The sequence below is a fragment of the Tachysurus fulvidraco genome, chromosome 11 (genome assembly GCF_022655615.1).
Source record: "Tachysurus fulvidraco isolate hzauxx_2018 chromosome 11, HZAU_PFXX_2.0, whole genome shotgun sequence".
Taxonomy (NCBI): Eukaryota; Metazoa; Chordata; class Actinopteri; order Siluriformes; family Bagridae; genus Tachysurus; species Tachysurus fulvidraco.
The window spans coordinates 16384489-16456577 of NC_062528.1; the positions used below are offsets into that span (position 1 = coordinate 16384489).

Consider the following 72089-nt stretch of genomic DNA (forward strand, 5'->3'; position numbering starts at 1 on the left):
TATATTAAACAAACAGAATCATTTAAGAAAACATTGCTGACCAGCACCAGGCTAAACCAAATGCTTGTCTTGCTACTCAGGCTGTGGTGTTTATTTATGAGATTTAAGAGCATTGGGACACATTTATGAATCAGTGTGATTTCAGAAAGAGAAAGAGAGAGAGAGAGAGAGAGAGAGAGAGAGAGAGAGAGAGAGAGAGAGAGAGAGAGAGAGAGAGAGGTTCAACACAGCAGTGTAATACTAACTGGATATATGATTCAGTGAGTGTTCTGCTAACTCTGTTAGCATGGCTTTATCATAGATCAGAGTTATTTTGTTAGTATCTATTATTGCTCTTGAATTCTTTTTTTTGATTAGAATTCAATCGACACTTCTCCATTGCCCGGAATTATTGACTCTTCATAAAAAGCGTGTATTAAACCTGATGTAGTCTTGTTCAAGCTAAAGTCTATAAGCAGTTCTTAGTTTTTCTCTCTGCCTTTCTCTCTCACTGTAAAACATCAGTCTGATTATACAGGCATATCTACTGTATCTATCTAAGGCAGATTTTATGGCTTCTTCTTTTTCCAATGAATGTGTTTGAGTTCTTTTGCAAATACTAAAAGACAATGAGCCCTAAACTGTTTATCTATTATCACAAATGGAAGCCATTAGAGAAAGAGATGAGGTTATTTGTCTATGCCTTTGCCTCATTATTATTCACTGAAAATCTTTTCGAATTTGTTCTTGCTCTTCATGGGGAGATAAAAGGATAGAATTAACCATGGTGCATGGAGCAGGCTTCCGATTTTACAGATTTGTTTGTTATAAATACGTGAAGTAACTTTAGTATTTGTTCTTCTACTTGTACACGAGGACAGCTTTGCTTTTCAAGCTTGTTCATCAAATTTGTCAGATACCACAGTGCTGGACAATGTGAGAAGTGACCTGGTGCCATCATGTGATCCCAAAGCATTATGATTTTGCTTACTGCATCTTCACACATTTAAACACAGACTGTAATGCTGTGCCCATAAGCCATACGCTCTACTTCTGCAAATTCTGTGAGTCCATTTATCCAACAAAACCTCATAACATCTCACAAATGCTGACAGAATCCAGAAAGGCCTGAAAGCAGGGTCATATATATTATGGTTTTAAATATTTTTTTATTTTTTTACACAGTCGATTCTGCGGCTTAACTGCAGCTCTGTGTTGATGCAATGAGCATGGACACGGTGAGCTAGCAGCTTGTCATTAACTTGCCTCTGACTGACAAATTAATTGTGGCAGATGAATTTGTACCCATGTGCACAAGCATCTCTGAGTGAGACTGTGAGACTGTGATTTTGTTTTGTTCATTATTTTGCTGTTGAACAGTTTATAATAATGGAAATGTTCTATTTTAGTTTCAGGATGAAAGTACAGATACATATACAATGTTGTACCGTTAAATTTTAAGGTAGTTTAGGCCTGGCCTAGCTTGCTATAAGGATTACTTTGCAGTTGTGATGGTTTTGGGTTCTTTTATAGCACATATATAAATAGTTAAAAGGTAACCACCAGGACATGAGCTCTTGTTGATCTAGTTTAGTTAAAATGTACACAATAGAAAAGTTTAGATGCAAATGTTCTTGATGTGTATTGAATACGAGGCTGTGGAGATGTATGATGTATCACTGATGTCAGAGGCACTGATTTCAGTCCAGGAGGCCTGTGGCACATTCAGCGTTCCAGTTAATCAGTAAGCTTGTGTAAACCACTGAAGGTAAATTGAAGGGAACTCACATCTGTGGGTGTGATGGTCAGGTGTCCACAAACATCTGGTCTTCTCTACTTATCAACTCTTTCTAGTGATCCTTGTCACCTGGTTCTTTGTTATAACAATTTCCTGCTTCTTATTAATTGATATTCATTTGGTTTTGCCTGTGAACTGTTCCCTCTTTTTATTATTATTATTATTATTATTATTATTATTATTATTATTATTATTATTATTATTATTATTATTATTATTATTATTATTATTATACATACCGCTACCTCTATCTGACACTGTTCAACATTTCTTGTCTATTACGTTTTAATTTCGATTGGTGCCCCATATGAAACAAAAGAAGCAAGAAAAACATCTTAACGAATGAGGTTAAGTAATAATTATGTAATTTTTCACCAAACATATTCTCTATATCTGAAACTGCTGCCCAAACTCTCGGCTAAGTGTTTGCATGCAAGCCGGGTGACATAGAGGTTCAACCGGTAGCATTTTTTGCTTTACTAATTCCATAGTTTAATCCTGAGCTTCTGTGTCTGATGTGTTAGGTCATTTGTGTAGTCTCTTTACATGCTTCCCCTGTTTTCTTTGGTTTCCTCCTTCATTGCAAAACATGATCTGAATATAAAATGTTTAGGAGTGTGTGTGTGTGTGTGTGTGTGTGTGTGTGTGTGTGTGTGTGTGTGTGTGTGTGTGTGTGTGTGTGTGTGTGTGTGCATGCAGTTACTAAAGATGAGTAATGAATGCTGTGCATACCAGGTCTCAGATCGTAATGGGACTGTAATTAATGCTATATTATTTGTTTGGGAAAGTGGTTAAGCCTTAGATAATATATGTTGTGGGCTATTGATTATATGGGCTATATGTTGTGCCTAATTATATATTACCTACAATAAAATGTCAATTATTTCTCAACTGACTTACTGTACACCAATAAATTAACTATAAAAAATATATAAATGTTGATGCAAGGTGTAACACAAAAATATATAAATTAAAGAATGTAAGAAAAAAAATCACAGAAAAAGAAAAAAAAAAGAATAAAACCAAAATCAATCCAAATCAAAGAAAGAAACAACAAATTTGTATTCAACATGTAATCATTTTGTTTACAAGTTGATGCTTTTAAAAGATGCAATGTGCCAGAAGATGGCACTGCACCTCACCATGGCTGATGTAAAATCATTGCAGGGAGTGCAGACGAGCATTTCACCCATAAAGAACTCTGCCAACGTACTAAAGGACAATGAACCCTGAATTGATTTCCTGTTTTAAAAAATGAGAGCCATTAAGGATGGAGGGTGATGTTATTTGTCTCATGCTTTTGGCTCATCTTCATTTAGAGGAGAAGTTACTGAAAATGTCTTTCTGAATATGTTTTTGTTCCTCATGGTGAGAAAAAAGAACCATGCTACATGTAGTGGGATGATCTGTGAGGATTGTTGTTTGGAATTGTATCTCGAGATTTAGTGTTAATTACAAATGTCTTTGATTTAGCAGACATACAGTCTATCTTGCTGTCATATGCAGTGAGGTTATTTCAACAAAACACCTACACATACTGTACATAAAAACACACATGTCCACTGATGCACAAACATGTACATGACATAACTGAGAAATAGTCATGCAGTCATCCACACACACACACACACACACACACACACACACACACACACACACACACACACACACACAGACACACACACACACACACACAGACACACACACACACACACACACACACACACACACACACACACACACACACACACACACACACACACACACACACACACACACACACACACACACACACACACACGCTGGAGTGAATGTGTTTACTACATTAATCTGGAAGCATTAAATAATACCCAGATTAATATATGTGTGTTTAAAGCTTGATCTGCAGTAGACAAATCTGCAGTGCGCTCCGAGCCGTGCTGAGAATCGACTGAATGGTGCGATGCTTCAGTTGCTGCGGTGGCATGGTTGCCATGGTGAATTTCCATGTGCCCTCCTCAGTGTGTCAAGCAGCTAACCATGTACATGCTCGATGAAAAAGAAAGAAAAAAAAAATAGCCACAAATGCTAGGGGGAAAAGGCTGATGGTAGAGGGCCATTCTTTTGTGCTTTTTATAAAAGCTTTCTCTTTCCACTCTCTAGCTGTTCCTATAAGCATTACAGAAAGCTTTGAGAGATTGGAGATAAATCATTGCTGAAATACAGGCATGAAATTTATTTCGAAACAGATTTGGCCAGCTTCAGCTCTATGCTGAAGAAAGAATAACTCGGAGGAGTATGCATTAGTGTATGAATATCATATCAAAAATAAAAATTTTTTTTTGTGTGTACTTTTCTTGAAGATCTCATCTACTGTTTTCAGTGAAAGCATACAAGTGTTGAGAACTGTTCAACTAACAGTCTTACTGATTATACCTGAATATTGGTCTGGGATTTTTTGATGAGAACTAAACCCCCAAATCCCCCATTTCCCAATAGTGGTTGAGGGTTAGTTTGAAGCTCTTTTATTTATTTATTTATTTATTTATTTATTTATTTATTTATTTATTTATTCATTCATTCATTTGTTTGTTTGTTTGTTTGTTTGTTTGTTTGTTCTCATTTATCTAAACTCAGGCGTGTACTTTCGTCTGACAAATAGAAAAATTTAATCAGTCTGTTTTTGCTGCCCAGCTATCATATTCTGAGAAATGCCTATATTAAAACATATTGATTAAAAAAACCATCTGGAGCGCTTACATGGATCAGTGTGTTACTCTCATTTCCACAGTTGGAGTTTTTGAAGATTAATAGGCTCAGAAAATGTCTCCAGATTAATTGGAAAGGCAAAGAAATTAGTTCAATATTCAAATCAGTTGATGATGTCATTATTTTAGTATTTAATTGAATTAAAATAGTTTTCTAACTACCTTATGAGGAGAATAGATCTTACTTTTCTTTAGCTGCTTGCATTAGTTAGCTAATGTTATCTGACTCTAACAATAACACTAGTTACTTTCATTAGTTAGCTCATTTTATCTGGCTCCAACTAACGGTTTCCAATAGTTTGCTAACATTAGCTCAAGTCAAGTCAAGTCAAGTCGTCAAGTCAAGTCAAGTCAAGTCAAGTCAAGTCGAGCAGCTTTAATTGTCAACCAAATATACCTGACACTGTACATAGTGAAATGAACCAACGTTTTTCCAAAACCATGGTGCTACATAAAACAACACAGAGATATGACTAGGTTAGCCTAGCCACATCTGGCATTTACATTAACTTTAGATGTAGGCTATAGCTATCTTATACCTGGGATCATAATAAATTTTAGTTGTTTTTTTCCACTAGTAAGCTAACTTTTTTGGTTCTGGTTCCATTAGCTACAATGACTTAGCATCAATATAAGCTGTTTTCATTCTTGTAGCTTTTGCCATTTGTTAACATTACCTAGATTGTGGTTAGCATTAATGTACCAAGGTTAGTGTCATCTGTTCCTGTGGCTCTATGAGTTCTGCAACTTTTTTCATAAACTTTTTGTACATCCATTCTTTACATTCTCTGCAAATGTCACATTCGAGGTACGACAGCACATTTCCGATCACTGAAATTCACTGAGTCACTGGTTATTAATTTACACACACACACACACACACACACACACACACACACACACACACACACACACACACACACACACACACACACACACACACACACACACACACACACACACGCCTCTGGTCCTGTTAGGCTTTTCCTCATGGCTGTCACCCATGGGTGACTTAGCGCTGATTCAGAAGTGCAGTATTACATTCTCAGCAGTTACAATCCCACACATCTCAGTAGTCATTACTTTTGCCTTTCTGTTACACAACAACTGGTTGAGTATAGACAAACAGATAAATATCATACTACTAAAAACCCGTACATATAAACTATTAAGCAGTCTAGATTACACACATGATCCTATTCTACAGATTACAGAGGCACTAGGTAATTTTGTCAATTTCTGTACATTTAGATCAAATTTGTACCTGTTTTAGTACAATGATGCCTGCAAAAATTTACATCAGGGTTTCCAGGTCTATGGTATTCATACAATACTTGGCTACTGTTTGCTAACAGTTTAATTCCACAGCATTCATTTTGTCGGGTTGTGCGAGATTGTACTGTTTTTCCAGTGTACCGATATGCTTGGTATTTGTTACTGAATGAGTATGTAGTGTGACATAATATGAAACCATTTTATTACTTTATTTAATCCGTTATTTGTCTGCTTAACTTTCCAGTATGAACACTGCAATGTTTTCTGACATTTATAGAACAACTATTCATTTTTTTAAATAGCTTAATGTACAGCAGCATTGATGCACCATTTCTTTGGCACTACTTATTTCTCAGGTGTATCTATCAGTATAACTTACAGTACATACTGTATATTTTGTAACCATGCCTAAATAATCAGCTCAGCTACTTCTCTTTATTGAGTGTATTCTATTTTATTTTTATTCTCTTAATTTGTGCCATTGTGCTGGTTTTGTTAATTCATTCGGAAGCTGTGACTTTTTTAATGGCATTCATCCGACATATACTAGCTTCAAATTGTGGCATTTGGCCCAGAGCTTTTGTTACATTGTAAGCAGATACGATACATTTTCTTTTAATTCAGTAGTCATATGAACAAGCATAACATTTTAAGAAGCATTATAAAAAGTTCCATGTCATGCTGTGGCTATTCCCTGTTGACCAGCCTGTCACTTCTACTGTGGTAGTGTTTTCAAAAACATATCACACTCTTCACAACACCTCGGTCACTTCACACAATCTCTTAAAGCATCACCCCAATCTCTGTCCCCCAGGAAAGCCATGTGTGAGTGAATGTCCTCAGTCTAAGGAAGCTTTTATTGTGAGAAATTTCCACAGATCTGCTTCCACATTGGCATGGGACTCATATGCCATAGAAAGATGGCATCAATATTTCTCCTGCATAGAAACATGCCATAGTATAAAAACAAGGGGTTTATGCCATGCTGTAAGGCTGCTCTTAGTGCATTATCACTTTCAAGAACAGCATTTTATCACATATGATTTGTTCATTATATGCAGAACAAGATGAATAAAGAATAGAATGATAATGAAAGCAAATGTCTGGGTAGCTGTTTCATTTTAAAAGCATAATGACTGGGTAGCATCTACACTACATGGCCTAAGCATTTTGGGCACCTAACATCACACACTGTATATGTTCCAGATTTAGTCCCCTTTACTGTTATAACAATGTCCAGTCTTTAAGGGAAGCTTCCTACCAGATATTTTTATGTGGCTGTAGGGATCTGTGTTCATTCAGCCACAAGAACATTAGTGGCAAGGAAGCCATGGGGTGCAGTTGGTGTTCCAATTCATCCCAAAATGTTCAGTAAAATTGAGGTCAGGATTCTGTGCAGGACAATAGAGTACTTCCACAACAACCTTCACAAACAAGGATTTCATGCATTAAACTGTGTACAGGTTTGGGGATAGGTTTGGTCTTCTTGGTTCTAATAAAGGTAAATCTTAAAACTATAGCATACAAAGACTTTGGGACACAAATAATTTGAAGAAGAGTCACATATGAGTGTGATGGACAGGAGTATTTTAGTCATTAAACAGTTATATTGTACATTTCAAATACTGTAACCAAAATGTTAATTCCTCTACCTTACCTCAGTGTTTAGCCAAAGCATGTTTGTTGTCTAAGTTTAACTTACCAGTTTTTTTATAAGTCTACCTAAAAACTACCTTTGGACTTATCGACAAGATTGATAAAGTTAAGTTCAAGTTTATTAGGGCATAAAAGTAAAGGCAAAATAAATGAAATAAACAAAACACATAACACTTTGCACTCATACTGCAGGGTGAGGATGTATCTAGACAGAGATGAGGTCACTTGAACACCAGAAGGCATTCATTTTCTGTCTGAGCCAGAAAAACAACAATTAGACAAAATGAGTTGAACGAAGCTGAGTGATGATGACGGTCACTGCAGAACTGTCCTGTCTGTCCCTGAATGACAGAAGCAGATGCAGAGACTTCCTCCTGCCAGTCACTATGGCATGTGGCACCATAACTGGTGCCACATGCTGTAATAAAATCATACAGAACATTACAGAGACACTGCAAATATTATGGGAGCAGCATGTTGTGAACGCATGAAAATGTCTAATCTACATAGCATCCTATTTCTTTGTGAATTTCAGCCAAGCTATGACTGTTCTTTTTTACAGCCATATACTACCACTACACTACATATACAACCACTATTAGCTAGCAAAAGTGAAGCTACATGACATCTAATGAAAAAACACTGCATTTTGAATTGTACTAATCTTATGCACTTAACATGTAGAGATTAAGACGTCCTAGCACTAAGGGGTGAACTGTGGTGATGTCGATGGTATGATGTGATATCTTTTTTGGATGCCTGTGAGTCATGTGATAAATATTTTCCTTTTATGGTAAAAATTGTTTCCATGATAATTTTAAATTAAACATTTATTATAGTAAATGTTTAAAGTTTGCGTTTAAAGTTTGATTTCCTGTTAGCCGAAACATATTTGTTTTTAAAATATTCTGTTTTTTTAAGACCCATGCTCAATATCATATGATTCAATTTTTCTCATTTTAAATACATTTTCTTTTCATAAACAATTTTGAAGAATGATTTTCAGATTTGTTAAGCTTTATCATGATACTAACGTTAAAAATCTTAAGGTCTATCAATGTGATGGTTTCGGGACTAACCTCCACAAAATCCCCTTTCTGGCTTTTCCAGTCTTTGTGCAACATTATTTTAGGAATAATTGAAAAGGGCCAGGACAGGGTGTTACTCTAAAGAAAGATGAGCTAGCAACATAGAAACTAGGCGACCGCTTAATATAGATGTCAGGTTGTGTTTAGTGTGGGTTCCGTCCAAAGCTATTTTAATGATTTTTCTTTCATTTTCTATGGTTCTGTATTCTCGAATAAGTGCTCAGGCATTAGGAGGACATGGAAACACTCAGTTCCCGAGTGGGGAAAATGAACAGGATCTTCTTTATGCTGTTAAAACTCCTGACACACTATCATTTTCTCACATTCATTAGAGGGCCACTAGCACTTTGCTCTCATCTAATGCCGCATGCTCATCAAACACGGAACATGGTAATTGGTGTAAGCTTGAATCAACAGCAGGAGGCTGCTAAAAGCGAATGCTTTTTTCCTTAAAGATGACGGACTGTCCATATCGTGAAGGACGCTCTTTGGAAATCGACATGTTCCCCTTTATTTGAGATGTTCAGAATTCAGAGGTGGTTCTTTTTAAGGGTGCACAATGTGTGTGTGCTTATTGTGTAGTTTCTTCTTGAGAGAAAAAAAAAAACAAAAAAACAGGAAGAATAGAGAAAAACATGGGTTGGAACCGGTCTCCTTCTAGCCAGAGACAGAGTTGCCATGGCAACCTCTGGCAAACTTACAGTACTTTGCCTCACAGATTTTGTGCCTTGCAGCAGATAAATAGGACGCTGTTTCCGAAGCTTCAGAATGATTATACACCATGTTATTGTTCATATTCTGCTTTATTTTCAAGGGGATTGTATCATTGCAAACATCAAATACAGTAAGACGGTCATGACCACCTTTTGGTGTTATTTAATTTTTTCTGAGCATGCTGCCATGCTTTTTTTCCCAGTACCAAACACTTCATTGTGCATAACAGTTAGGTAATATGTTAATACTCCACAAGCAACAGGCCAAATGCTTATCTTTTACTTATCAGGTACTGTGCTGTACTTTTTCATCTTGGATGACTTCCCAGCTGCATTTAAACTAAAGCTTTGCGAAAATAATTATGTATTCAATTTTTCCCTTATGGCAAGTGAATACAGATCAACAAGGTGTTTGATGTTACAGGTTCTTTAATTTTATATTGAAAGATTATATTACAATAGCTAAAGGAGCTAATGAAAAAACTAAAACCACAGTATTTTGCTTTTTCCAAGCCATAAACCTGGCATGATTTCCTATGTTACATGTGAGCTTTTGCTTCGGCTTGCTGTATTTCATTATGCCAAAATATTAGGGGTAAGTCTGGTAGCTATGTGCTATGGCTTGTTGACTTAGAGCTAGAAATATTTTTTGACATAAACTATTTTTGTGACACTACAGTCATTAGATACACATTAGATACACCATGGAAGATATTAAAATTGACTAGATTTAGTTTACTTTATTTTACTGATAATCTTGGTTGTTGCAATATTCTGAACAAATATCAAATATTTAATTTGATAATAAAAATAATAATAATAAAATAAAAAATATATATAATATCTATATATATAATAGATTTGAACTGGTTAAAAGTTTTTGGAACTTTTTTAGTTTTAAATATGTGCTTTGACAGAATAGTGAATAGAAGAATCTCAGGAAATCATTGTTGCTAATTACAGCAGCCAATGAAATGCTAGCCATTGACTGAGGCAAATTAGCTAGCATGTAACCATTCAGGCTTTTGTACAGACAAAGTAAAGTCAGATTATATGCCATATAACTAAATGCAGCTTACTTAGCTTTGACTACTAACTGAACATTCATGTGAACTGGAATATAATAAATCAAATAACAATAATTATTTGTGTATGTTAACTTCAGTAAACATGATGCTCAAAGGTCACATAGCATGAAATGCTAAATTTACTCTCCAAGTACTTTTAAAAAAAAGTTTATGTATAATCTTGATTGTAGGCACTAGCATGAATGTGTTGCTGGGATTTAGAGGCTTAGGGAGCCCATCTGTGCTATGGCAATGGTTTTGTTGAAAAGAGAGGAGTCCTACTAACAAAGCTCTGAACCAGAACAGGAACTGACGTCTACCTCAGTCCTCCCTGAAGGAATGTTAATATCTTTGGCAGCCATTAGACACCTCCGTTATTCTGTGACCACAAAAGTATGGTCACAAATTTCACAACCGAAAGAAACTGGAAAGAAAATTTGGACACAGACTGTTGGAGAAATTGAAGTAACTTAGTGGACACTGAACAGTTGAACCCCTAGACTGAAAAACAATTTATAATTTCAGTGGTGCCTGCAAGTCAAATTCCTGGTAACAGTATACATTGAAGGGGGGCATGGTGGCTTAGTGGGTAGCACGTTCGCCTCACACCTCCAGGGTCGGGGTTCGATTCCCGCCTCCACCTTGTGTGTGTGGAGTTTGCATGTTCTCCCCGTGCCTCGGGGGTTTCCTTCGGGTACTCCGGTTTCCTCCTCCCAGTCCAAAGACATGCATGGTAGGTTAATTGGCATCTCTGGAAAATTGTCCGTTAAATGGAGATGTGGTAGTTTTTAGAGTCTGCACCCCTGACCATAAAATATGGTGTTTCAATCCCAGATCTCTGCTGAGTCTTTTGTCCATAAAGAATCAAACCTTGTCTGTCTTCACCTTGAGCTGTCCAGCTTTGCTGAACCTGAGCCCACTGTAGCCTCAAAATATTGTTCTTGGTTAATGGGAGTGAAAGCTAATATGAACTTTTGCTTTTGTAGCTCATCTTCCTCAAATGTTGTTATTTGGTGCATTCTGAAATTCTTTTCTATCTTCCACAATTGTAAAGAGTACTTATTTAATTTACCCAAACCTTCCTGTCAGATTGAACCAGTCTGGCTACTACTAGTGGATGTTTGCACCATTCAGGGTAAATTCAAGAGATATCTTGCATGGAAATCCCAGAAGATAATCATTTTCTGAAATACATAAACCGACATCGAACAAACATGACACCTTCAGTGTCAATTGGATCCAATTTATTCCTCATTCTTATGTTTGATGTAAGAAATAATTGAAGCTTTTGCATCTACCTGATTTTTTGCATTACTACTTGAGTCAGATGATTGGATAATTGCATTAATGCACAAGTCTTCTGGTGCTACTATTAAAGTTGATTTTGTGTGTAATAACTTCAGAGAACCTTTGTTTTCTAACCATCTCAAGCCCTAGCCTAACTGGAAATTAGGTTTACATTTAATTGTGTAAAAAAGTGTAGCTAAGGCAGAACACTAAGACTGGTTTCGAAAAAAAAAGGTCTTCCGTTTTTAAATAGTTAGCAATTTGGTCCAGGCTTAGGATTTTATCTTAAAGCATAAGTATAATTTTTTTTTTAACATTTATTCAAATGTAAGCATGTAGAAATGACAGAGAATTTAATGTTATTTTGCTTGTCTTTCCTCCTTTTTCTTAAACAGTACCAGTTTCTCAGTACCGTCTTGTCTCCTTTCCCTTGCGATATTCTCAATCTGCACACAATCCCTTTGGTCTTAAGGGAAGCTGATTGAGCTGCAGCAAAAGAAAGTCCTCTCCTCTGAATTAGGTCGTCTCTCCGACCTACTTAAGACCCGTTGGCAGAATTCAGCAGCTTTAACTAGACCCAATTTCCCTGCACTTTCATGCTGTGCATTTAATCTGCGCGACCATTACAAAGCTCCATCGTTACACATTCAGAGCACAGAAGCAGGCAAACAAAGACCCAAGTGGGTAAACAGGCATATTAAAGGCTTCATTTGTACCGCTGGCTAAATGTGTGTCATTTGTTCTAGGTTTGATGGAGCAGGTCAGTAAGTGAAGGTAAACCTCAAAGCTGTATGGCTTCTCTGACTGTGAGGCATTCTCGTTTCACACTATCACAGATGGACTGGTGGAAGAGCTGTGGAAGTATCTGGAGGAGTAAGACCAACTGTTCAGCAAATGTTCAGCCTAGGATTAAATGGTTTCCTTAGAGTGAAGGCAATTACAAGGCAAATAAAATGCCAAGATGACATAATTCTAACACATTTTAACTCATCCTCAATATTTTGATTGGGAAGGATGAATAGTTTTAGAATGTTAAACATTAAACAAATAAGCTGTTATATTGGTTGACAACCACCATTCAACCACTCTCAACATGTCTTCTCAACATGTGCTTTGGTGTTGCTCATCTCCTGGATTTGGTTTTGGGATGTCAGATTTTGTTTAGATTTAATTAGAAGCATTCTGCAAATCTAGGTACAACAAACCATATTTTCCAGACTCCATATAATTTACTCCTCAATACAAGTTGCACATCATAATCTTGAGGGAAAAAAAACTGTATATAGATTTTGTTGTATGAGTCATGTTATACTGCAGTGCTGATAAATTATTGAACCTGAATGCTTATAAGCAGCTCTGATAGTAGTTTAGTTATAATTCAAATCACAGATTATATTTATGTCCTAGTTTCATTTCTTTAGTAACAGCACATTCGATGGGAGGAGTCTCTAGTGCCAGTGTATTGTAAAAAAGTCAATGACAAGGCAGAGGACTTATTATTATTCTTATTATTCTTATTATTATTATTATTATTATTATTATTATTATTATTATTATTATTATTATTATTATTATTATTATTATTATTGTTATTATTATTGCTATTATTATTTAAATTAGAGCCCAAAAATGCTAGCTGTTAATAGTGACTGTTAAAAGTATTAATACCCACTAACGTTTTCCACAAAAATTTATTTTATTGGGATTTTATGTTATAGACCAACACACAGTGGCACATAATTGTGAAGTGGAATGAAAATGATAAATGATGTCCAACATGTTTTATACTGCAAATGGGACTTCTTACGGCTTACTTGCAACAATGGCTTTCTTCTTGCCACTCTTCCATAAAGGCCAGATTTGTGTATTGCATGACAAATAATTGTGCTGTGTACAGATTCTCCCACCTGAGCTGTGGATCTCTGCAAGGTCTGCAGAGTTATCATAGGCCTCATTCTCTGATTAATGCTCTCATTGCCTGTTAGACTGTTCATTTATGTTCTGATGAAAATTTTAATACAAATCTGATTGGATCATTTGCAGTCCAAAGCCATCATTATGGTCTTTATGTGTTTTCCACCCTGACATTAGTTTTCTTTAATAGCAAAACCCCAAGGTTTTTACCCCTTGCTTATATTCAAGGCATTTTTATTTTATTTTAATACTGACCATAAAATTGTACTTCAGAGATCCCTATTTTCTCTCCGATATTGTTAGTCTTTATTTCAATATTGCTTTCAATATTTCATAATGTTTCATTCTAAATCTTTAAAGTTTTTGCTTGTCTGAACGTGTTGTAACACCGTTGGAGTTCTGATATTGTTGGTACCAACTAACATATTCCAAATTCGTTCTACAATAATAATTGTAACCATTGGTCCATCACAATAGGCAGAAACTGTAACATAAAGGTCATTTTGCTATGTAAGTCATAGCACCTGATAAAACAACAGTCTAACAGTCTGGAAAATATGATCAATAAACTATCTTGCAAACTGTATAAAATGAAATCAATTCAACTTAACCTTGATACCAAACATTTATTTTAATATGTATAAGATATATCGTCCCCAAATCAAAACACACTGCAAAGTTCAATTATATGTCAGAAAAAAAAAACATTTCTCACACGTTTAACATTGTTATGTAAAAGAAAGGAAAAAAAAATTAATAAAAGAAACGCTTCTTTATGGCACTCAAAAAAATGTCCACCCTGTGATCTTTCTTTAAACAGATACTCATATGAAAGGTTAACACTTTGCAAATGTAACATCTCTCTTCTAATTTACATCACCACATGAGCTCCCTCGAAGTTACAAATATCTATTTACAGAGGTACAAAGATCTAGTGGTTACTCAGCTGATTGAATAAAATGCATGGCAGAGCATAAATGTACTGACCACCACCATTAAAAGGCATCATGTACAAAACCAGAACAAAAAACTGAAGTTACAGTATACTGTATCAAATGACCATGCAGTTAAAAGATCCGGTTAAAGCCTTAGAATAGGGTACATTTAGACTGTACAGTCATGTATAAAATTCTAAAATGTATTAGCTCACTTCTGATTTTTATAATGTACACTCCACTGAAAAATTTGTATACTGTACACATATCCGTTATGTCTAATTCTGAATGAAAAAGCAAACAGCAACCAAAAAAATAAAATAAAATCCTAAATTATATAAATTATCCTGTACATTAAATAAATCCATCTCTGCTGACCATGTTGCAGACACCAGGGATGTTAATACATTGTTGTATTTTCCCTTCTTTTGTTCATTTTATAAATGTGTATATGGCAATGTTCAGGATTAGAAATATAGAAATGTAGAAATGCACAGTTTTAGAAGATTCTTCACAGATCAGAAACTCTTTCATTGTGCGCTCTCACTGTGTCAGTCTCAACGTGACGCGCTTCTTAGTGATGCCTTCACTGACCAATACTCGAACCAATTATGTGCACTTTAACTACGCCCTATTGTCTGGATAGTAAATCTCCTCAAAATCATGCTGCTAAATTCCATCTGGTTAAAAAAAGTTACTTTAATCAGGATGTATCTTGAATTTGACTTCCTCTATATACCGTAACAATGTAAAGGAAACTGTAAGGAATAAAACATAACAGGGTGACATGACATGACCTAAAGTGGATTAATTTTCTATAACAGCACATCCTGAAGTCTTTAATCCTCTTAAAGTACCACAATTTGCCAATTGTTACAATATTGATCAGTATTAATACACTATTTATTAATAGAATGCATGCCTTCTAACCATTTGAAGTTTTAAACATTTGTTGTTGTTCCTTTCATCACTTATATTATAACAGCTACAGTATGAAGAGTCATTCTCTCACCAGCCTCTTTATTTGTTAACATTGTAAAATCTGTTCATTATTAGAATTATATTTTGTGAGGAAGTACGCCATGTCTGTGTCACGATTCCTTTATATTAGATTTTACTATAGAAACAATAAAATATAAGAACGAGTGCATTAAAGAAATATCGCACGAGCAAGAATACTGGTTGTAGGTGTGAGGCACGGTCATGCTAAAATTCAGCACAATCTCACAATTGCGATATTGCTTTTACACAACAATTCTCTAAACAAGATTAATATTAATTCATACACAATATGACCAGTGTAAATATTTACTAAAATAGCCACAGCTAGATAGAGTGCAATGGGTTGCCATGACAGCCCATAATAAGCATTTGTTTTAATAAATTTAAACTAAATTTGGACTTTTTCCATAGTGAAAATAGACAGTGAGACAAATAGCAAGACAAAGAAATACGAAAAGCAAAATGTACCACAGATGTTATTCTAAATATCAGCAGATTTAGATATAATTTCTGTATAATCTGTTCATCAGATTAGTGGAGCAGACCAACTCTAGTATACTGCAGAGCTATGATAAGAATTACAAATGCAGCTACTTGTCAGAGTTGTGCTGTTATAGAAAATTAGCCACAGCTTCAGATTCAAGAATTCAACTGTGCTGTGGTATAAATTCAAATATAATATTTACTTACAAACAACACATGTTATAGGTAAAGTCTTAAGCTTTTAGTGATGCAGCATTGTATGTTAAACTGAAGCATTTGCTACAGTTTTGCCTTATCCCATTTCTTAGACACAGAAAGAATCTGAAAGAGTTTTTGTTTGTCTGATCAGAGTTGATATCATGCTGATTTCAACTAGCAAAGATATGCTTTGTTCTTTTTTCTCATTTTTCTCAAAATGCACTCGTTTGCATTTTTATGTGCTGAAGACTCTAGACGATAGATAATATTATGATATGAACAATCATATGATTGAAAACTACCCTATCTACTGGAGATGTACTGTAAAAGACTAACAAATGGCCATGTTAAAGAAAATTTCAGAGAATATGGTAATTTCTCTGATAAACACCGTGTTTTAAATCAAAATCAGACCTGAAAAAAACAAAAACAAACCCAAAAGCAATTTAATTCATTTAAAGGAGAATGTCTAAATGTGTCTAGGATGTCTGCTCATTATGCACCATATTGAGGAAACACTGCACAATTATTGGTAAGTTACAATAATCAACATAAAAAAATCAATAACTTACTCTAAATTTCTCAGAGGCACTCTATGAAGAAAGATTATTAGCAAAATGTTCCTGCAGTGTAGAGAAACAAAAAAAAATCAGGTGTCAAAATCAACCAAAGAGTTTGAAATCACCAGTGGTTCTTCCAGAGTCTTTGTGAAGGTTGTTTGGAGTATTATAAACACCCGTAGAGAGGAAGAGGAGGAGCAGCTTGGCAGGTGAGAAGCAGGGAAGAGGAAAAAGAATTCACAGGAACATCACTGTAAATATTTAGCCCATTAACCCGAAGCAAGAAAACAAAATTTTACATGTGTGCTCAACCTACAACTTAGAAACAAACCATAATGAGGAACATACTGCTGAAAAAAATCAAAAATTTAAATATGAATTGAATATAGTTAATGTGACTGAAAATTTAAAATTAAAGTAAATATTTAAGTATAATGTCATAGTGAGACATAGTCAGAACCTCATCTTTAGCACTTCAACAATTAATTGTCTTAAGGCAAAACCTTCCTCAGTGCAGTCGAAATGCATTTATCTAGTCACTAAGTGAAAACAGAATGGCTAATACAGTGTGTTTGACAGAATGAACCAACCCTCCATCATGCCATGTCTTAAAATTTGGTGAAAACACTATTGCCATGACTCAGTCACATATCCCGACTGGCCTAAAAGCAACGTGTAGGATAATTATTAGCCATTAGCAGAGATGAAGTAATAATTTGTTTCATTACAAATGATTACACAAGGAACAATATACCAGCACACTGGATAAGGTATGAAACTACATTTCAAAAACCACCCCATGTTGCCCTAAGAGACAACACAATTATCTGTCACGCATAATCAAAGCTGAAAAACAAAACAAAACAAAAAACACTGGCTAGGTAATGAACATAAGCGACAAAAAGTTTCCTCATGTATAATAGTATCGATTATTATAAAATGAAAAGTGGATTTCATTAAACCACAAAACCACCCTTGCGAAAGGGTTAGAAAAAATGAACTTTTGTGCTTTCTTCAATGTCACAGTACATCAAAAAAATTAAAAATACATAACGCCACCTTACAAAGTTGGAGGGAGCCAGTGCAGGTGAAAAGGAAATACTGTATATCCAGTGTGACTCCCATCTGTCCTTCCAGAGAACTGTGAGTCAGGTAAGAGAGCAAGGCCACTCTGGAACATAAAGAGGGAATGAGCTTGAAGGTTCACTCTTTGAAGGTCACAGTGGGAGGAGGTGTAGGGGATGATTTGAAAAAGTGTGGCAGGTTCCTGGCATTGTCTGGACTTGGGCCTCGGTCAGGCAGAAGGATGACGTTTTTACGGCGCAGGGTGGAGTCATGGCTGGAGGCAAGAGAAAGCGTTTCAGAGGCAGCCTCAGCTTCACTGCTCGATTCTACAGGTGTCACACGGATGGTGGTGATTGCCTGATGGTGTTGGTGTGGGTGGTGAAAATGGTGGTGGTGAAAGTGTGGATGATGAGGGTTGTTCATGTCAGGTACAGAGCCATCCTTAAGGGAATCACAGCTCTCTGAGTTGCGGTTGAGATCGTTAAGCTCAAAGCATTGGCGTATGCTGACACGTTCTGGTGGTGCTTTCCACCTCCAGGACCCACCGGCATCTAAATTGGGTTTGTTTTCCGGGTGGGCATCAACATGCACAATGCCTATGCCAGGGTCCTGCTCTGTCAGTGCCTTGTACCTGATGGAGCCTGTGCGGCTGACAGCACTGCCCTCACTCTTGGGGCTTCCGTGAATAATGCCCTGCTGTTTAGACATGGCAATCACTTGCATTATCCGTGGCTGACTGTTAGTCCTGCAGGGGGCGCTCTTCTCAGCCATCTTCATCCATTTTGACCTTGCATTCCCAACCATTCCTCCACCACCGTCACATATTTCCTCGCCGTCTTCCTGCATAGATGAGCACGCATTTTCTTGTGTCTCCTCTGGAATGTGTACTAATTGTGATGAGCCTGGTCGTGACTGGATGGATACCCTGGCCCCACCACCTCCACCACCACCACCACCACCATTGTGGTTAGCCAACGGAACAACACTAGCTGCCATCTTCATATACTGTCCAGGTGGCCCCTCCAGACCCATGGCAGTGGGTTCAGAGCTGCAGCGTACTTCCATGCCCCCCTCATGACCCTCACCTGCCTGCAATGAAAGCTTGCGGTTCTCGTTCTTGGTTTTCCATTGTGAAAGCAGTTGCTTGGATCGTGTGGAATCCATTGAAGCATGGATAGCGGCGTGACGACGTGGCACCGGATCTTCTGCACCAATAGAGTGTGAACGAGGCAGAGTGTTGCTAAAGGTTACCATACTATCCTGGTACAGTTGGCTAGCTGCTGTGATACATTCCAGCTCAGTGCTGGCCCTCTTTAGGCTGAAGGAAGAGTCACGGTGAGGTCCTCTAAATAGGATGCTTTCCGAGCGAGCTGAAGTTGGACGTTCCCTTACGCTCAGACTCTTTGGCTGGAGCAGGCGTGGAGGCTCTGTGTTAAGGTTAGGAAGAGGACGCAGGGGCTCACGGAGGGCAGGAGGAGGCATGATCGGCTGAGGCTGGGGGGGAATCTGCATGGGTGGGGGCTGAGGACGTGAATGGGGACGCGGCCGCTGGCGAAGGGACGTGTCCTCACTGGGTTTAAAGTTACCCACTGCATACAGACCCTGAAGGAGAACCAATAAAGCAATATTAGCACTGTATTTGCAGTTCCAGTTCTAGGATCTTTACACATTCTATACTCTTCTATTCTATTTCTGCCTTCTGCATAAAAGTAAAAACTGTCTTTCATGAAAATATAACACAGACACCTATCTATAAATGTAGGACTATTCTTTATAAATTTCATAATTGAATGTCTTCTCTGCCCATATAAAGTCATTAAAGGGCTTGATGGGTCTAATCACAGTGATACTTGTAAGAGGTGTGTTAGGACTTCATGGATTAAGTGCTTTTTAGTGAGTCACATCACAAACAATCCTTGCTGCAAAAGCAACAGAGGACAGAGAGCAGCACGGTATGGTCTTTTCATGAAGCATAAATGCATGCTATAAGATCAGCTTTACTCAAATCAGCATGTTGGCGATCACAGAACAGCTAAAGGACCGAAAAATGAGTGGAGGAGTGTGTGGGAGGATAGCAAAGAAGCAGCCACATGGGATTTACTTAGAGTCTATTTATAAGCCCATTAAACACAGCATTGTTTCTTCGCACTGCACCAAGGCTCCCGAGATAGTGAGAACATATGAAGCACCTCAGACCATTATAACACTAATCAAGGAACTGCACGATAGAAGCTTTCATAGACATGTCCCTAGATTGTCCTTTAGTGTTACCGGAAATGCTATTATAAATAACCATATACAGAAGAGCAGAAAAGGACATGTGATCCAGAGACACTCACCAGGTAGACAGCTATACTTCCTCCGATAAGGAAGCCACTGTAGACATCCATGGCATGGTTTTTGAACTGGATGATGCGAGTCAGACCACAGATGACTGCACACATAATGAAGGAAAAGACTAACAGGGGCTTGAGTAGCTTGGAGGAGTCAGTTAAGGTGGCGTTGAAGTACATCTGTGAAGGGGAAGCACATGGGAGATTTTTTGCATGTCAAGGAATGCAAAAAAGGTTCTATAGTCCTCCTAATAATGACATATAGGTCATATGCTTCATATTTTAACATTGTCATCACACAGTATATAGAAACAAATAAAATCAGCAGAAGACTGAATTGGATGGAGAAGAATTAGAAGTGGGAGAAAAGATTCTGTCATAGGGTTTAAAATGCCAACACCAATAAATAGCACATTCTTGTCTTATAATCCATTTGAAAATGTCTAAAAATCTTAATCTTAATCTTAAAAAAAAAGGCTTAATGTTGCCAATTCCTATGTGAACTATGTAAGTGCAGAGTAAGTTTTAATTTGAACTGAGCTAACTGCTATCAGCTAGTTATTAAGCGCTCTAAGAAACTGCTTTGATAACATCTTTAAATGGGAGTTTCATGTTTTGTTAAGCTTGCAAATCAAAGAGAAATTATTATTATTATTTTTTTTTTTGTTATGTATCCACTTTTATTCCTCCTGTTGGCTTGGGGCAGAGGTTTTTTTTTTCCTCTTGTATCTTTATTTATGAGAAAAGTATTAATATGTGTTTATGCAGACCATACATAGTTTAAATAAATGTTTTTATAGTCATCAGTCCTGGGTCAACAAATTGCTGAAAGTTCAACACTAACTATAATTTAAATTGCAATGTCTGCTAGCACTGTCACAAGTACCATTCTTTAGTACAGAGGCTTTCGGGAGAGTAGACACACACACACATACACACACACCAAAAAAAATTTTTTTTGAGCTAATTAACTGAAAGGACAAATGAGCCTAGAGGCCTTAGGTAGCAAAGTCAGCTTTTTAATTTATTTAAATCAAAACAAACATGCCATAGCTGTCTAAAGGTATTCTCCTTATAGATCCAATCCTGACAGCCATATGTTATCGTAGGGAGAAGTACAGGTATAGTCTTCCCATCTCCTTATTAACGATGATCACTGATGTGTTCTCAAAAACTTTCTCATCCCCTTATAAGGTGTATAACATGAATGGAAGTTCCAAAAGAACTGTCACTGTTTTGGTATCTCTGGTACTCAGAGTAACCAAAATCCCAGTTATTCATCTATTATGAAGAGCAGCAGTGTCAGACGTGCCAGAACCAGCCTTACAAAGGTTCGACTCTAACCCAATTTATGTTAGTTTAGTATGATCTGTACAGGATGGTTTAAGAATCTGATTGAGATTGTGAAGCTAGTCCCAGATATTCTACAAAAGGACAGAATAAACAACAAACTCAGACCATGAACCATAGTGTACTCAATTTCAGGCACTGATAAGGACTATGGCTCAGCACACATTGGGACACTGATGACTCAACCTATAAAACAATCACATTGTATATTTTATATACATTTGTTAGCATTATCAAAAAAGTTTCAAACAGGATTGTCAGGAAGCTCTTGACTCTTGAAGTTTTATAAATCATTAAAAAAAGTTGTTGTTGTTATACGTTTTAAACTACTTACATTTTAGAGAAAGTTCAGAGTTTCCCAAAAAGATTACTGGATGTCATTTCCAGTAAGGGAACATAGTGAACATCGTAGTAAACACAGGATCTGCAGTGCATTGTGGGATTTTTTTTAGAGAGTGGGTAGATTTTGCGATTGAGAGAGACTGCACTTCAAATGGTCGACTCCCTGGTGCCCTGACTACCTTTACTAGTGAGCTGATTGACATGCAGCCACTGTATTTATAATATATAATTAACTAAAAAAAGTATAAAGTGAATAAGGTATGCTTTAACCATGCCATCCATCTTTAATCATCTTCACAAAAAAACTAATTTAGATGGATAATTTATACAATAATGACATATATTTACATATTTGTAGGTGAAATATGTTCAATCCATTTGCATTTTGTGAAATAACACATACAAGAGGACATTTATATGTTGTTATATTTTTTGGTCCTGCCCAATAGAACATAGACTAAATGCAATGTGGTCCATTACATAAACTGAGTATTGCACCCCTGATGTGAAGGGAATTGTTGAACTAAATTGGGAGAAAATTTGGTATACAAACAAGACAGTCAGTAGTTTTCCGTAGTTACAGAGCACTGGAGACTCATTACTTTCTTCTCGCAATTATTTAGACATTAATTTAAAGTGATTACTCATATTCATTTTCACTATGATACTTTTTAATTCTCCAGATGATGAAATGCTTGTGAGAGAGAAACATTACCAAATCCAAGTGTAGTTTGTGGATATAATGCTAGATTTTTTTTAGAATATTGAAGCTCCTTGCAACATACAGTATTTATACATGAGATCAGTGTCAGGCCAATACACATGGGCAGCAAAATTATGAAATAAAAGACTAAAATTAAATGAGTCAAAACCAAAAACGATGTTTTCATAAAATGCATGGCATACAAACCATTTTACAATTTCACACCAGTGTACATTTTCACACGATTCGGCTACACAGTCAAGTGGAATACTTACTGAGACGTACACTGCAGCGAAGGCAGCTAAGGTGGCGTGTTGCGATGGGAAAGACTTCCTGCAATGAAAAAAACAGAGCCTTATATTAACAGATCTACAAGAAGGGATGTACCAGCATCCAGCCAATGCATCTTTTGTCTACATACCTTTTATTCATCATTAATTTCATTGGCTAGAGTGAGGACAGTCTGCCTACAAGATGTCTGTACAAAACAAGCATAATTACGCCCAGCAATTGAGTGGAAAGGCTGTCGAGGACTGAATAGCAGAGCAGTGCAAATGGATGTGAGTGGGTGTTTTGGAGCTGGCGCTTCACAAGTGAAACAGGACTGAACTCTGTGTGGGTTTTTGAAGAAACCATGCTGCATGCTGACATTCACTATCTTCTCTCTATATTCCTACAAACAGACTACAGATTGAAGAATCTTTTACTAAATCCAGATCACGCTATGGTGTTATAAGGCAAGGATGCTTAATATATCATATAGCCGTATGCAAAAGTTTAGGAACCCCTGACAATTTCTATGATTTTCATTTATAAATATTTGGGTGTTTGGATCAGCTATTTCATTTTGATCTATCAAATAACTGAAGGACACGGTGATATTTCAGAAGTGAAATGAGGTTTATTGGATTAACAGAAAGTGTGCAATATGCATCAGAATGAAATTATACAGGTGCATAAATTTGGGCACCCCAACAGATAAATTACATCAATATTTAGTAGAGCCTACTTTAGCAGAAATAACAGCCTCTAGACACTTCCTATAGCCTGTACTGAGCATTTGGACCATTCCTCCTTACAAAACGTCTCCAGTTCAGTTAGGTTTGATGGTTGCCGAGCATGGAAAACCTGCTTCAAATCACCCCACAGATGTTTAATGATCTTCAGCTCTAGGTACTGGGATGGCCATTCCAGAACACTGTACTTGTTCCTCTGCATAAATGCCCAAGTAGATTCTGAGCAATGACCAAATAACTGAATCTTTGTTTCACTCCACAGCACCTTATTCCAAAATGAAGCTGCCTTGTCCAAATGTGCGTTTGCAAAACTCAAGCGCTCAAAGGCTTCTTTTGCATCACTCTCCTGTACAGCTTTTCACCTTGTGCAAAGTGTGCTGAATTGTTGAACGATGCACAGTGACACCATGGATGCACCTGTCTATGAACTTCAAGGCTTAATGAGCTCACCAAACCAATTGTGTGTTCCAATCAGTGCTAAGTAGTTACAGGTATTCAAATAAACAAAATGGCAAGGGTGCCCAAATTCATGCACCTGTCTAATTTTGTTTTAATGCATATTGCACATTTTCTGTTAATCCAATAAACCTCATTTCACTACTGAAATATTACTTCGTCCTTCAGTTATTTGACAGATCAAAATGAAATTGCTGATCCAAACACCCAAATATTTATAAATGAAAATCATGGAAATGGTCAGGGGTTCCTAAACTTTTGCATAGGACTGCATATAACAAGTTAAAAAATCAAAAGCAATGAGCTTGTGCTGCCAGTCACTGCTTTTGGAGCAGTTTTATCTAGCAAATAAAATTTCACACAAATTCTTTATATATGCTACCTAAGCATGACCTACCTATCGGCAAAACCTGTAACTACATCAAGTATGTGTGCCAAATACAAATCCAGATCATTTTTAGGTGTCTTGCAAATAGATCATAAATTCAACTGTTTGTGGGATACACAAATAACACAATATGAATACAGTGATCCATCGTTTATCGCGATTAATGGGGACCGGAGCCCCTTGCGATGGGTGAAAATCTGCAAAGTAGGATTGGCCCCAAGTTTGACCTTTTCACTGATGGTCATCATCTTCCTCTTAGTCTTGGGCTCACTAAAGGAATCTTTCGCAGGGGCACGGCACTTAGGAGGCATTGTAAGGGCTTAATGAAAAGTTAATTTCGAACACAATACGTGAGATACAGTTGACAGCGTGAACGAGAGTGGCGAGATACAACAAGGGAAGAAGCTGGGAGAGGATGCGATGATGCGCAGCCAATCAGCTCAGATCTCTAGCCGGGAACCAATCATGTGCCTTGTCTGAGTGCCCGTGGGTATGTACAAAGCCTCTGAGAGAGTTTCTCTCTTTGTCTGGCATCCTGGGAAACTTATTATTTTTATTTTTCGATGAATATTTTTGAAAAATCAGTGATGCACTGAGGCCGCGAAACTTGAACCACGAAGTGGTGAGGGATTACTGTACAGTCTCTTGTCTTTGATTGCTTGATTCCTAATAATCCAGGTTCAACAAATTTCACAAATGGTTAATCACAATAGGCTATCGTATGTTTGTAAGGAGAAGAAGAAGCCTTTAATTGTTACACATACACATTTCAGTGACTGTTCTTCCCAGCTTACGAAATTGGGTTCAGTTATGTGGGGTCATGAGACAATGGTAGCTTGGCAATACTGGGCCCTGAACCACCAACCTTCCTGTCAACAACCCAGAAAATTAACTGTCTGAGTAACCACTTCCCAGGTCGGCATGAGTGGTGGCCTAAGGGGTGGCCTAAGGTGTGGTCTAAGGGATGGTCAGAAGGTTTCCCATGGCTTGTCATGCTTTTTGCAATCAAATCTTCAGACTTGGGTACAGACTGTTTTATAAACACAATTTATTTATTTATATATTAGGCACATTATTTGAATATGTTCGTTCATTTAATTTTAGATTATCTATCCTGATTCGAGCATCAATGAATGAACAGCCCCACATCTGGAAGGATATATGGGGTATTTCATGGACACTGCTGCTGGATCAGGTAGTACACAGTAAAAGCTAACTGACTAACTAGGTTTTTTTTTTTGAGCTGATGCTCAGTTACTGTGACAGTCACAATTAATTACACAATCATATTATTCTTCAGACACTTCTATAATTCTGAGCAGTTGCAAGATGCAAAAAAAAGATACTTGAGCTAAATCCCAAGTCTGGGACAATCTTGCATTGAGTGTAAATGTAAGATTAATTTTATTCTACAATAAAGGTTTTTAAGCAAAAGCTCACAATAGGGTTACCAGAGAGGGATAATCTTGGTGTACTTGGTCATTTTTTACCCTTGAGTTAATTCTCCTTGATTGCCTCAAGGACACTGAGTTGGCTTTCTAACCTGCCACTGTTGATGGCTGCTGAGTCCGAGCCTGAGCAGATGTCCTCCACGATAAAAGAGCCATCATCACAGGTGGTGTTGAGAATGGTGTAGTTGGGCTTACACACTGTCAGGAAGTAGGGAGCATGGTACCCTGTGGACAGCTGGATGATGTCTGTGATGAGGGCTGTGATGCACAGGCCAAAGATGTGAACACCTACACACACAATATATATTTTTAGTATATTCCTAGATAAGGAAAATTATTAAGGAAGCATCTGTCTGGAGAGTGTAGAATGGTGGCTGTCTTCAGCAGGATTAAAGCCACAAACTTAATTTTGTTACCTAATCAGTAAAAAATACACACTCCTTCTGGAAAGTGGAATCATTCAGCTTTATATAAACTCAAAACTACACCCATATTTTCATAAACAGATTGCTTTTATATCCGTAAATACTTCCTAACTGCCCAAAATGTCCGCATGATAACACAACTACCATCTAAAACTATAAATGTATAAGCTAGTGAAAGAATTATGATCCACATTCCGATTAAAACGTATGTAAAGAACAGAAAAACAACGCATGCATGCACCCATACCTAATTACACACTCAGCCACTGTAACTAATAACACACTGAGTTAAAATGTGGTAAATATTACATAAACTTTGTTACATATCCTTGCTATCAGGAATGAAAACAAACTGTGGGGTAAGAATGAGCATGAAAAATAAATGCTCACCCACAAATCTCACAGCTCGGCGAATGTAGGAATTAAAGTTACAGCCAGCGGCATTTATGTTGGCTTCGGTTTTTATGTTGATTCTTCTTTTGACCTGGAAGCAGTAAAGGATGCCTTCACCGATCATAATCTGTGAAGAGAAATTTAGTCGTGATAAGACATTATATAATAATAATGCGAGTTGGTGTTGGATGGGATGTTCGTTATCTGTAGTATATAAGCCCACAATTGTTTTTTGTCAAGTTAATAATTACAGCAATTAAATACTGTTCATACTCAACAAAACGATTTATTTATATTTCACCTAGGCTGTATTCTTGCAGAACTTTTGTCAGACAAGGAATATATTTAACTAAAAGATACCCAGAGCCTGCCTAAAGATGTTTAAATTACTTTACCAGATGCCCCATATGACTCAACCATTTTTCATACAGTTTTCTGTGTTTTTACCTAGCCTACTAATGGAATTCCTAAAAATCCCCCCAAAAATGGTTTGTTGTTTACACACAAATAAAAAATAAATGGCTATATTAAACCCATTTCTAATATCTGTTCAAGCACTTTAAATTTGAAGGTCAACCACAAAAACTCTGTGTCAGATTATCAACAGAGGAAAACACACACATCACAGACAGAAAGCCAACAGAGTCCTAACTCATTTAGGATCAGATTCTGGACAATACAATAATTTATTTGTTCATACTGTTCCAAATGTCCAATAAATCGATTCCTATTCTGGTGGCACTATTGAACATCAGTTTATGGGTAAAAAGAGTTAAAACCTTCATAGCTATTTTCTCACACAGAGAGCAACCTTTAAACAAGTTATTGGATCACGATGGGCTGTAACAAAACAGCTATGTGTCATGTGTCCATGTGTCAGTGCAGTGCAGTCAGGCTAATGACTGACAGGTATAAGAATATGCTTTAACTCCCATGATAAACTTTACAAACTTTTTTTCTAGCTAACAACCAAAATAAAAAGCAAACCATTGACTAAGATTTGCTATTTCTTGCTATTTTTCTTTAATGCTTCGATTTCTTATTAAATCAATGAATGTTCATGTCCTATTTACATTCTTTTAGGCTATCTTTAATAGCATCTGATTATTGTCAAAAATTTGGGTGTCTAAGGTGGCTGCCCAATAACCTTACAGCATCCAGTTACATGGTGAACTTCTATTTCTAGACCAAAATGGTTCCTAAACCAAATCAGATCTGTGAGATGTTACGGTGTGAAAAACTGTGTGATTTAACGCAGCTATTTACAGAAAACATACTTTAGCCTAGTAGCTCCAGTGCAGAAGTACATAGAAGTACAATAGATTTTGTTGAAAATTGTTGGAATTGTGTGTGCTATTCTCTGAAACAACGAAACTAAACAACTAAGCTAAACTAAACTAAAAACTAAACAAATAAAACAACTATTCATTTTATTTTCAAGTGAGTTTAAATCTTGGGATTTTCTGAGAGCCACTGTTGACCCTTTCAACAAGAGATTTAAAGCCGAAAGTCTCAGCTATGTGATAAGATTTGATTCTATCTTAAATGTCTTTCTAGTTCGCTTTAGACGAATGTATATTGAAAAAAAGACACAATTGTGCGCTTCTTTTATCTTGATATTTGCTTAAGCAAGGAAAGCATCTGTCACACAGATCAAAAGAACAAAAGAACCAAGCAGAGCGAATGAGTGAAGACCCAAGAGAAAGATGTAGATGTGGCTCAGTATCAGATTTACACAGCCTGATCTTTTATGTAAAATGGCGAGACAGAGAACAATAGAAAGGAGGAGAGAGAATAGCAGACAGAGAGTCTGGATAGAGAGATGGAAGGAAGTAACATGTCAGTCTTGTGTCTACAGGACATGGGTTAAACACACACACACACACACACACACACACACACACACACACACACACACACACACACACACACACACACACACACACACACACACACACACACACACACACACACACACACACACACACACACACACACACACACACACACACTCGTCATATTCTGTCTTTGAAAAACAAATAAGACTCTGAATCCAAACCGTAATTCTTACTAAAGTGCTGCAAATGAACCATCTAAACACATTTCCATCGACTGATCAAGTGCATCACAGTTAAGGACACTACAGAAGCTTAAATCTGCATTGAACTAAATTGGACATGTCTTGCATGAGACTAGAATCAATATAAGAGAGTTAATGAGGAGGATTTAAGCTGCTTGAGCTCTGAACCTCACCAGTTTGAACCCCAGGGTCTGAGTCCATGTGCAAAATGTAAACGATCAAATGAAAATGTTTACATCTAGAACTCTTAATTCTTTGATTGTGCCTCTTGGGGATTTCTTAAAGGTTCTTTGTAGAACTCCAAAATCTATCCTTGTCTATACAAAAACCCCTTGAAGAGCCATTAAGAAACCCCCTGTGATAAGCTTTGTGAGATAAATTTTGCAAGTCGAATATTATAGATTTATCTCAATTCAGTTGACAGTACTGACCTAATCACTCCTATCTGTCTATTTTCTGTACCACTTCTCCCACTCACAGGAAACCTGGAGTTTATCCCAGAGGATTTGAGGGGGTGTCATCACACACACACACACACACACACACACACACACACACACACACACACACACACACACACACACACACACACACACACACACACACTTTAGAGATGCCAGTCAGCCTACAACACCTCTTTGGACGGGGAAGAAACTGGAGTATCCAGAGGAAACCCAAGAGGAGAACTTGCAAACTCCACATGCAGGACGGAGGCAGTAATCGAAACCCTAAGGCACGAGATAAATATGCAAACCACTGAACTTCCTGACCTTGTCACATTAAATTTTAAATGGAATTATAATGTTTGGATTTCTCTTCTTATTTACACCTGAATAATAGAGCAAGCTATTGCTTGAGCAAATTATCACAGCTATCTGATATCACGTCAAGGTCACAATGGATCTAATCAATGATTATGATGCAAAGATGCTGATGAGCTGGAGAAAACTTCAAATCTCTATTCTAAAAAAAACCCCATAAATTTATCATGTACACAATCATAATAAAGTTTCAGTATAAATTTGCCAAATAATTTAAAAGCTTACTGGACCACATTCTTTTTAAATGAACCTATTCTAAAAAGGCACCGAAAGTACAATTTCCTTGCTCAATCTTGTTGCTCTAAACCCACAATTCTCTCCTGTGTGAACGTCTCAGCCACTAATTAACCCGCTCGTTGAGTCAGAGGGGATTTCATGTTGGAGCAATTTATAATGAGCAAAAAACAAGGTGCTACTGTGTATTAGTGCATGATAATAACATCCAAATAGTGACCAAACAGATCCATCTTTCACTCTGTGCATAGCGAATGTGCATCCTGGGTAGGTGGTAGCCAAAATTGCTTTGACAGCCGAGAGAGAGAGAGAGAGAGAGAGAGAGAGAGAGAGAGAGAGAGAGAGAGAGAGAGAGAGAGAGAGAGAGAGAGAGAATGTACCTGTCCCCTGAGGAGGAAAGTTTAACTGAGGATCCTGACTCACTGTTTTATGCTGAGGTGGAAGTATATGCTAATTTGACATTGAGATTTGCATATTAAAACAAGCAAACCTTGACACTGTGTGCAACTCTTCAAGAAAGATGACTTTTTTTAGCCACCGTATGCATCACAGTTTGCAATAACTGCATTCCTTTGGCTAAGGTGTGCTACACTTACACAGTGCTTTAAACCCATGTGTCTTAGCCATGGCCTTAGAAAGTTAAAGTAGTTTAACATACTTCAGAAATATTAATAAGCTGATTAGTTGAATCGGTGTAAGGTGGGGCACAGTAAATGTGCACGGTAGGGAGCAGAACTAAACTCATCGCTCTGTACAAAGTCATATTTTAATAACTGTGCTATTTTATTTTGGAGTATTTATACTCAAGAACTCCTGCATCTTAAATCTCAATAAAGAAAGCTGTTTTGTTGAGTCTTTTTCATTATCTGGTTATACCTGGTCTGGGTTATGATGGATCCTGAGACTAACCTGAGCCTAGGAGCATGATATGAGGACACGCCTTGAATGGGACACCAATCCGTCTCATGGCAAGACGCACACGCAATTTGAAACCCTTATTTAACCTAGGGGCAAATGTTCACACTTGGCCTCACTTGAACACTTGAAGCCTCACCCAAGACTGATGGATTATTGTCACTGAATTAATTTGAAGCAAGGCTCAATTGCAAAATCCTATATGTCACATTTGTATCAGCATTTGCAAGATTTTAGGCACTAGGTTAAATCTTTTACCGTTATTTACGATTACTATTATTTTCCTTCAGTACCAACACCCGAACAGTGCTTTTTAGTTCCACAGCATAGAAATTGTGAAGGAATACTTGCAAATGAATAGCCATTCTTGTGATTTTTTTGCTATGCAGTTTGGCACAAGGTATGAATGTTTCATGATGAGCAGATACTTGAGCTTTAACACTTAAAATATCACAGTCAATGTGAAATGATGTAGTCTCAACCACAGTTTAGTCGAAGCCATCTCCAGTACACTGTTTTAAGAAAGAAACAAGCGTCGGGTTCTCTGGACTGCTCTTGTGTTTGAAAACAACGTTCACACTTTCAGGACTCTACAAGCTCAAACAACCCCAAGTCTGTAAAAAAAAAAAACCTGTGTGAAATCCACCTTAGAATAGATTTTGGGAGATGGGAGAAAACAAAGAGAACCATGTGGAAAACCATGCAGCCCGGGACTCTGAAGAAAAAGATGTCCACTGTTGTTGACCAATCACAACTTTGTGTTTGTTTGCTAAGTATTTTTGATTCTATTGTTCAATTTCTTGCGAACTGACATATGGCATCACAGATAAACTCTACTGCAATCATTGTTATCCAATTTGGTTCTGAAAAACATACTACAAAATTTAGAGTGTTGGACCTGAACTCTGGACAGCCCTAATATAGTTATCTGATGTGTAACTACATCCATCTGTCAAACAAAGAACTATTATTATAAAAGGGATCTGCTGGAGATACTAGCAGCCTCAATGCTACATCAGTGAGCTGATGCTATCACCTAGATGCCAGCACCTATCTGTTAAAACCTGCAGTAGAAGATAAACATAACTAACGGCGGGGAACTGTTCTCCGGCTGCTAAATCGCACACACACTAAATCACTAAAGCCCAATTCACACCAGCGGTTTTCTAGTCATCTAAATTTTCCATCCACCTCTCTGAGGCTTGTGCCACACATTCAAGATTTAAGATTCAATATTCAAGATGCCTTTATTACCATTTGCGCAACAGGGGCATTGGCATTCTCATTCAGACTCACAGATTTAACAGCAAAGCAAAGAAAGACGTATAAAAGTGCACAAGAAAGAACTGCACGTGGCAGATTGTAATAAATGTTGCACATGAGTGTAGAAATGAAGGGGGATGATAATATTGCACAAAAATGCTACTGTGTTTAAAAGTCCAAGCCATTCCAACGGATATCCAATTACATACTGTATTGATTTATTAAAATTTACTAGCTTTTGACAATTAATGTTGGAATAATGCTGGATGGAACGTTTGGCAATATGCAAAGGTAAAATCTCCTGAATAGAGGAGTTATACATGTTCACATTCTATATACTAGAAGTTCAATGAACTCTAATTCACGATGAAGTGATAATTGTGGAGCCTGACATTAAAGAGCACAATGTTTATACAGTCCTGACATTCATCACCACCAACATGTAAAAGCAGTCTCACTGTCTCATTGTCTCACGTCATGTTTTAAAGTGAACTGTAGTGTAAGAAGGACTCACTTTAGGAAATCTATGCAACTGATATCTATTCTTCATGTGCAACAAGTCTATAACACACCCCACTACACTCATTACATAATAATGCTCCATTTTATCTCCCTCTTAACCTGGAGCGCTATATAGCATAGGAAGCAGAGCTATGTCTAAAAATGTGGAACTGTGAAGCACTGTAGGTGTGTGTTTATCTCTAGATCTGACCCATACTGTAGCTGTTTTTTTTTTTTGTGTGTGTGTGTGTGTGAGAGATCCAGGGACTGACCGTGGCTGCAGGAATTACAAACGCCAGGCTGAAAAGCATGAGGAACGGTACGACCTCCTTGTTGGGATCGATGTAGGGCATGCTCAGGCTCCGGTCATTGCAGCTGTAGCCTGAGTGCACTGGCTTGAAAATGTCTGTCAGCTCCAAAAAGTACAGACTGACCACTGAGGAGGCCAGGATCGGGAGCTACATGTGGAGAGAAGGACGAGGGTTATTACAGTCAAATAAAGTCAACTACAAATAAAATGAAGATAATAACACTAATAAGATAGTGACGATAATCATTAAAATGAATTTCATATATTTTATTATGCTATTGTTATATATATTTAATAATCAATAAAATCATGATAGGAATGTCTGAGAGTTTTGTAGGTATTTATGTCTGATTCATCAATTTTGTATTCGCTGTCACCAATTCGTCACCAGGTTTTCATCATGGACAGAAGTTTATCATTTTTACATATCAATATATATTTATAACATTTCTTGGTGCTACAGAAAAGAACACTGATATGAATCCATGTTGTTTCCTGTACATACATTTTGAAAAGAAATGACAACTCTACATGTGAAAATGTCTTGAATATAGTCAAACGTAGATAGTATTTCTTATTATAAGATGACACTAAAACATATAGAAGCTTATTAATCTTATTTCTAGATCGTTGATTTAATTTTTCTTATTTTTATTGCCAGAATATTTTGTTTCATTCTAGATATAAAATCTTAAAATTAACAAAGAAATCATTAGAATTATCTGTCAATAGAACAATACTATTTTCAATCTAGTAAAAGATTTAATCTTATTTTCCTTTTAGTGTCATTTTCTAGCATTACTAGATACATCTGCCTATGTTCATGATTTTTCCAGCCGTAACAATGTCACTTTCTGCAGTGTGTATGATTACAGCTGAAATTTGCTGAAGCTCCATAAGATTGCTTTGTGAAATTCCTGCAAATTTCCACACGAGTCTTACAAAGCAACTCCTGCTGTGATCTTTTTATGTCTGAGAAGAGAGTGAAAGTCTTTTTTGAAACAAAATAGATAGATAGATAGATAGATAGATAGATAGATAGATAGATAGATAGATAGATAGATAGATAGATAGATAGATAGATAGATAGATAGATAGATAGACAGGTGGATAGATAGACAGGTGGATAGATGGTTAGCTAGATAGCTAGATAATAGCTAGATAAATAGCTAGATGGATAGACAGATAGATAGATAGATAGATAGATAGATAGATAGATAGATAGATAGATAGATAGATAGATAGATAGATAGATAGATAGATAGATAGATAGATTAATATGCATATTGAAGTAAATAAATACATAAATAAATAACAATGGTACTGGCAAAGAGTATGTGCTGTAATAATAATAATAATAATAATAATAATAATAATAATAATAATAATAATAATAATAATAATAATAATAATAATAGAAAACCTTTATTAAGTATATAAATATGTAATGCAACAGTAGGCAGGATACATAAAGATCGATAAAATAGAATATATACTATTATATGGCGCTTATACAGAATATACAGTATTGAATAGAGCTGCCAGATGATTATTGGCAGTATGACATCAGTGGCACTGTATAATAAATAATATGAAGACAACTGATCGGAAAAACCAATATAAAGTTCGTAAGGTTTTCAAGACAAGTCAATAAGCTTTTATTGTCATTTCAATCATATATAGCTGACGCAGTACATTGTGAAATGAAACAACGTTTCTCGAGAACCTTGGTGCTATTGCTTCATAAAACAACACAGAGCTAAAGACTAAAAATAAAGTTGTCCTTATTTCCATGTCCGTAAAGTGCATAGTGTGCAACTTAGTGCAAACAGTGCAGGAGAAGAGACAGTGCAGACAGACAACACAGAATATTACAGGACATAAAATAGTCCTGATTAATGTGCAGTCTGTAAATGACCAGTGTGCAAATAAGAGGGTGCAAACAATAAGGGGATTTCTTGTAAACATATGTAAATATACAGTAGCAACATTTGAAGGCAGCAATTGAATAGTCATGTGAAAAATCAGCATTGAATTGAAGTGAGTGTGCAAAACAGCATGTAACGTGTTTATCTGAGTAGTGCTGGAAACATGTATATGTTGTATATTGAATATGATTTTTTTTGGGCCACAAGAACAGTTTTATCGTTCATTGGTATCAATTCTCAGGTCTCTGAAATTGTACTGGAGGAATTAACACCACAGCTGTTGTTGTGATGATGATTATGGTGCTGATGAAAGTGGCTCTCTTGCTCAAACATCTATCACAGATGTTTAGTAGTGTGTTTGAAGGTCATAGGAAATGATTCACTTTATTATTATACTCAGCAATCCATTCTGTGGGCCACAGTAGATTGGAGAGGAGTTGTCCTAGGGGACACAACTCCCATCAAGAAGATAAAGCTGATCAGTCAGAATTAGTTTGCTGGGATTCTTCTCTTTAAGGGAACAAGTGGACTCAAACCATAGCAGCAAAATACATAAATGCCCGGCACAACTTAACTGAGCCAATTTAACAGTAACTGTAATTTTTAGATGAATGATTAGCTCAGAAAAATGGCTAACTCCATAATCTAGCCTGCCAAGTTTGACCAATGACAACTCATTAGAGTTATTCATCTCAGCCAGCTGCCTATTCAACAGAGTATACATCCATAAATGAATCATTTTTATTTATTTTTAAGCTATAGTAATGTTTTCCCAACAAATTCTATTTGGCAACTGAGATATCAATTAATATGTTTAGGCAGAACTTCTATTGGTTGCTTATTTAAATGATTAAAGAATTAACTGCATATTCCAGAGCAGTGTAAATAAGGACGATCCATAAATTGAATAATTGTAGAGCAACTACTGTATGAAACATGAAACCCATTTCAAGGTAGTTTTCCCAATGTTTGAAGGTCAGGCCAATCTAATTCTACTCATCATCAAATTCATCGAATCTCACTTTCTCATCTAAACTGTCAACAAGAAGTCTTATTTATAATGTATTTTTTTTTTTTACAGATATCTCGTTTATTTTCTCCAACCGTGTTTTGCTTAGTGGCTCCCAACAGAATAGTTTACAAACTACACTGTGTTAAAAATCACTAGAGATTACCTTGATTTTCACACCATGATTTTGTTATGGTGCTTTAGTGTAATCATTATGGTAACTATGGTAACAATCCCTGACATTTAATGTGGTACTTTGATTAACTATTTTGTCAGTAATATTATAAGTAACTGAGATTATTGTACATTCTAGTCCTCACTTTTATACTAGAATACTTGATGCTAAATACAATTTTGCTAATTTTACAGTATATTATCCATTTATTATTATAAAATGTTCAAGATAAATACATCTATTTCATTAACAAATTGTCTGAATAAACTAAATATTGTTAGTTTAAATATTGTTCCCTCATTATTTTAGCCTTTGTCTTATATTCCTACTTCCCAATAATCATTACAAACACTAAGGCTATAGGTGTCAACGATGCAGGAATAAAAACAGACCCAAATGCAGGACAGAAAAAAATACATGCTTTATTAATAAAACAGACAAAATCAAACCAAACACACACAAGACAAAACCAACGACAACAAAAGACAAAACAAAAGACGACAAAAGACAAGGATTCTGCGCTGCCATATGCAACGTGGCACAGCTAAATACTAAAGACAATTAGACACATAAGGGACAGGTGTGTTGAGGCAGGATACAAATAAACTTGAATTGAATTGAATTGAACTTGAAGTTTTGCCAAGCACTGGTTCACATGTGCCCAATAAAACTACTAGCGGTAACCAAATCATACACCTTTATCTAGTTCCATAACAATTCTGCCAGAGTCTAGGTAATGATGGTTCCCATGATGATTTACATAGAGTATATGAAATTGGAGTAAAGGTTTGGTCTCAATAGTATATGATAGCTTTCGGTCGCAATCTTGACTTAATCACAGCCCTACAGTACATTACACATAACCTACCCTACACCCTTCCCCAGGCTTTAATACACAGCATTTTAAGCTACCCCCAACATTTACACCTTGCTTATGACCTACTGTACCCCACACTCTACCCTAACATTTTTAACCTAAAAACAAACAAACCATCCTTAACACCTCCTACTAAGTGACACCTGTCACATACAATTAATTCGACAAAAAACAATTCCATATACTCCACAGTCTCCAATTTGTTAGATGAACATGAAGGACATAATGTATTGCATTCTGACAAAGAAGGAGTAGGTATATATAACATATACTGTGACGGCACTAAATAAATGTCAGAACAAACAGACCAAGTTGTCACCAAGTAACAGCATACACAAATTAGGACTGGCTGTAGAAGGTAAAGGCAAGATTTTCACAGAAGAAAACGCACAAGAAACCTCAGAGAAACTCAATCATAAATGTAATAATATGAAATAAAATAAGATTGCCCATGAATAGAGGCACCTTTAAATGTTACCAATCACACCTTTAAAAAAGATTGTGGGAGGGAAGGAAGGAGGAATAAAAATCTGTGTACTTTCACAAATTGATGGTACATTTCATTTCTAGTAGACCACTACTTCATTATGCTCTGGAACCCACTTAGATATAGAAAGTGTAAAGAAAATTGAGTGAAGGAAATGACTTTATATATATTATTGCTTCTAGACTGTGGAATGTTAGAAATTCACTCTACACTCTGTAACCCTAGTGCTTCAAGAAATGTGTGTGATGAGAGATACAATCTTCTGACTGAGGTGAAGATGACGAGCACAAGAAAAAACACTGCTGGACTGCAGGGATATGACATGATCACTGAGAGCCATTGGGACCATTGAGAGCATCCTGAGCAGCTACATCGCTGTCTGGTTTGGAACTGCACCATCTCGGATCACAAGACCCTACAGCGGATAGTGAGGACAGCTGAGAAGATCATTGGAGTCTCTCACGGACATTTACTGCACACGCTGCATCTGCAAAGCTAATAGCATTGTGGATGATCCCACAAACACTCTTCACCCTTGTGCCATCTGGAAGAAGGTACCGAAGCATTCAGGGCTTTCTTACACATTCAGTCAATTGGTGTTTTGCACAATTCATTACAATACCTCATATACAGTAACTGCTGCTATTATAATAAGTGTTCATTCCCATATTTTTTTACTGTAGAATATACAGTATGTACACTGGTCAGCACTGTTTGCACTAGGTTGCACAGATGTACTATATGTGGCTAGGACTAACTTACTTTAATGGCAGGGTCTCCGATTTTTTGAAAGCCAATATCAACATTTGAAATCACCAAAACAAACACACCCCTAACCCAAATTGGTCCCACCCCTGTATTGATAGCTCCGCCCAAACATACATACGTAACCCAGGCAACTAATGGAAAGAAATGTGTCTTTATCATAGCTGAAGGGAAGAACAATACGATTGCAGATAAACAAACAAGCAAAAATGACACACAAGCATAATCATGCAAAGGACGGCATATATTAGTTCTGCAAAACAAAGCAAAACCAACGTTACTCACCTATCGAGAAGGAAAAAAGCACCTCGGAGTCTTAAGTAAAGTTGAGTTTCCCGAGTCAATAACTCCTGAGCTAAACGCTGTTACTACACAAAACACGGTTGTAGCTGCCTCTCTACATTACTACGATAGAAAAGAGGTGTTATTTGTGTAGTAACAGCGTTTAGCTCCGGAGTTATTGACTCGGGAAACTCCAATCTGTGAATATGTAGCCAACTTCCTGCTCCTTCAGTTCTCTCCAGCGCTGGAAAGCTGATCCTATATTAACACGGGTCCTACTTCTTGCCTTATCATAAGTCTTTCTTCGCTTTCTTTCTTTGTTTTTATTCTCCATGACAATGCTAAAACCGCTTTCTGATACACCGCTCTCTCCGACGCATATTGACAAACCTCACCCCTTTCTGCTCATTGGCTAAATGTTTGTTTTGACTTTTATTTTTATTTTTCTTTATTATTCGGCCCGACTCACTTTTCTGAAGCATTTCTCAAAAATCGGAGACCCTACCTTTAAGTTCTTATCTCTGTGTTGTTCTATGTAGCTCTGTTTATGTTCTCTGTTGCACCCTGGTCCTGGAGAAACCTTTTCTCATTTCACTGTGTACTGTGTCACCTACACATGGTTGAAATGACAATAAAAGCTTCTTGAAGCACTTTTTTGGATTGAAGACCCTTAGTCAATGGGTGCAGGTGCTACATAAAATGGCATAACGCTACATAAAACAGCACAGAGGACTTAAGTTCTAGCCACATAAAGTGCAACATGTGCAACCTAGTGCAACAGTGTCAAGACAAAAGACAGTGCAAACAGACAACACAAAATGACTCTGGTGTCCATGTACTTTGAAAAGTACAGTAGCGCTAAACGCGTAAATAGCACCATTTTGTATCTGGAGGGGCCACTGCGTGCTACTGCCATGCCGCCATCTTGGAGAGTTCAGAACTCACAACCTTCCAGTTAATAGTTCAACACCTTAACAACTAGGCTACCACAACCATTGATGAATGAGGAACTAGACCATGTCTGGTGTCCAAGGTTTCCTTGTCTACGTTGGTACTTAAGCTGCTAGGCTATTGTAGCGAAGGTAGATTATAGCTTCCAGGTTAGTGCTGTCTAAACTGCATATCTTAAACATCAAACAGTCACCTGAAACTGCAATTGAGGAAACCCCAAAGCACACATTAATCAAAACCCCAACCCTGAAAGTGCAAAGCAAATGTGGTAACCACTTCACAAGACCCACAGTTCGGTTCGTATCACAGTTTTAGGGTCACGGTTTTCGGTTATGTACGGTTCTTGTTGTTATTTTTTCTTTTAATCTTCAACACTCCAGAAATTTCCTTCAGCATTTGATATATATCTTATTATGTTAATTATCCACAATTTAGGATACAGTATTAACATTTTTGTAATATAATCATGCACTAACTGCATTTGACTTGACTTTAAACACATTATAGGGACCATCTTCGAGTAAACGATTTTGATACAGCAAGAGAGTAGACATTGATGATGACATACTTTTTGTTTATTTGGCAAAAAAAAGGAGAATGTGTATTGTTATCTCTACAGGAACTTGTGCCTTTTTAGCACACAAAGACTGAAATTAACTTGCATTTATCAAACTGCCAACTTCAGTTCTATCTACTGTTTTATTTCCGTTGTCATCGTAAGTAACATGAAATCCAAAATGTTCCCACACACCAGATTTGACGACGCGGGTGCATCCGCCAACTATCTCCATATCTTCATCATCTCCTCCACTTGCCATTTCTGCAGCACTCCTTACTCAACTTTTACTGTCTATATGTATGTTTGCTCGAAACTGTCTGAGGCGAAACTGAGCACGGGGCTACATTGCGCATGCGTCGAAACGTGCGACGCACACACGAACCGAACCGAGACAACCGAACCGAACGGTTTTGGGTGTTTTTTCATGTATCGTGCCACCCCTAGTAACCACTAAGTATAAAAGTAAAAGATGAGATCTTTGGACTCCAATGTTGTAATTTATTGACTATATTTAGTCTCAAGAAGGGAACTACTGTATACATTTTATTTTTGACTTAACTGTGTGGAAAAAATATAAATAGTTGGTGAAATACATATATTTCACCAACATGTAGCTTTTCAGGTATATATGCAGGTGGCAAAATATAACAGAATATTACATCAGTCAGTCAAGACCTGTGTCCTGTGTCTACCCCCATGCTGCAATAAAACAACCCATAAACCCTCTCATAATCATGATGATCTATCAGACATGAGGTAGTAAATTCCATGTTTTATGATTTATCTTTATATCACTGTTCCATAAATCTCTGTATTTCTCCATTGCTTGCTTATGGCTCATATCCCAATACAGCATTCTCATGTGGCCGGTTCAACACCACTGTTTATAGACATGTATCAGATATGTTCCTGCTCACTGCCTGGATATAACATCAATAAAGCAAATTACATATAGGATCTAATCCTTGTTTGGTGTCTAAATGACTTCTGTGACCCGTTTAGAGGACATTAACCACATAACTGCAGTCCTGTGTTACAGATACTGAGGATATTTCTCATGAGCTTTCTGTCCTACTTTCAGTCTTATGTGAACAAAGGGGGAAAAGACTGTGTATAAACCAGACTTTTCTTGCTTTATATAATGACACAAGGCCATGTTATTCCTGTTAAAAGGTTAATGCAAAGTGGTAGCAATACAGTACATATAAAACTGTACACTTGCAGAATGAATACAAATTTAGAGCTAATAAGCAAACATATGGTGATAATTAAGAATAAAAGTGCCTGATATTTAAAACAAACAAACAAAAAAAAACAAGCATACTTTGGGCTAAATAATAATGGAAAATAATCAACAGCATTTTTATACAAAAAAGACTTACTGTCATTACCACAGCATGCCATGATTTGTTTTATACCTTTTACATCATGGAATTAATAATGAATCACATGCCACACTTTATGATATATTTATGGTAATATTTAATGTTATGAAATATCTACAAACTAAGATCTTATTCCTGGTATCATTTATAACAGCTATGAACACTCCTGCTCCCTCCTACCACTATTTTCTCTCTTCTGAAGGATGGCTACTGAGCAACCACAAAGTTTTGCCCTGAAGACTTTCCCAATCTGGGAAACACACTGACTGTTTGCTGACACTGGAGACTCCTTCCACAAATGTTAGATACACTTCTACTATTCTTTCTTATTTTAGAAATAGTGCAATAATTAGACATGTGAGTTGATGTACGTACAACCAGCTACCGATTACTGTCAGAGATGCTCCTTATAGAACATTAATTAACACTTTCTGAATAAAAATAATGAGCAATTTTGAATGAACAACACTGTGGAATAAATTAAAATAATCCCCCTAGGATTTTGCAATCACAGAAATTGAAGCAATCAAGAAAACTCCAGGATATTTGAAGGAGCTTTCAATTTTTTTAATTTACCACAGATTTTCTACAGATTGGGGAGAAGATGTTTAGTGTTCTTATCATCAAAACACACATTCTGCCAAAGCCCTCTTTGATTTATGTGCATAAAACCTGAGTACAGCTATCATAGAAAGTAATAACATATGTGTCTTCACTAGCATCAGATAAAAAGCAGAAACTTGTGCTTAAATTTTCACCTGTTTATTAAAAAAAAACACACAAAAAAAAAAAACATTTCTGCAAAGATGCTGCAAAATCAAGCATTTTTGGCTACAGCAAAAAAAAAAACAAAAAAAAAAACTTATTGAAATCCTGGTGATACTGTATGCACTGTATCCTTCTACATTTTAAAGCAAATTACACTGAATAAAGTTTTAATCTGTTACATTAAAGCACACGGTGATGACCATGGTTAATTCGATTTTATAGTATTTGAATGAACTCTTACAGTTTTCCATTTCAGTAATAACAGTGTTCAATTTCTCGGGGATGTGGAAGCATAGTGGTTAAGACATTGGCCTATTGGTTGGAAAGATGTGAGCTTCAATCCCAGCTCCATGCTACAGTACCACTGTTGGGCCCTTGAGCAAGGCCCTCAACCATCAACCTCTTAGTTGTATAAACTGAAACAAAGTGTAATTTGCTCTGGATCATGAGGTCTGCCAAATGCAGAAATTTAATAATAAAAGATTGTAGTTCATTTTAGGTTGGGAATGGACATATACAGTCTTGAAAAACAAAATAGATTTGAAAAAGAAGTTTTACTCTTAAATATCTCAATGGCTAAAAGATCTCTTAAGGACCTGAATTGATAATTCAATGGTTAGAATACCTTGTAGTGTTAATTTCATTCTTAAAGTGTTAAGCCTATCCTAGTAAGACTAGACATGAAGTGGGGAACCACCCAAATCCCCAGCAGACACCATGCACACACACATTCACACCTATGGGCAATTTAGTATGACCAGTAGGCCTAGCTACATGTTAACACCTTCAGGTTTGCATTCATATTTCATAGTGTTGACTCAACACCTACTGTAGCCTACAAATAAAGTCATGTGATATCTAATGTTGAATGGTCTATTAGAGTTCTGAATAACCACTTACAGCGGTTAAAGTTTGTGTTGAACTAACAGCTACAGGTTTTCCTATAAAATGTCGTCACTCAAAATGTCTTGATTAAAACACAGTTATTGTAGTGATTAGATAATATTTACACACTTAAATAAAGTGACATTTCACAATGGTGGATTAACTTCTACAGCAATTCCAATGGATGAAAAATAAATCTTAAGCTTTAAGCTAAATCATGTAGTATTGAAGGAAACACCAGGAGGATTAAATTACACCTGTTGTTATAAAATAAACATCATTATGCTGAATAAACACCATTTTCATTCATGTATCTTCTGTAAATTATTTATCCTGCTTGGGTTTGGGGAACATTCTGAGCCAATCCTGGGAGCACAGTGTGCTTGGTACAGGAACACTGGATGGGAACTGCCTACATACTGGCTTGGTCTTGGGAGGTATGTAGAAACCAGAGAACCCAGTGGAAGCCCACACTGACACTGGAAGCACATGGCACAAACCAGTGCTCAAGATCGAACCGGGGACCTTGAAGCCCACCAATTAACACCAACTTGAGTTAACTTGAGTTCCACAGTATTACTTGTACATTTATGATTTCAAAATGATGTCTAGAGTAATTCATTTGTATTTAGTAAAGTAAATAAATGTAAACACAGTGATGAATTAAAACTTTATCGGGTTAAAATTAACCTTATGATGTTGAGGCAATACTTACAGGGTTCTCGTACACCTGACGCTATTGTATTAACACCTACAGCCTGATACACATGAATGCTGTAGGTGTGTTAATTCATCACTGGGTAGTGTAACAGTCCCTGCAGGGTGTAATGTGTCTCTGCTGGAGCTGTCTTACCTCCACAAAGTAGAAGCAGGGCAGCAGAGTGACGCTCTCTTTGCTCATGCTGGCTTTAAGTCTCTCTTTGGTCGACATGATGAAGTGCCGAGTGTCTCCTGTGGGTATATACGTTAATGTTGAAGAATGAAACCCCCCCCTTGGTATGGATCGGTGCGTGTTTAGTCCTTTTACAGTCACCCTTTAGTCCTGATTTAGTTGTCCATGCTCAGGGTGGGAATGAGAGGAAGCAGAGCCACTGCAACGCTGTGAACCCATGCAGCATCCTTTTTTAAGCGCCAACGATGCTCCACTCCGCAGTTCAGCGCACAGACATTGGAGAGACGCAGAGACGCTTCAGACTCCTCCACAGATCAGCGCCGAGTGGAGACGAGAGAAAAAGGTGACGTGCTGGAGTGACGTCAGAGGCGTGCTAAAAACCCACTTTCACGCCGTGTCTCTGTGTATGTGTGTGTGCGTGTGTGTGTGAGAGAGATATACACATGTGTGCGCACCCGTGTCTGATTTTGGAAGGTGAATGTTTGCTCGTGCATGTGTGCGGGTGCTCGTACTTTGGAGTGCTCGCACCCGCGGGTGATTTTGAGCACGCGCGTTTGGTTGCGTGCCTGGCTTTTTATATTAATTACTGCACAAATGTCTCGTCTTCCAAGATAACCTGAGCATCTATGCCAGTGCCACAGATGAACTTGGCTTTTGCGTCTGCGCCATTGATCAACGAATGCGTGTGAATACTGGCATCTCACGTGACTCTGTGGAATAAGGAGTTATTAAGCCCTCGTCATATTTGGTGGTGCAACTAGTAGTTGGCACTAAGGCACTGTCGAGTTGTTAAACCACTAAATAAATAAATAAATAAATAAATAAATAAATAAATAAATAAATAAAACAAAATAAAAATCACATCTGGCCAGATGTGTACTGGTCTACACTTTGTTTAACCATTAAAGAACCTTGTATTAAATGGGTAAAGTTTGCAGTACACATTCCAAGTTATTGCTTTTTTACTTTCTTCTTAGTACCAGATATATATTTTAAATGTAATTCAAGTGTTCTTGTTAATTCATGGTTCTCAGTCTAAAATATTGACATGTGGATCTTCTGTGTGGAGTTTTTGGAAAGGTTGCCAAAAACACACGTGGGTGGATTAGCAATGCTTCATTGTCCCTAGTACTACAGTATGTCTTTCTAGATAAAAATGTAAGCACTGTGCATTATCTGTTTACATGCTGTATACCAAGACACCTCTCTGTGGTAAAGGCGTCATTGATTCACATTCTTAGCCCAGGATGTTACCTCTAGCTGGTCTGTGCACAGCAGTTCATATATAATGTGTACATTTAGTACTACATTTCTGTTGTCCTATGTGTTGCAGTAATCCTGCAGGTAACGCATGAAAGGAACATGTATATAGACTATAGAGGGCATGTCAGTAAAATGTACTTGACCCAATTTGACTTTATCTTCCCTCAAGTGAAATGCCAAATTCATTGTGTCTACTATCTAATCGTTTATGAATGTGCACTGGCATGAATGTCTGCAATGAACCGTTCAAAATAAATGTCAAGTTAATGATGAAAACGGTTAAATACACTATACTAAATGCCGAGAGTTATTTGGATCTTTCCTGTGGATTTCTTTTTTTTTCTTCCCCCAGATTGACAGTTTTTAAGTGAGCAATTGCGCCATCTTGTGGTATTTTATCACTGTAACATTAGTCAAGAATATTATGTTTGATACAAAAGATAATTCTAGAGACACAGATGTCAAAACGTAATGTATATACTATAAATATATGCATTGTTATAGAGTAATTATTTATAAATGATAACACAATGGAATTCAAAGTTCAAGGTATGTATTTTCGATTTTGTGTCTGAAAGAGAACTGAGAAAGCTTGATAATTAATAAATTAAAATGAAACATTTATAAATGTATATCATGAAGTTTGATGCTAGACAAAGAAATGTGAATTACCTAAAAAAAATAAATTGAAACCTACACCAATCTAGAACACTGAAAATGGGATAAGAAGCACACAGCTGGTTGATACTAACACACACTAATATCAACTGTAGGACAAATGTCAGTGTCTCCAGCTTCACCAAGAACTTATTCTCTTTATGTGGACAATTTTGTCAATAGTGAATAAACAGTAAAGAACAGTTTTTTTTTCACTGGTACACTGTAACGGCAACACATCAAAATACCTGGTCTAAGTTTAGCTATTATTTCCATAAATTTTGGTTGTTTTTTTACATAACTCTCAGAGCCACAGTCCATATGTACACGTCACTTTACAAGTGTACCTTTAATGAAGACTGTGATTTATGTATTTAACAAGCAAGGCAAAATAATTTGTGCCAGCATTTTCTTGGTGACATGGGCTGAGTTTTCATGTCAGCTTCTTTTCCACAGCAAGTGATTGTGTTGTCATTTAGCTGGAACTCAGCCCATGACCAGTGACTGTGACTTAACTGGAGTGGCATGCATTAAAAGCTTACTGTTAAATACTGGAGCTGTGTCTCAAATCACAAATAGCTGTATAAAGAGTTTCAATAGTCTTACTTAAAAAAATAACCAAAAGACAAAACAAAAAAGTGACGATTTTGGAGTGATGAGTTTGACAGCACTCCACCACCAACATCATCATTATATGTTGTGGATGAACAGTGTTCCTTTCTCTGGTAACATGCAGTGACCTGTACAATCACTTGTTTGAAATTCCTTGTTTGCGTAAATAGTTAAAGCTTTGATTTGATTTTCTTGTTTTATTCAAAGCTTAGAATGTTAACATGATAAAAGAAATGCAAAGTGAAACAAATAGCCAGAGACGTTTCCTCTTTGATTCTAGTAAATCCAATTGATGCCTGGTGTACAGTTAAAGTGCATTATAATTAAATGTATTGTTATTGAATCAATTACCATGAGTCACAATCAGTCATCATCAGACACCATTATATCAAACCATCAGTCACCATCAGACCATCATCAGATACCATCAGACCATCAGTAACAATCAGACCTGCAGTCATTAGTCACCATCAGACCATCATGAGCTACCATCAGTAACAATCAGACTATCAATCACTAATAGTCATCATCATTCACCATCAGTCACCAACAGACTATCGATCACCAATAATTACCATCAGTCATCATCAGACCATCATTCCCTATGACTATCAATCACCAATAGTGACCATTATTCACCACCCATAACCATAAGACTATTCATCACCAATAGTTACCATCAGTCATAACCAGTTATCAGTCACCATCAGACTATCAATCACCAGTAGTCACCATCAGACCATCATGAGCTACCATCAGTCACCATCCGACTATCAATCAACTATAGGCACCATCATTCACCATCAGTCATCATCAGACTATAAATCACAAATAGTTACCATCATTCACCATCAGACTGTCAATTACCAACAGTCACTATCAGTTACCATCAGTCATCATTACACCATCATTCACAATCAGAGTATCTTTCACCATCAGCCAATCAGTCATCATTAGTCATTATTAGACCATTGCTGCCACACAAGAAGCAGCTAGTTCTACTTCTTTTACAGCCTTTAAATTTTAGCTCTTGATAACTGATTTTGATCACCTTTTAGTTTTCCAATGTTCTTTAATCATCCGCATCTTTTTAAGGTCTAGGTAGAATGACTATAGCCCAGCTAATCATAAACCACTTTTTTTCTACGGCTGTTAGTTTCAAAACAAAATTCAACAATGTTGAAACCTGGACGTTTTCACAGTACACTAGAGGGCAGAATATATGTTAATGTGCAACTTTCCTGTACACAGCACTCGTGTATTGGGCTGTGTTTAAAGGAAAGGAACTTGATTCATAATTCACATCAACACTTCACTGGACACAGGATGTTTTTTGCTGAACATATGCTGAGTGCTATGATTTTTCTGAAAATTTACAGAATGTTTTTAGTAAAACAATTCAGATTAGCAATATGAGATTTGTGACATTTTTATGAACCAATAATGTTCCTTATTTATGGTTATCACTTCTTTATTGTGTTTAACCGCAACAGTGTTTGGCCCAAACATTATGGACTTTATAATAATATTAAAGTGTAATGAAATTACATGAAATTATTACTATTGTGTACAATTTGGCTATGACCACGTTTTGACACCATGCAGGAGACAAACGTAAACTATTTCTGGAGCTGTCCTTAGTGCTGAACAACACCATAGTTTGTCCTGAAACTCATCAGTTCAACCGCAATGGCTTATGACCAATGTAAACTGATTACAAGGTCTTGTGATCTGTACTGACCAAACTCATTGAACTATACTAATATTATAGTAATATTACTATACTAATTACTATAGTAATATTAAAGTTTCCTTTATCAGAACACTCCTCTAACTTTCTTTAGTTCATGTGGTTGGAAAAAAATCCAATTGCTCTAATATGCATTGTGGGTAAAAGATCAAATGTATAATATAGGCGAATATTATAGGCTACATTATATGCAACTTTATTGAAGCTCAGACTCGACTGAATGGACAGTTCCCTTTAGAGGGAGTTTATGGGCAGTTCCCTTTAGAGGGAGTTTCTGCTTTAGGTGACACGAAAGTTTAGCAGACACTTAAATTGGACACATGGCCCAAAATCATCACTGTGTTTCTTTAAAGCGGCGGGTGATAAAATAAGAGTAAGAAATCATCACTGTTGGAAAAAAGGAAAAATGCTGGAAACTTGTGTTTTGTGAGCGAGAGCTGTGAGACACGCCTCCCAGCAGCACGCGGATCTGCGTTGTCGAGCTCTCCAGCTCATATCGCTCCAGTGTTTAAGCGAATCTGCACGCGGTTTTTATTAACATATAGCCAAACGCGGGATTATATGGGATTTAAGAAGGTATCATCATAAGGAAACAGGCCACGGCTAGATCGGACTGTTTGGTCTGATTTGACCTCCACGTCCTCTCTGCTGTACGATGCTTTACTTTCAGCTGGTCATCATGGCAGGGACGGTCATGCTGGCGTATTACTTTGAGTACACGGACACGTTCAACGTACACGTTCAGGGATTTTTCTGCCACGACAGCGCTTACACGAAGCCGTACCTCGGACCGGAAGAGTCGAGCGCGATTCCGCCGTTGCTCCTGTACGCGGTGGTGTCCAGTGTGCCCGCACTGGTGGTGAGTGAACTGCACGCGCTTCTTCAATAGTTTAATGAACTGTTTAACCCAGTTCACCGAGTCTATCTAAGAACAGATAATATCTATCTATCTATCTATCTATCTATCTATCTATCTATCTATCTATCTATCTATCTATCTATCTATCTATCTATCTATCTATCTATCTATCTATGTCACTCAGAACATTTTTGCACCTGGTCACCTGATGATACTATTCTTTTTTCCTATTGTCATGGGCTTTTTTTATATGCTTATGACGCTTATGTTACTATAATTTATGAAATACACTATATATATATATATATATATATATATATATATATATATATATATATATATATATATATATATATATATATATACACATTTTTTTTACCAAACATTTGTATACACCTGACCATCACACTCATATGTACTTGTTGAACATCCCATGCACGATTTAGTCCCTTAGCCCTTTGCTGTTGTAATAACTTCCACAATTCTGGGAATGCTTTCCAGTAGATTCATGGGTGTGCGGCTGTGAGGATTTGTGCACATGCTTCCTCACCAACTTTGGCAAAATGATGGCTTTATAACCATCCCTTTGTCATGCTGGATCAGGATTGAACCCCTTAGTTCCAGTGATGGGAAACAATAATCCTACAGCATTCAAAGACATCCTATACAACTCTGTGCTTCCAACCAACACTGTGGGGACTGTGCTCATCATTTTACAGGTGTTTCTGCAGGGTTTTATTTTTTGTTATTGTACAGTCCTCTGTCAAATCTCTTTATATATGTTATCCTTTATGAAGAAATAAAAGACTACAGAGTGCAGTCTGAAGGGGCAACTACTGTATTGTGGCAGAGATTTCTTGTTCAGCATTAAACCGATGGAAAGGAATATAGACTAGGAAATGCCAGAGAAAAAAAAATGGCCACAGGAAAAAGAGAAATGGCTCTGTTAATGGAAGTCAAGCTCAAATACACAACATATATTTTGTAAGCGTAAACCGGAACCAAAATGAACAAAATAGCCTAAAGCTATATTTAGAAAATCTATGCTCTTTTTTCTAGATACTGTTAAAATATATTACATTCACAGCTTTTGGCAGACACCTTTGTCCAGACCTACTAAACATTACTGATCTTCAGGGTCAAATGCCTTGCTCAAGAACCCAGCGGACCCAGTTTTATGGTCCATGGATTTAAATTCATAACCCTACAATCAGTAGGCTAAACTTTTAACCACTGAGCTACTACACTAGCTTTGGAAGTGAAAACTAACACTGAAGTTTATGTGGCTGATACGTTTAAGCACCATAGAGGAGATTCAGTGTTTAACTTTGGTAGAGAGTAAAGCTTAATCACAATCTCTTCAGCATGGACTACAGAGCTGAACTTTGTTCTCTCTAAAAGGTCACATGACAACATATGCAAACTGTCTATTTAATTCTAAGCTCTTGGATACAGTGAGTCATTCAAAATCACTTTGAATGCCACATGCATAATGCTGGAGTTTTCACCTATTGCTTAATTTTTGCACATTAAACAAACTCTCTCATTCACTACATCATTCTTTTTCTTATTGACTCACTCAATGTTCCTTTAACCAGCTGTTCTTTTCTTTCTTTGTTTTTTTAAGACCATGTTAATCCTTGTTACTAAGGATTTAGCATTATATCATTAGAGTCAACAATAAATTACTGTAGTATTGTACGGTGCGATGTGAAACCTTTCATATAAGAGCTCACCCTAAAGTGTTTTTTACAACATTGATTTTCCAAAGATGATATATTTCTATTTATTAATGAATGACCTGTTATTTTATGATTTATAATCACATTTAATATTGGAATATCTGCAAAACAAATTATTTCCTGTTATTGTTTAAGTTCTAGCAGTTATAAAAGAGCTCATCTATCATCAGGTTTTTTTCCCCCCTTAAGATGCAACTTGTCACTGCAACTGTTCTTGTCCTAAAAAAAATGTCACGGGCAGTGAATTCGGAGTTACATAAGAAGCTAAGTTATAATTATAAAAATAATCAAGTTTTAGAACAAGTGCATTAATATAATACTAGAAACATTTGAAATACAACAAGACCTACTGTCAGAATTGCTTAATTCCCACCTTTAGATTTGAGAATGCTATAGCACTGTGGCTAAAAAGCTATGTTTTAAAATGTTAATATTCTTCTACTTAAATAATGTAAATCTAAAATAAATTTTTCCATTTCCAGTTTGTAATTCCTTCCATGTCCTCCACCCCGAAGCTGTAGAAAGCAGTGTGGAAGGCTTTCCAGATGCAGTAGGCGGAGGATGCAGGAGACAAATGGAGCTTAACATCTGTCATACTATGTGTCCTTTTTCTACTACTATTGCCAGTAATGAAAGGTATAATTTTGATAAATGTGTAGGTGTAGTTATAGTCACCTAATACAAACTTGTATAGAGCCTGGCATATTTGCTCAGCCTTGCTGAAAATGACTCTGTGTTAATGTGAAGGCCATAGCAGCGAACACTTCAGCGATTGTCACTGTCAGCCATTTGTCAGGTTTTTCCCCATAGACCCAAGTGTGAAAAGCCAAAAGAAGTAAAGAGTCTGATGTGGTGTTTTTGCATGCGCTCTGGTAGACAGGTAAGGTCAGTTATCACCAGCTGTCTCTCTGCTTATTTATACTGCTTGATGGATACAGCATTAATCCTTCGGTGTTGACTCGGCGATGGACCGGCTATGTGGCAAGATTGATGACTTCTTGGGAATTTGCAATGGTGCCCAAATCAATGTCTCATAGTTTCCAATGAAAACAGATGAGTCCGAAAAGTTAGACAATTGCCATCTTTCAGAAGCAAGATTTCTTTTTATTTCTCATTTGGCCACCAGCACACAGTCGATGCCACATTAGCCACTGTTCAATACTACATTAAGTCACCATGTCCATCATGGAAGCAGTCAGATTCATTAGAACTTAAAGCTGCCAGCAATGGAATTATTGGTGCACTTAATTTCACACTGAAAATATGACAGAAGCAAATTTTTATTATTTATTAAATTACAGATTATTAATATATATGTAATATATATATTATTCATTAGACAAACATGTTTTTTAAGGCACTGTCCATCTAAAATATAACATGAAGGAAAATGTCCATATACAGCATTAGATACAACAACATAAGCGGAACATTAGAATAAACTTGAACATAACAATGAAACAAATTTAGCTTGTCGTAAAAGACTTATTATTCCATATCGATTCCTGTACCCTCATATTCAAGGCTTTTTACCTCTACATAAGTTCATATTCATAAATAGCATTGTGAAGTCACATACTAGGTAGAAGAGTAAGGATCAAGCTTAACTAACCTTTAAGCAATTTGGTCAAACACTGCAAAGGGATCGAAAAAAAATCAGCAAAGAAATTGTGACCCAGTGAAGAATTAGCTAAATGGTACCTGGCAAAAACAGGAAAAGACATGCTAAGCTCAGATACCTCTAAACATAACAAGACAGCAATGAGAGACGGAAAACCACATGCTTATGTACAGTAAACAAAACAGGAAGTGAACAACTCTGGAGAAGGTGACCTCTGCCTGTGTGTGTGTGTGTGTGTGTGTGTGTGTGTGTGTGTGTGTGTGTGTGTGTGTGTGTGGTTGGGGATGGGGGGTGGGGGTGGCGGCGAAGGGTGCACATCTCTTCAGCTGTTATGAAATAGCTAAGACCTTGCACTATAATGCACAAATGAAATTAAATTGGGTTGCTCTGCTCTGTATCTGTAATTTTGTTAAATCAGTAAAAGTCACACACTATTGTTTAGCAGACCAATGAAGAAAAATCACTGATTAAATTAAAAATTGATTAAATTTGCTTACTTCTTTAGAGACATACAGTACAATAAATCTGACCTTTATTTGAGACTAATTCTTAGAAAAGGTCAGAGGGATGACTGTATGCTTAGACAGAAATTATTATGTACACCATTTTATTTCATTTATTATTAAAAGCTACAAAATGAATATTTATAAACACATGAATATGTGTGAATATCTAAAATACTGACCAGTAATAATGTGCAATTTCTTATATTTTATTGTTTTATAGGAGATTCATTTATACCCAAACACACTCTGTGCCCTGTGCTATCATTATTTTATTTTAACAATAGCATTACAGCTGTAGCCATCTGAATTAGTTAAACGTACAAAACATTACATATATTAGAAAGAACATGCTGTTATGTTGCTTTAGAACTACTTTATCAGTGTCCCGAGTTCATGCTTATTAGAAAAACATCATGTTTACTTTATGCTACCTTTGAAAGAGGATATACTGTAAGTGGACCTGACACTAGGGTGTAGATGGATTTGTCCTTTGACTCATACAGGCTGACCTTTTCCACAACGCTTAACTGCTGGTAGCTTATCCAGAACTCCCACAGATTTTATATTAGTCACTTCTGATGTACCTTTCTGACCCTGTGTATCTAAATATGATCTGTGTAACAACACAGTGATGATTAAAAGCACAATTATGTCAGTGTGGGCCTCTTATCATATACCTGTTCTTTATCTGCTCAGGTAGACATTTTTTTTTTTTACAAGCAACATCTATCTATTTTTTGTTTATATTAGCTACACAGTAATTTTTAACATTCATACTTTGCCTTTAGATATCAGCTTGACTAGCCATAATGATGTTTTTAACTGCATTTTTTTTTTTAATTCAAATTGATATTTAGTGGCATCCAGCTGAGCATTTTGAGAGTTAAGGGCCTTTCTCCGGAACCCAGGAGTTTGCAGCTTGGTAGCCATGGGATTTGAACTCACAACCTTCCAATCAGTAGACCAACACTGGCTACCACTTCCTTTCACATTTAACATTTAGCAATTTAGCACAGCTTTCCAAAGCAGTGTGATGCACAAGAAAGAGTGAAGATTTGGCCTTAGGGTTTTAGCATGAGAGAGAGGGAGAGGGAGAGAGAGAGAGAGAGAGAGAGAGAGAGAGAGAGAGAGAGAGAGAGAGAGAGAGACTGAAAAAAATGTTTAATTTAAAGGCAAGAGCAGAGATGATTTGGGCTCATGCTTGCATTTTCTATATTAAAATAATATTTAGAGCATCGATTTCTTTTTTTTACATTTTCCCCGATTAACTGCAAATGTAGCTGATCATCCAAGGCATGCTTGCATTTTTAGTTTTGCTAATGAAACTACCAATTAGGTGAAACTTATAGCCTCCAGTTTAGCATAAAAGTAATTTAAAAGTAATATGAGCACATAGATTAGGCTTTATTCAAGGTTGGAGTGTGGATTGGCTTTTACTATTTAAGAATTTGGAACCTGAGTTGTGCCAAACTATCAGAACTGTTCAGGGAGTGTGACAGAAACACGATATGAATAATGAAACTGCATGAACATCACATGACAAAATGTTTCTAGGAATAAAATTATTGATTAACAAAACTTTCTATGGACAAGTCAAGTCAAGTCATGTCAAGAGGCTTTTATTGTCATTTCAACCATATATAGCTGACACAGTACACTGTGAAGCTGACGCAGTACACAGTGCAGGACAATGGTGCTACAGTACATAAAATGACATAAAGTACATAAAACAACACAGAAAAAAAGTCCTAGCCACATTAAGTGCAATGTGTGCGACCTAGTGCAAACAGACAATACAAATACACAAAATAGTGCTGACCAGTGTGCAGACTGTATAATATAAATGACATTGTGTAAAACTAGAAAAACTATAAACAGAGAGGGTTCAAGTACAATGCTGTTGGCTTTGCGGATGCAGCGTGTGGTGTAAATGTCCATGATGGAGGGAAGAGAGATTCAGGTGATCTTCTCAGCTGTCTTTACTATCCGCTGCAGGGTCTTGCGGTCTGAGAAGGAATGCTCTCGATGGTCCATCTATAAAACATGGTCAGGATGGGTGGAGGAAGGTGTGCTTTCCTCAGCCTTTGTAGAAAGGAGAGTCGCTGCTGGGGTTTCGTATTGTTAGAGCTAACGTTGAGTGACCAGGTGAAGTTCTGCACCAGATGAACACCAAGGACTCTTAATGATCTCCTCAGAAGATCCATCAATCTTCAGCGGAAAATGATCACTCTATGATCTCATGAAGTCAGCAACCATCTCTTCAGATACAGGTTGTTGGCTCGTCACCAGGCTGTTAGCTGTTTCACCTCCTCTCTGTGTGCATCAGTTGTCTATTTTTAGTTAGCTTGTGCACACTATAGCCTCAGATTCTTGCTCTCGGCTGACAGGAGTGGAACCTGATATGGCCTTTCATAAAATTCATAAAATGTTCATAAAATTACATTTAGTGCCTTCTGAGATGCTTTTCTGCTCACCATGGTTGTAAAAAGTGCTTATTAGAGTAATGACCTTTCTGTCAGATCAATCCAGTCTGCCTGTTCTCCTTTGCCCTTGCTCAGACTCTCTTATCAATAAGGTGTTTCCACCTGCAGAACTGATGCTTAAGGATGTTTTTATTTTTTTGTTATATCTGTCTGTATTAACTCTAAAGAAAATTGCAGGTGAAAACCAGCCACAATAACCATGTTATAGTAAAAGTAAATTGTTAATTGCATAAATGAGCATGCGGATAGATTTTCCCAATAAAGTGTAGGGTGATTGTACACATTTAGCACTGCACTTGCAGACAAATAATTACAAATATATGAAATTAAAGCTTTCTGTCACAGTGACTGTATTAAACAAAGCAAATTTAACATCATGTTTTGAATGGTTATGAAATGAAACAGTCACCCTCACGAGCCTTATGCAGTTTGACATTTATAGGGCAGGCTGGAACAACTGTTATTATTAGTGAGCAATAAGTAATACGTGTCTGTGCTTACAGCTCATGCTCTACTAACACACGCATAAGGGGGTACAAAACCTTTCCTTTAAAAATCTTTTCAGTCTGCTCAAGTTAACTTTATATACACAGTAAAAAATATAATATAGTAAAATATATATATAAATACATATATGTGTGTGTGTTCAACTGAATGTACATTTATTACCTCATAATGAAAAATACATTTTTTTGTCATGTTATTATACAGTATTTTTAAAAGGTAAGTAGTGCATTTCTCTCTGCACTTTAGATACATTTCTATTTTTATAATTTCTATTTCTATAATTATGGTTATATAATTACTACAGTAACCTTGTAGTTTAGATCACTTTTTTGGATGCAAATGCCAAGAATCTGTCAATTATTATTATTATAGTAGTAGTAGTAGTAGTAGTGGTAGTAGTAGTAGTAGTAGTAGTAGTATTTACTTAGTTTTAGCCCTAGTACAGAGAAAAATGCACTACTTACTGTTAATACTGTATATTCACATGGACAAAAACACTTTTTTTTAAACTATGTGGTATTAAATGGAACTGGACAGACATTAGACAAAACGAGTATGTCAATTAAGATGAGGAGTGGTTTTTGGCTACTAATGATAGCTAAAATAATATTTACACATAATGTACCTCTAGGAGATTTTTACAGCTTGGCATTGATTCAATAAATGATGCTAAGCAATGGCCTACCCTACAATGACCGGACATAAAATACATATATGCCTCATATAAATGCATGTTTATACTAGAGAGAAACCGAAAAAAAAAGAATGCAAGTCTTTTGATGATGGTTGTTTGTGGGCATGCTACATGATATACGTTATGGGTTAAACATATGGTAAAGGTCATTCTAACATTGTAAATCAAGTTCCTGCCTAACCAGATGAAATAGAAACACTTAAATAAACATGTTTATTGTAGGCAACTCCTCAGTAAGGACATGATCTAATTTTCTAGTATTAGTTAGCTAATTTCTTAATGGAGTCAAAAAGAAAGTTATGAAACTTTATTGTCATATCAACCATATGCAGCTGATGCAGTACATAGGGAATTGAAACAACGTTTCTCTAGGACCATAAAACAAGACAGAGCTACATAAAACAAGACAGAGCTATAAAACAAGACAGAGCTACAGTACATAAAACACTGAGCTAAAGACTAAAGGCTAAGTTGTCCTAGCAACATAAGGTGCATATTCTGCACAGGCTTAGCTATTTACCTAAAGCCCTATTCGGACGGGACTAGATTTACAGGGGGTCGTTAGAGAAATTTTAGTTTCACATACGTACTTTGTGATTTTAATCCCGTCCAAATCTGCCATGTCTGTCTTTTTCTCACACGACCTGTGTAAAAATTCCAGAGCAAGTTATCTACTGTTTTTCAGCAAAACAGGCGCTCCTCTGAGAAATCTAATCCCGTCTGAATGCGAATGTATGTGATTGCCGAAAATGTTTTTTCCAAAACGCGTTTTCTTATCTGTTTTGGTCAACGTGAACTACCGTATTAACCCTAGCGCACCGGTATTCAAGTTTCTGCTTTCTGCACACCAATAATGGATGGAAATGTGTTTGCTACCCTGCGAAGAAATAAAAAAAAATGAAATCAACAAGAAGAACCAAATCACGTAAATTGTTAAGACTGGCTCCTGTAATATCAGTTTCAGGTATCAGTTTTTCATTTCTATAGTCAATTACATAACGTGAAAATTATATAAAAACGTATTTATTCCAGTGGGTTTATAAGAAGTTCTATATAAAACCATATGATGTTAAACATTTTTTACTGATCGGTCATATGACCATACGCAATCCACGCATCCTGAACATGTGGTCTTGTGCAACGCCCACATGTAAAACACAAACACTCCTACCACCGTAATAAACACAGAGATGTTAGTCCCATCCGAATCCATACATGAAATGACGGACGTCGGCTGAAAAAAATTTTCGTTTGGAAAACTAGTCCTGTCCGAATAGGGCTTAAGTCTGTTAAATTCTTAACAAACTAAGTTCACTGACAGTATAATTAGCTATTTATCCATACTAATTGCCTGTAACTTCAACCATCTGCGGTACTAACATGCCTTCTGCCTTCACTGAGTCTGATTCTTCACAGTACAACATGTAAAAAACGGATGTGTGCTTGATTTAAAAAAATAAAAAATCACTCAATTCCCCTGCTATTGTTGTCCAAACAGGAGGTGCAGCTGACATCAGAGATAAGTGTGTGACTCAGGGATATATATACGTGAACAAATGTTTATTGTGTAAGGGTCCGTTTACAGGGAACAAGCAGTTAAATCTATACTCTGGGAGTTAAAAAGAAACAGAAAATTAACTACTAATGGAAAACCAAAGACATTGAGGGTTGGAACAGAGAGATTAGAAGCAAAGTAGGAAAACAAGACTAGACAAACACTTTTGTAGTTTAGGATAAGAACAGCTGTCCTTTTATTTCATTACTACTGTAAGTGAGAGCGTCATTGAATTTTTAAAAACATACAGTATTACATAGAATTGTCACTTTGGTAGGTATTACTATTACAGATGCACGTTAGCCTCTCTCATATCTAACCTTTTCTATCCTAATTAACCCAATTATTTGTTATGGATTGGCAGAAGTCCAGCTAAAAAGCCAACCTCAGCATATTATAATAACTGCTTAAAGGCCTCAGCTTCATTATACAGCGCCTCATTAGCTTTTCTGAATTAGGAAAGCTAAAGCTAAGTCCTGAATGGGAGCTGGCTTCATCAGAGCCCTAATCATCTCCATTGTGCTCAATGAATGCTTGCTGCCACGTTCTCATGTTCAGAATGGCAGTTTCTCAGATATTCTCAGATATACTCTAGGCATGTTCTCACCCCTTGTACCAAAGGAAGAGCAAATCCAAATCGGAAGTGTATGACTCATCCCGTACCACATGTTAAAATGCTCTGGCTCAGGTTGTGTTTTGTTCTTTGTTGATTTCTCAGATCACAGGAACAGAGTCCGTGCTCTTCCTGCTGCAGTACATCTCAGAAGATCTGGACAACAGGGAGAAGATCATAGTGATGGGCGATTGCTGTTACCTTAACCCACTTGTTCGCAGGACATTCCGCTTTCTTGGTATGTCTCCTTATTAACTGACAGCGCCCTTGGTCTCTCAGAGCTGAAATGCAGGCGGCAGATGAATAGCCAAGCTTTTTATTTCAATCTCTTAGGAAAAGGCTAGACTTCATATGAGTGATGGCAGACCTGTTATTGTGTGACATGAAGCTATGTACTTCTTCATGGTTTTTGAGCGAAATCATTCTTATAAAAAATGGAAGTGCTATTTTCTTTGGTGCAGTCATGGCTAAAACATCAGTGGTTACAGAAACATAGCGAACGTAATTTGAATAAAGTGCACTAAATGTGTGCCCTTAGAAAATGCAGGTCCTTCAGTTTGTCCTTCTGTGGGAAATATGTTGGTTTAACAAACAGGACTCAGGAGGTTGTTGAGGATCCATGTGCAGGAACAATAATTTACAAAGCCAAAACAGAATCCAAATGTTAATGTGGTAAATCTCAATGTGGTAATACTTTTACAAGCATTACATTAAAGTAATGCTTTTAAAAGTAACCTGTTATGTGTAGTACTGTAATAAATCAATACAGTTAAAGTGTCAGTGTGTTGGAAACTGTTTGTCAGTGTAGTAAAGAACAAAATTACACATATAACATTACTGATTTGAAGTGTGTGCACAGTAGACAGAGTTCCTTGGAACACTACAAGAGAGTGTTTTCATATTAGAACATGATTAAAGTAGAGCCCATTTAGTTATCTAAGAGCTCAGATAACCCTTATTATTATTTTCCCTGAAGTGTTCTAGTGTGTATCAGCACTGTGTAGTTCTGGTTTTTGCAATTGAAGCCTTTGCTTTGGATCAGTCCCTCTGTCAGGTCTTAAAAAAATAATTGCATAGACATCCTTCCTTATAAAGAAGTATCTTATTAATAATGTTATTACTGAATGAGTTTAAATAATCATTTAAACTTTTCCACATACTATAGCAACATAGACTATAGTGTTTCATTTCTCTACCACCAGCCTTTTTTTTATTCATTTACAGCATTTGGCAGACGTCCTTATCCAGAGCGACTTACATTATCTAATTTTTTTTATACAGCTGAGCAATTGAGGGTTAAGGGCCTTGCTCAGGGGCCCAAGAGTGGCAGCTTAGTAAACCTGTGAACGAACTCACAACCTTCCGACTGGTAGCCCAGCACTTTAAATACTAGTCTACCACATGCCACCACTCTCTCAAGAAGCTAAGAACATAAAAAAGAGCTTGCCATGTTAGAAAGCTATTCCAAGAGAAAGTCTAAAGTATTTCCAGTGATTATCACCCTGAGAGTTAGTACACACAGATTATTCTAATGGTGACTTCCATTTTTATAAAAATGTTTATGGCAGCATTTCTTCTTTTTTCTCTTCTTCTTCTTCTTCTTCTTCTTCTTCTTCTTCTTCTTCTTCTTCTTCTTCTTCTTCTTCTTCTTCTTCTTCTTCACTTTTTTCCCAATACCACACTGGTTAAAAATAGATTTCTTTAGAGCTTAATGAATAGAGACGCTAGAGTTGCCTCAGGAGAACGTTGTCAGATCTGTGGCTTGCTAATGCTCAATTTAATCAAATCTGATCCCACACTATAGCCACTAGCTCTGAGCTCCAATGTGACCAAGCCTTGCATTCCTCCTTTTTCCCCCTGTATTACACATCCTGCAATATTGGACTCTAATGGACTTCGTGTTGTGGGACTTCATCATCAGTGCAAAAATAATACACACTGTTGTTAGGACAAGAGTTTTTTTAATTTGTCAGATGACATATTTAAGTCCTTAACATTTAGTTCTGGTTCAAGTCTCAAGTCTAATAAATTATGCATGCAGTGTAAGTAGTCTACTACTAGGGTTAGTGTTTAAGATGTTGTGCTACCAATTGGAAGGTTTTGAGTTTGAATCCCAGGTCTACCAAGCTGCTACTGCTGGGCCCCTGAGCAAGGACCTTAACTCTCAATTCCTCAGTGGTGTAAAATGAGATAAAAAAAAATACTAGTTGCTTTGCATAATGTCTCCAAAAATTAAATGCTTTTCAAAAAAATAACTGACTGTAAAATTTTTAGAACCCTAACTTTGTTTTCGAATAATAATTATACTTTTTTTTATAATTAATAACAGAGTAACTCATACAATAACTCATAATTAGTTACTAGTTTAATTATTATAATTTTATATTTATATGCACACATGCTTGTTTTAAATTCATATTAACAAATGGCCATTCATTTTTTTTTTTATGTTTGTGAAGTGAAATAAATTACTCAAAGTTGTGGTCATGTACTCAGTATAATCTTATTTGTCATTTTTTTTCCCCGTGCAAAAGGTGTGTATGCGTTTGGCCTCTTCGCCACAGATATCTTTGTGAACGCAGGTCAGGTGGTGACGGGGAATCTGTCCCCTTACTTCCTGACTGTGTGTAAACCCAACTACACGGCACTGGGCTGCCAGCAGGTCGTCCGCTTCATCAGTCAAAAGGAAGCATGCACGGGAAACGGTGATGACATCCTGCACGCTCGCAAATCGTTTCCTTCCAAAGAGGCCGCTCTCAGCATCTACGCTGCACTTTACATCGCTGTGAGTACACAGCTCAGTTTAGTTTTTAACAAAACACATTTTCATTTTTCCTGAATTTAGGAGTTGAGCGCTAATAAGTAAGTCAAGACATGGGCTTAGAAGCAGAATCATCCCTTCTTTGCAAGACTGTACGGAAAGAACGGATGTAGGGCTAATACTTATACTAACCAGTGATCAATAGAGAAGCAATGTGTTTTCTTTTTTTGTTACTGACTAAAGCCAAAGGAATCCAATGGTGTTTTATTTCCTCCAAAGAATGATAATCCTCCTGAAACAGGAGATTAAACTATCTTTTCCATCTCACACTGCAGTGTATAAAAAAACAAAACAAAGCTAAGCTCAATATTGTGCTACTTTTAAAAATCGATTGTGCCTCCGTCAGCACACACGAGGCCTAAAATTTTAGCCTAGTTTATTCAGTCATTCTTTTTAGTAACCGCTTTATGCTGATCAGAGATCCGGATCTGGAGCCGATACCAGGAACACTAGGCATGAAGCAATACACTGTGGAGTGGATACCAGTCCATCACAGGACACTACACGCACACACAAGCACACGCACAAACACGTACAAGTAATTTATCTTAACCAATCAACCACTTGGTATGTTTTTGTGAGGTGGAAGAGAAGCAGAGCACCCAACAAAAACTCCATACAGTTCACCAAACAGTATAGAATCGATATGGAAATAAAAACCCACACCTACTGTACCTATAAGTATGTGCAATGTTCATTATAAACTACCTTTTCTTTTCTTTTTGTTATAGTTGCTTCAGCAGGACCTCAGTTGTCTGTGCACCACCAGCTAACAGAATACATTTAGTATTATATTACTACTGGAATATAAGGCCTAGAATCCTGCAAACTATAGATGACTTGAACTTGTGTGAAAGTGGAGAAGGAGAACTCAGTACAAAAAGATTTACCGAATGCTTTGGGAGCTCAGTGCTGTTCCTCATGCATGCCAAACCTGTGTGCATGAGGGAATTGTGTGAGCTGAATTGCATTTTGGTTTGCAGCACATCATCACATCACTGCAGGTGTTTCTCCTGCAGCCTTAATGCAGAAAGGCAAGCTTCTGAAGCTGAAACCTATTCATGTTAGATACTATTCAGAATAGTATCACTAAGCAAGAAACTAGGACATTTAATAAACTCTTACACCTCTAAGAAGTTTTGTCTAATACACAGTACAGGTTAGGTAAAATGTTAGGTTATACTGGTTTATAGTCCAACAAACTCATACTAAAAAAGGTATCTGTAGAGCATCAGTGCATTCGGTCTTATGTTAGTGACCGATCAAGGGGCTTTTATTAATAACCAATATCATTCTCTGTGACATTAATAATCCTCCTAAACCTTTCAAACAGCCTATGACATAACAAATGCTGACTCAGTATTGCCCTGATTGTGAAAATCAATATTTCTTCTCGGTCAGTACACATTTAAGCCCTGAAACTTCAAAGTTAGCCAACAAACTGAACTTATACAAATCAGAGTTCATTAAAGAAACATGGATTTTTACCAAGTTGATATGCAGAATCGGAGGAAATAAGAGGGAATAAGTAATAAGGAAAAGGAAATAATGTGGCTTTGCTGAAGTACATTTAAAAAGCAGAGCCACTATGTTTCTCTTTGCTTTAAAGGATTATGCTAATATATCTCTTCCCTTTATTTCTACTAGCTTTGAGGTGTAGCTACAGTACAGGCTGAACAGAAGATCATATTGCAGTGAATACAAATGTGGCCTGAAAACTACATAAGTGACATGACATTTATTTTTATTTTATGATATATTTTTTTATATAAATAAACAAACAAACAAACAAATAGATAAAATAAATAAATAAATAAATAAATAAATAAATAAATAAATAAATAAATAAATACATTTGACAAAACTTTATTTTATCTAGGTTGCTTGATGGTAATCGTAGGAACCTGCCCCATGTTATGTAATGAAGCTGAACACAAGTGCATAAACTCGAAGAAACACAATGAAACATGCAGTGGTGACTTTTATATAGTGAAATATTTCTATCGAAAAACTAATGCACTTATACGAGTGACCAACACAAGTTACGCATAAAGCTCACTGCCTATTAGCTCAAGCTATGCAGGGGCAGTCGTGGCCCAAGTGTTTAAGGCTCTGGGTTGTGGATTGGCCAAGCTGCCACTGTTGGGTAATTAAGCAAGGCCCTTAACCCTCCCTGCTCCAGAGGCACTGTATCATAGCTGCCCCTGAACTCCGACCCCAACATTCTCAGTTGGGATATGCGAAGAAAAGAATTCCACTGTGCTGTAGTGTATATGTGGTGGTAATAAAGGCTTCTATGACCTAATTTCATTTCACTTAGTCATCATGCTGCCCCATGTCTCCTTCTCAGTGGAGCATGATTAGCAGACAGACAGTTAATGGCTGATTCGCATTATTTGGGCTAGTTTAACTGCATGTCAGAGAAGCTGACATGCTTCTTACTGTACAGCCTCCAAGATCTTTTTTTAGCAAATAATCAGAATAAAATGTAATACATTTCTAACACTTTTGATCACGTTAAACAAAAGACCTCATATCACCACAGTTAAGAAAATGTGTAAGACTTTCATGATTTTTAATGCCATTTCTACAATACATGATATTCAATTCAATTCAATTTTATTTGTATAGCACTTTTAACAATGTCCCAAAGCGGCTTTACAGAACAGAAGAAATATAGTACAAAAAGGTCAAGATTAATATTAGACAAAAGTTCAAGATTTGTATTGGACTTTACATTTATTTACATGTGTTTGTTTTTATCCCCAATGTACAAGCCTGAGGTGACTGAGGCGACTGTGGTAAATGTTAAAAGGAAAATGTTATTATGAATAATGCCCTTTCTACAGTCATATACAGTCTGACAGTTGAAGTCTCAATGAAGGGCTGTAATCTTCACGACACCGAGCACAACCGGAGATGGCACAATCTCTAGATGTCTCAGGAAAGGTAGAAAAGAAAAGAGAAGCAAGTGGAGAAGAATTAGTGTATCTGTTGTTCATAATGATAGCAGTAGATTAAAATGATCAGATCTGCTGGAGCACATTATGGGATGTATTATGTGTATGCCTGGCTGAAGAGATGACTGATCTACACTGATCTGATCTGCAAGAGTGCGTGTGAGTCCTGAACACTATCAGGAAAGCTATTCCAAAGTTTAGGAGCTATTTGCAATAAAACTCTACCACCTTTAGTAGACTGGTATTCTGGGAACTGCCAGAAGTTCAGAGTTTTGTGATCTCTAAATGATATAATTTTACAGGAATATAAATAGAAACAAACAACTACAACAAAAGTATTAAAAACCTGTGATATTTCTTTAATGGCTGCAAAAAGTATTTGTATTTCTTGTATTATGTAAAATGTGTAACACTGAAAAGGAGTAAAAAAAACCTTTTAAATTCTTTAAAAACAATATTTTACTTACAATATTAAAGGCTAAAGCACATTTTTTTTACATCAGCTCCTTCTAGGCAGTTTGTAAATAATATACAATATTGAATGCAAAAGTATCTACAATAAAACTATAATGTAATAAAAAAGTATCCACAATAACAAACAGCATATTGCGACCCAATTTAATCATTAATCACTATATCGATATTACATGATCGTATGGCCCAGCCTTATGTAAGACTCATAAATATTCCAGTGATCATACTTAAAATTGAATCAAATATTAAAAACGAATCTGGGAATGTTTCAAAGAAGAAAAAAAATGCCCATAGAGAAGGAGGTCAGACAGACAGAGCATGCTAAGCTTTTAGGAGATAAAATCTATGGCTCCTATAACAGTAATCATGTTAATAATGTCCACAATATCAAACTACAGACTGCTGTTGGGTTTAAGTAAAAAAATGACAGCGTGCTGAAAAGATTGATAAAAAGACTGAGCCTTAAATCCTCTCAACTTTGCTGAATTACCTGCTCTCTGCTGTTAAAGAGATAAAGTGAGGAAAGGAGCTTATGCATTGGTTCAGTTTCTTCTGCTCCAGGCTCTGTGTGTGTGTGTGTGTGTGTGTGTGTGTGTGTGTGTGTGTGTGTGTGTGTGTGTGTGTGTGTGTGTGTGTGTGTGAGAGAGAGAGAGTGTGAGAGTGTGGATGGAGATGGAGATACAGAGAACTTCCTGCTCTGATGCCCTTTTCTTTCTCCTTCCTTTCTTCAAGGCTGAGATGAAACAGTATGAGCAACAGACAGGATGCTACCGATGACGTAACCAGTTCCATCCAACTGATGCAGTGTCTGTTGTACAAAGTCCCATGAGAGTTTCTGCAGCTGTAGGCGAAGGATGAACGCATACTGATGAATATGTTAAACACAATGCTGCTTTTAATACTCAGATTGTAATAAATACAAACTAGAAGCCTATAAAAGAAGCCTTTATATTTCACATACACATTACAGCACAGTGAAATTATTTCTTCACTTATCCCAATATTGGAGGTTGGGGTCAGAGGACAGGCTCAGCCATGATACAGCACCCCTGGAGCAGAGAGGGTTAAGGGTCTTGCTCAAGGGCCCAACAGGGGCAGCTCAGCACTGCTGGGGCTTAAACGCTGATCCTCAAGTAAACAACCCAGAGCCTTTACTGCTGAGCCAGCACTGTAAAAACCCAATACTAATACAGAAAGAGAACATTCCTATGATGTAAAAATATAAATCTTGTCCCCAGTGAATTTGAACTAAATGGTTTTCTGTCTGTTAATGGTTATGTGATGTACTTTATTTAAATATTAATTCATACTAAATCATACAGAATGTTCCAATGAACTAATACATTTGTTTTATACTGTAACTTTTCCATTGGAAACAGGTGCCATCCATCCATCCATCTATCCATCTATCCATCTATCTATCTATCTATCTATCTATCTATCTATCTATCTATCTATCTATCTATCTATCTATCTATCTATCTATCTATCTATCTAAAGCTCAATTATTTATCATATAATGGCATCCTTTTGGGTGGTTTGTTTCTGTAGTAATAATACTTCAGCAAATACAGTGTTAAAATGCTGTCAGAAGATTTTACACATTCTTACATTTCAGCCCTGTGCTTCATTTTCGGGAGCAGACATGAAAGTGACTCGACCCTGCGATTATGAAAAAAAAAAAGTTTGCTTTAATATAAAATACATATTTTTGCTGCTTCCTTTACAGTTGTGAAGATGACAAATTAGGAAGAAGATCAGACCTGAGATATTTCTGCACTATGAAAGTAGTCATCATGTCTTAAGTGCTCTGATCATTAGAAGTTGCCTTACTGAACAATCCTGAATACAGGAGACAAGTGGCCAGAAGGGGTTGTAAAAATGTATTCTGTAAAACTCTGAAATTCAAAAGTCTTTATACTTTAGCATTTAATTATATAGCAATATATTACAATTATATAACAATAAATTATGTTAATTAGCTGTTTATCCACTGTGGCTTTTCTTTGACTTCTGCACATTGTGTGTTATTCATTAACACTGTTTATTGTAATTGAGCTCTTTTTTTCAAACAGTGAGAATGAAGGCTGATTATAGCAGATTGTGTGTCTGTGTGCGCAGATGTACATCACATGCTCAGTGAAGTCCAAAGGCACACGTCTGGCCAAGCCTGTTGTCTCCCTGGGCCTCATGTGCCTGGCTTTACTGACCGGAATAAACCGTGTAGTGGAATATCGGAATCACTGGAGCGACGTGATCGCCGGCTTCATCGTTGGAGCGTCCATCGCTATCTTCATGGTAAGATAGGTACCATTGGAAAGTTCCACTTTCACTATGGTAAAATTTATTCATTTGCATTTTTTTAACCTAATTTAGTTTAGTTCTTTCCAGTTCTTAGTCACTGCAAGCTTCATAGAATGTAATTAGTCGATTGTTGACTTAATCAGTTACAGTTAATAATTTCTTACAAAAGATCAATCGTCATTATTGTATTGCTCTTACACAGGAGTCAACACAGGAGTATACTCATGACAATTTTAGGGATTGTGTATAATTGGGTATAATTGTGACTATAACTATGGTTTTAATAAACACTAAAACAAACACACTTCAACTTTTTGATACTCCTTGATTGCATGTGCATGTATTTTTATTCAGCTTTTAGACCCATTTACAGTAACGGCATGCTGGGTGGAAAAATAATTGAGGCCTTTTTAAAAGTCAATAAAGCATCATTTGTAAACACAAAAAAAATACACTGCCGTATAAAATTCCTTTCCTTCATTATTCACAGTCATGGGTGAAAGACAGATTTGTGCCCAGCCCTATTTCCATGGGTCACTGGGTTTTTATAGCCTTCTCACTTTGGGCAAAAGGGAAAAAAAATCTGTTTAAATCTGTAAATCATTATGAGTCAATTGTAAACAGGGAATTTCTTCTGGCATGATGTAACTACAGAAGGATGAGAAATGGAAGAAAAAAAAAGTATAATTAACACTGGTTTAGTCTCAGCCTCAGACATGCTATGCATAATGTCTATATACTTTTGTAATCCAAGACTCCCAGAATATTGATGGTGTAATCTGTGTATACAAGTCTGTATATGGTGTGCAGTATATCCTTCTGTGCACAAGTTTCAGGAAGTAAGTAAAACTTCTCATCACTGTGACAGTCTGAACAAAAAAATAAAAAATAAAAAATAAATAAGTTCCCAGAATCCTGTCTTGAAAAAATATTCAGGAGTCTTGTATGAAACACATAGCACATGCTTTCTTACAGGCTGTGGGAAAGGTTCTGTGCTTTAGCTGCCTTGTCATGTAAATTGCTTCTTTCTCTTAAAGTGTTCAATTCTTGTAACAAAATCTATCAGACTCTGAAGCCATTAGAAATATTTTTTCTTTACATTATTTAGCAGACACCATTATCCAGAGTAACTTACATTTTATCTCATTTTTATACAACTGAGGGTTTAGGGCCTTGCTCAGGGGCCCAGCAGTGGCAGGTTGGTGGACTTAGGAATCGAACTCACAACCTTCCGATGGGTAGCCCAACACCTTAACCACTTGGCTACCACATCCCATTCTTTCACGTCGTGTCTGCCATACAGTATATCCTTGTACATCCTTGATTCATTTTATAAGATATAATCTTTCTAGTAGGTCTTGGGTCTAGTAGGCATTTAGGAACATTTGGATTGAAATCATGTCTTACTGAAAGGCAAGTGTACTTTAGTGATCCTTTAGAGAGTTTAATGCTCTTGGAAGGGCCAACCTTGGTGAGTGTATCTGATGGGAGAGGTCAGACAAGGAGCATTCCAAATAACATCCATTAAAGGTACAAAAAAAAGCTTAATTGCATGCACTGCTGGATCCAGTTTGAGGGGTGGTGCCTACAACACCAGCATCTGGTAACCGAGCCGCCCTTTTAACCCAGTCAGGTTCAGCCCAAAATGCTGACATGGCACCATCTTGTGGACACACAAGCTGTATGCTAAAGACCGATGCAGTGGCAGTCAGGCAGCATAAATGATTGGCAGTCTTAGATGGACTAGACCCATTAACGCACACAGTACGAATAATGCACCATAATGCTGATTGTGCTTTAAAGTATCCATGATAACAATAGACATATCATTATACTGTGAACTGAAGCTCTATACAAAGCAAAGGAAAGTACCACATGCTCTCATTCTTCTTCTCCTTTCACTCTATGAATCTCAAGAACTTTTTTCAAGAATTTTTGCTGATTTCAGCTGACCTCGACTTTTTTTTATTATATCTGTGGGATCTTCTTACCATGTGGCTTGGAGAGGTTCAGTTTCATCACCAGTGAGCCACATCCCAGGACCTCCCTAGGGCTAAGTTCTTGGGCTACATCTCTCTTATTATATTCTAAATTACTGGCCTCTGGACTTGGTTTACCGCTGCTCTGCTGATGATACAGAACTTAACAGGGATGTGGTAGCTCACATTCTGAGCTGGTTATTGGAAGATTACAGTATGAGTTCAAATCCCAGGTCTGCCAGAGAACCACTGCTGAGCCCCGGAGCAAGGCACTTAACACTACTGTGTGCTTAGATTAGATTCAGTCTGAAGTTGCTTTTGATAAAAATATCTGCTGTATGATTAAACATACTGTACTTCCCTTTTCCTTCAGATACCTTTCAGATTCTACTAGAAATAACACACAGCCTTTGCAACATCTTTTTGTATATTTTGCCTTTGGCACATTTTGTAAGTCATTCTGCCGAGTGAGTCAATATAAATGTTAATGATCAGTATATGCCTAGTGGCTGCTCCTCCTCACCCATATACAGTAGAGCATGTTAGCAAGGAGCATCCCCCTTTTTTGTGAGAAGATAATTAGGTCAAGTATCTATAGGTGAATGTATAGGACACCAAATAAAAATGAAATGCTGCAATTAGTTTTGATGTGTTCTAAAAAAAAAGACATCTTGCTTAAATATAGGACAGCTTTGAAAAGGAAAAGTCAGACTCATGGCTTTGACCGTGTTGTTCTCAGCTCTGAGAAAGCAACATGGTGCTAAAACAATCAAAGGTCAATGTGTAAAGTGTTCAGTAGTGTGTGTGCAGTGTGGGAGCTGTTGCTTGGTTGATTCATGCTGAGAGAAAATAACAATGCCGTTGGTTTTGGGTGAAAATTAAGTGTTTCCTCGAGACTGTGACCTGTTTTCCATGTGGAGATGAGAGTTTGGGGAATTGGGAAGGAAGAAACCCAACTGTTACAGTAACCTTATATCACATGGTATCAGTATATGACGATATTCGACTAAATCGACTAAAAGATAAACAACTAAACTAAATGAATCTTGATAAGAGTCACATTTAAATATTTAATCATTAGTGATCTTCTTCATGACCTAAAGTCTTTTGCCAGTTTCTATCCCAATGAGTTGCTGAAGGCTCATTGATTCACTGAATCACTGCTACGTTTTTATACATTTATTGACTCTTACAGTATTTTTTCAATACATGTTTCTATTCTTATAACCTTTGCTGGATTTGTATGCAGACTGTAAGTTGCAGTTGACTCAATTTCAATTCAAATCGGTACTGTACTAGTTTCCTTAAATGGAAAACTATATTTAAGTAAAATGTAATGTTTATACAACAGTCAATCATTCTGAATCAGTTCTGAATCACATTACTGTATACTGGATCACCGGCTGCTTTAAATGAGTCCTTTTATTTATTTATTTTACTTTGGTTCCTCGATTTCGTGTTCATTTTCAAAGGACAAGTACTGTAGATGACTACAGTGACGAACAGTGATTGTTTACAGAAATAGCTAGAAGATACATGCATTGAAGAGGATATTCTTCAAATATTGCTGGATCTCTGTGAAGTTGACCATAGGGCTTTGTGCTGTGCTCCATTTAAAGTCATCCTCTACTATTTATTTTATCCTGCTTCACTGAAAATGTTTTTGTCTGGGTAATGGATGATTATGCTGTGGGACACACAGTGCTTCATTTAGGGCAACTATTCATGCAAGATCACCCTGCACAGTTACATAAACCATTATTAATGACCTTTGCCAAAAGGACCAAACCAGTCCACTCAGTGACTGAGTCTTTCTGGAGGTTTAAAATGCTTGTTTTCTCTGTGTTTTTTTCTTGTTGCATTTGTTGAAGGTGGTTTGTGTGGTGAAGAACTTCAAAGGAAAATCTCTGCTGAATGAGATACCGCCTGAGGAAAATGTATCCAGCACTCCTATGCTTGGAGAACCCAGGATGGAGAAGTACATTGTCTCACAGGTAAAGAAGTGATGGACCTCTGGTTTACTCTATAAATTTATATATATATTAATATATATTTACTCTTTCAAAACCATTTCAAATTGAGATGTAATGTAAAGACACCATGATTATTCACGCAGTAATCAGAATTCTTACTGTATTATCATCAGTATGTAAAGAACCTGCTAAAAGTAGCATCAACTGCAGGCTCCCTTCTGGTTAACGTGACTCCATGCTAGCTTAGTAGGTGTGTAGCAATGTTTATGGTGCTGTCAGAATATTTTATGGAGGTGTTTTACATATAACAGTCTTTTTGTTGAGACTCCCTGAACGTTTCTTGAATCCGAAGCAGTTTAGATGTTTTGACTGAATTCGTACCTTTTTTGTTTGCATCATATTTTTTTTGGCTTTATGGGAGACTGTGGGACTTATTTTCCTATTCAAATTCTTTTTTTTTCTCTAGACTAGCCCAAGACTTTTAGAGCAGCTATGCAGATTCCCATTTTCATGAACCACTACATAAATTGTTTATTACAGTCATTTGGGGTCATTTTTATGCATCATCTGTTCTACTTTCTTGAGTCAGGAGCGTGTTTGTCTGTGCTGTCCCACTAATTTCACTTCCCCATGGACAAAATTATAGAAATTACAATAAAAATGCGAATCTATATTGTTCTTGAGAGTTAATCACAACCTGCTACGAGGCATTTTTCTGTCTTTATTGTTACAGTTTGAAAAGAAAACATTATAATTATTTCTACTGAAGTGCAGTAATTAGCCTTTACAGTACAGTATGTACTAAATCTTCACCGTTCTGAACATGAACAAGTTTATATCATTCAGCAGAAATATATCTATAATACATATATAATCAATAAAATGAAATCTTTACCATTTGGCAACATAGTGATATGAATGAAGGGGAGATTCAACACCCTGAAGTTGATGCTTATTTTTAACAACATATTTTGAAGCTAATTCTTATTCTAAAATAACTTAAAT

The 72089-nt window shown here is 36.7% G+C and overlaps 2 protein-coding genes across 2 annotated transcripts in view; one reads left to right on the top strand and one right to left on the bottom strand.

Annotated features, from left to right (window-relative positions):
* Nucleotides 1–14157: 14157 nt before the first annotated feature.
* Nucleotides 14158–44227, bottom strand: plppr4a (phospholipid phosphatase related 4a). Its single transcript, XM_027145956.2, has 7 exons — nt 43673–44227; nt 32711–32896; nt 26622–26751; nt 25899–26094; nt 22771–22828; nt 20107–20280; nt 14158–19369 (listed from the first exon to the last, which is right to left on the bottom strand). The coding sequence occupies exons 1-7, from the start codon at nt 43748–43750 to the stop codon at nt 17906–17908; spliced, it is 2286 nt and encodes a 761-aa protein (XP_027001757.2). The 5' UTR covers nt 43751–44227; the 3' UTR covers nt 14158–17905.
* Nucleotides 44228–48248: 4021 nt separating this feature from the next.
* plppr5a (phospholipid phosphatase related 5a) overlaps nt 48249–72089 on the top strand; it is a 27134-nt gene continuing 3293 nt past the window's right edge. The window contains exons 1-5 of the mRNA XM_027147943.2: nt 48249–48852; nt 58679–58811; nt 61108–61358; nt 66950–67126; nt 70983–71105. Of these exons, the coding sequence (XP_027003744.2) occupies nt 48649–48852; nt 58679–58811; nt 61108–61358; nt 66950–67126; nt 70983–71105 (888 nt within the window). The 5' untranslated portion in view covers nt 48249–48648. The remainder of the gene's footprint in view (nt 48853–58678; nt 58812–61107; nt 61359–66949; nt 67127–70982; nt 71106–72089) is intronic.

What these genes read in the sequence shown, in the direction of transcription:
- plppr4a (XM_027145956.2), bottom strand. Translation starts at nt 43,750, where the DNA reads ATGTCGACCAAAGAGAGACTTAAAGCCAGCATGAGCAAAGAGAGCGTC. An exon ending in TTGTAATTCCTGCAGCCACG is followed by an intron (nt 26,752 to 32,710) that starts GTCAGTCCCTGG and finishes TTCTCTTCACAG; the next exon opens with ATTATGATCGGTGAAGGCAT. An exon ending in TCGCTGCAGTGTACGTCTCA is followed by an intron (nt 20,281 to 22,770) that starts GTAAGTATTCCA and finishes TCCCCTTCACAG; the next exon opens with ATGTACTTCAACGCCACCTT.